The sequence below is a fragment of the Gossypium arboreum genome, chromosome 6, assembly GCF_025698485.1.
Source record: "Gossypium arboreum isolate Shixiya-1 chromosome 6, ASM2569848v2, whole genome shotgun sequence".
Taxonomy (NCBI): Eukaryota; Viridiplantae; Streptophyta; class Magnoliopsida; order Malvales; family Malvaceae; genus Gossypium; species Gossypium arboreum.
In genome coordinates, this window is record NC_069075.1 from 88,989,966 (window position 1) to 89,062,054 (window position 72,089).

Genomic DNA, 72,089 nt, shown 5'->3' on the forward strand with positions numbered 1-72,089 from the left:
CATAGTGTACAAAGTTTCAAACATGTACATCATGTGGAGAAACGTATTCCCACCGGTCCAAGATAAATTGAACACAACATTCAAGTTGTTACCTAATAGATTAGTACATCGCAAACCAAAAGGTTAACCGACGTCCACTAAGATACGTAACAACATGGATATCTAAGAGAAGTAAAACCAACCAAGGTTATGTGGGTGGTGTAGGAACTCGGGGCATACAATGCTGTCATGTCCACACCAAAAAGATGATATAAGTACAACACCTTATTAGTAGATCTATTAAATTGTTCACTCCGATGAACTTGTCGTACTTTAATGAAAAAGAGATTTTTATTAACTTTTAACAATTTTTCCATATGATACAAATCAATAATTTGTTAACAACCAACTTTAATGAAGAATGAATTTTAGTAACTTTAATAAATAAGGATGTTTGACATCGATGCAATAAACATGTTTGATATTTATTGAAATGTTAACATGATAAGTACAATAATAAATTAAATCAATCCAAACCCATGTCAGAATGTGTGCCATACTGGGGTGGTCAACATTTGCGAGCCGGATTCCTTTTTGGTTAAGACTTTGGCAGAGGTTGTGGTACAAGCCTCTCCTGTTTTTCGCCTTCATCCGTAGTTGATTGTGATTGGGTGCTCCTTAGTTGCCATCGATCATCTTCTACCCTAGGAATAGGTGGTTAGGAAGATAAGCCACATTGATAGAACAAAGACCCAATAGGTGTTTTTTGTCACCATCAGCGTAAGGGTATAACTATATTATGTTCCATAAACCGGTGACCGATCGAATGGACTCTCGGTCAATGGTGGAAACATAGACGACCTAAACTACGGGGTGGTATGTGCATCGATGTTGAATCCTGCGTAAGTACAGACAACGGACCCATCTTGTCACACATCGGATGCATCGGCAGTCGTCATGGCCTCATTGTATACAGTTGCCCCCTCCTATTTTCTTCACTTAGCAAGTATGGCTTGCCAACAAGCCTAAACCAAGACATATACTTCGGATAGCAAGCTTACTCTAGCGTGACAATCACCTTGTGAGGAGGTAAAAACTCGTACCAATTGTTCCATATGTTCATATATTCACCATGGAATCTAATCCAATTCTCATCCGGCCTCCCCGCAAGTTGATTGGATGGAGATCATTGAGATCCTAAGGTGCCAATCGATTGCCTGAACCTTAATTGCCGCATCACCCTATTCGGCTCATGCATCTCTAGGATAACGTACACTACTAATGACACATTCACGTCCCAGATGTTGGATTCACCAGGAATTCTGATGAGATGCATTCCCAATTTTTTAGATCCTTGCATGGCGTCTATACAAACTATATTAAAATAATAAAAAATAGTTATATATATACTATTAAATTTTAAATCAATTATGTTAAATCTTAATCTTAAATCAATTAGTTATATATATACTAACCTTCGTTTCAGGTTGTTAGTCTAACAAAAGCCGTATATCTCGCATCTCCTTTGGTACTCTCGCGTAACTCGGCCTATGATTCCACCTTTTGGAATAATTTATTAACAAAATAATTTAAACTTTAAATTATTTTATCACGGTTAATAGTTCATTTAATGAATTTTTGTAACACCCCTTACCCGTATTCGATGTCAGAACAGGGTTTGAGGCATTACCCAACTTAAACATAAACAAACATACAAAATCGGGTCACAAAATTTTGTTCAAATTAAATTCGTTCCTACATATGCATGTTGTCCCTTATATGGGCCTACGAGGCCCAAAACATACATCAAGAGTGGTTCGGGACTAAATCGAGGACTTTAAAATCTTTAAGAAAACTTAGAAAAAATTTCATGAGTCAAGGTCACACGCCCATGTGGGTAGGCCGTGTGGTTACACATGCCTGTGTGGCTTGGGACACGCCCGTGTCCTCAGCCTGTGTAACTCTCTGTTTATGACGTCATCAATGCAATTAGTGTCACAATTCCAAGTCACACACCCGTGTGCTTAGGTCGTGTGGCGAATTAAATTCCAAAAATTAAGTGCAGACTTCACACGGCCTGGGCACATGCCCATGTCCTACGGCACACGGCTGAGACACAAGGTCGTGTCTCTGCCCGTGTGTTGACTACTGAGCATTCTATTTTGCATTTAATAGGGTGCAGGGGACATACAGCCGGATCACACGCCCATGGGGTAGACCGTGTGTCTCACACGATCTAGACACACACCCGTGTGCCTACTCGTATGGACAACTTTGAGACTATTTTCCAAGCATTTTGTCACCCTTAATAACACATGCACACTTATATATCTCAATGACATTCTACATGGCATAAATGAGAACTTACACGTTCATAAACATGGCTCATGCATGTCAACTTCTTAACACTTTATACTTACTTAACACTTCATATTTTATTTAGACTAAGCTTACCAAGTTCTCATGCATTATAAAACATCAATTTACTTCCATTTTACACATTCATGTCTTAGTTGTTATTATGCCATTTACTCACAACTCCATCACCAAACATCTATGGTCACAATGCTAAATGAATTTAACCATATCAAGAGTGATTACATTCCCATAATTAATAAAAGCCATATCTTATGGCCATGTACAAAGTGAATCATCAAATCATTATAAGCCAACACACTTGGCTAAACCAATATGACATATAAAAAAAGACCAAGTCCCTATACATGCCATACTCAAAATACTTAAATTCACTATATCCAAAAGATTAGTTTGATAGTGTGAATCGAGCTCCAACATCCTTCGATCCCCGAGCTAGCTTGGCGACACTATAAGGAAATGAAAAAGGAAAAGGGAGTAAGCATAAAGCTTAGTAAGTTTGTATGTAAATAAATAACAACATTAACCATGCAACATTATACATATAACACAATAATATTTATCACAATGTCATCAAGTATCATAGGTACATATTAAATCATGCCATTTACATAATGTGCAATAAAACTCATGATCATAGTTCATTCATTCACTTCTTCCGAGGTCTCATTGATTCATAATCTCAATGTTTATAAGCTTTGTGTACGTACCTGTATTCTTCCAACATGATCATACATTGCCATCTCTTTGACATAATCGTTGGATTACCCGTTGAACCACTTGGAATACTAAAGGATACTCGGGAACTCTCATATACATGATAGGATTCCAATGCCATATCTCAGATATGGTCTTATATGGGATCACATATCGATGCTAATGCCATGTCCCAAACATGGTCTTACATGGGAACGCAGGTCGATGCCAATGCCATGTCCCTGACATGGTCTTACATGGGATCACATATCGATGCCGATAGCCCAGCTATGGTCTTACACAAAATTGCATACCGATGCCAAAGCAATGTCCTAGACATGGTCTTACATGGGATCGTACATAACCCTAATGTCATGACATTTGTATCCTAACTATTTCTAAGGTTCAACCAAGATTTTGAGGTGTCAAACTCATCGAATCGTCATCGAGTCATCATTAATTAAATCCATATATACAATTTATGCAACATTAAAGAATTAAATAAATAATAATGTAATGTTGCATTATTTACACACAAACTTACCTCGGTACCCAAAATATGGCTACTATTTGATTTAGTCCACAACTTTGTTCTTTCATCAGTTTAGGTCTAGTCTCCATTTTTCTTGATCTATAATAGAAAATTTGGCTTATTCAATTATCACATTGTTCAAAATAGTCCATAAGTCATACTTTGGAAAAATTATAATTTTGCCCCGAAACTTTTACATAATTACAACTTAGCCCTTAGGCTCGTAAAATGAAATGTGTTCATTTTATTTGATTCCCAAGCCTAGCTAAACTTGTATCATACTCATATCAGCCCACATTTTCTTTCAAATTAGATTTTAACCACCTATTTTACAACTTTTACAAAAGGTCCTTTTTAGGTGTTTTCATGAAAAACTACTTAATAAAATATGTTTATCATGCATCAAACTTTCATATTCCTCCATTAAACACTAAAATACATGCATGTCACACATGGGTAAGTTTTTGAAGATGAACCCTAGCTCAAAATAATGGTAGAAATGGCTAGATCATGCTTCAAAGATCTCAAAAACATAAACAACATTAAAAATGGGGCTAGGATGTACTTACTATTAAGCTTAAAAAGATGAACAAAACCTTAGATATGGCTCCTCGAGAATTTTAGCTAAGGTGGGAGGAATATGGACACAATTTTGACTTATTTTTCCATTTTTATTCTTTTATTAACCAAATGACAAAAATGCCCTTAAGGCCTTTCTTTCAAAATTTTCCTATTCATGCCCATTTTTGTCCATAAAAATAGGAATTGGGAAAATTACTATTTAAGGACATCTAATTAATAATCCATGGTAATTTCATGCCTAAAGCTTCTATAACTCAAATTTTACAACTTTTGCAATTTAGTCCTAAATATCAAATTGAACACTTTATCAATAGAATTTCTTCATGAAACTTTCACACAAGCATGCAATCATATCATAGACCTCATGTGAATCATAAAATAATTATTTATACTTTGGATTTGTGATCTTGAAACCACTGTTTTGACTAGGCCTTAATTCGAGATATTACAATTTTACCTTGTTACGAGTGGGAATGTGTAATGGTAGTTTGCTTCAGGATGTAAAAATGGTAGTCGATACCATACCAATGACCGAAGTAGTAGCATGAAGCCACCAATTTTAATTTTTCGTGGTTGTGTTGCTCGACACATCTCCTAATACAATGTCTGTAACATCTCGAAATAGGGCATAAATGGAATAGTGGTTGCGAAACCATGAATTCGAGGTTAAAAAATTATTTCAATTAAGTTTTAAGGTTTATTCATTGATTGAATAATTCTGTGAAAATTTCATGAAGAAATTTTATGTATAAGTGCCTAATTTGATAATTAGGACTAAATTGTAAAATTAGCAAAATGTGTGCTCTAGATAATAAAGGGGATTTAATTGAAATGGGTTCTTAAAGTGGAGGTCCTTATTTAGTAATTATACCATTATATTTAAGTTTGGAAAAAATGGGCAAGAATAGGACAAATTTGAAAGAAAAGCCTTTAAGAGCATTTTGGTCATTTAGTAATTAAAAGAATTAAAAAGGGAAAATAAAGCCAAAATTGGTTAATCTTCTTCATGGAGGCTGAATATAGCATGGGGGAAGCCATGATTATGGTTTCCAAGCTTTCCAAGCTCAATAGTAAGTCCGTTCTAGCCTCGTTTTTAATGTTCTTTACGTTTTTAGAGTCCCGGTAACTTGATTTAGCTTGTTCTAGCAATAATTCATGCTAGGGTTCATATTTGGAAAAATACCCATAGGTTAAATGTGTTTATTTTGATGTTGTATGGTATAATATGAAGCTTGAAATTATGTTAAACAACTTTTGCTAAGCGATTTTAAGTGAAAACGAGTAAAACGACATAATCGGTAAAAATACCTAATGTTCATAAGTACATGATAGAGAGGGAATTTGATGTTGTCATAGAAGGGAAAAATGTTCAACGTGTCATAAAACATAAGAAAAATGGATAAATTTTAATTTTCAAGCCTAGAGGCAACATCGTAATTCTGCAAAGGTTTGGGGCAAAATTGTAATTTTGCCAAATTTTGAGTTAGGGAATGTTTTGAATAGTAAATTAATTAAATAAGTGAAATATGATGTTTTAGATCCCAAAAAGTGAGATTTGGACCTAGAACGGGAGAAAAATCGAAAGTCGGGAAAGTTGGTAAAATGGTCGTTTTGGTATCGAGGTAAGTTCATATGTTTAATAAGCATTTAGTTATGCATATTTGAATGATAAATTTATATTTTGGCCATAAATGCTTTAGTATTAAGTTTCAAATATAATGCTTAATGTTCGATAATAATTTGATATTCGAAAAAGAACTTGTATAATTTATACGTAAGACCATATTTTGTATTATGGCTTTGTATGATAACAAGAAAGTATTGACTAGCATAGTTTAATGAGAATAAGTTAAGTTGATGATATGATGAGATTGAGAATGTAAGTATATAAGTTGAGTAGCATTTTATTATTATGCAATTATTGTTATTAGTGTTGTTATTATTGAGTTATGCGACTAACCTTGAGAATTTGAGCAAGTATGTTTCATCTATGACTTGACAAGGCATTGATATCTCAAAGTCCATGGTTGTACCATGGCAATTAAGAAAGAATTGATGAAAAATTCCATGTTCATAACATGGCATTTAAGGAGAAATTTTCGATTAAGGATACCATGTAAGACCATGTTAAGACATGGCATTGGTAAGGCAAGGATCCCATGTAAGACCATGTCAAGACATGTCATCAGCATTGATTAAGGACTCCATGTAAGACCACATCAAGATGTGGCATTGGCTCTAAAACAAGGATACCATGTAAGACCATGTTTGGAACATGGAATTTGGTAAGACAAGGATATCATGTAAGACCATGCCAAGGCATGGCATTGATAAGTTCTATAAGGCAAGGAAATCACGTAAGACCATGTCAAGGCATGGCATTGGTGAGTACATAAGGCAAGGATACCACGTAAGACCATGTCAAGGCATGGCATTGGTGAGTACATAAGGCAAGGATACCACGTAAGACCATGTCAAGACATGGTAGTGGTAAGTTCAAAAAGGAAAAGATTCCCAAGTAATCCAAAGAGTAAGTCAAAGAAACGACAAGGTGAGAACATGAAGAAAGAGTACATGTATGCTTTTAAGGCTTATTTAATATTGAGATTGTAAGTAATTGAGATTATCAAGTATTAAGTAAGTGATGAGTTTTCAGTTATGCTTGTGACACTTTATGACATGATTGGCAATATGCCTATATTATGAAAGAGTACTCATGTGTTAAGTGAGATGTTGCAGGTATGTAAGCAAGCTATTAAGTAAGGTGCCTTTTGTATTCTGAGCATTTGGTAAGGTTACCGATGAGTAAGATGGGAAAGAAAGAACTAAACATTATTTAAGCAAATTATGATAGCATAGTAGTAAGCTAAATTGATTGCTAATGCTTATTATTTTACATGTGAACTTACTAAGCTTTATAAGCTTACTTCTTTCACTTTCCCATGTTTCAAAGTACTTAAAAGCAAGCTCGGGTTGGAGGTCATCGGAGATCACTTCACACTATCGACTATCAAGTTACCAAGTGGGTATATTCGTTTACAAACGTTCTAGTTTATGGCATGTATAGGGACTTAGCCATTTTGTGTGTATGTCCTTATGATATGGCTAAAGAATGGTATGTAAATATTTGAAAATGATTAGCTATTGAAATGGCTAATGAAGAACATGTTCCGGTGTTATGTATGCCTAAATGGTAGTTACTACAAAGAAATCATGAAAAAGGGAAATTAGCATTAAAACAGTATTGAACAACAACAGTGATGTGATCTTGAAAAATCACCAAGAATAGTAGAAATGGAATTAGGTGATGAATAAGATATAGAATTAAATTTTATTGAGTCTATTTTCATATTAAAGAAACAGAGTAAGCAAAAGAAGTGTATATTAAGAGATATTTGAATTTTAGTGAGATAAGGTCAGAGTGATTTCTGAATCCCCTATTTTGACTTTATAAATTCACTAAAAATTTTAAAAAATAATTAGGAGTTATATTTTATATTTCTAGATTTCTTAGTGAATCTAATTTCAAGAGAAACAAACGAAATGGTTATTTGAATTCTGTACAGAGAGAAAATTGATTCGAAGTGATGAGAGGTCAAAGTAGTCAAAATGCAACAACTGAAACTTTAACTAATAAACTATACTAATTGGCTAGACCAAAAATTCTGAAAAAAAATTAGTAAGAAGATATATGAGTCTAGTTTCAGGAAAAATTCACAAATTTAAATTTTTAGTTTTGTGACTCGAGTTATGATTTATTTAGTGACTATGACGCAAGTGGGAATTTTTATAAGGAACAATGAAATAAATTGTTTTGATTTGTCTAAGTGTTCGAAATTTTTTTAATGTTACCGATTTGGTCCCGAACCATTTCAATTGCTTATTTTAGGGTCTCGAGGGCCCTTTTTAGGGACATATTGAATGAATGTAAATTAATTAATTTTAAAAGAAAATTTTATGCCCCGAATTAGTAAGTTAAGTCAGGTAACGCCTCGTGCGACTCCGGCAACGGTCTCGAGTAAGGGGTGTTACAATGTCACCAAAACGGTAGACCCCTGATTGAGTTCGTCTTGTAACAACCCAATTTTGGTAAAATCGAAACAGTGCTCTCGGGACCACAAATCCGAGCCGAAAATAAAATTTATTTTTATTTTATTACATGGTCCATAATATGATAGATATGTCGTGTGAAAATTTTGATAAGAAAATTTTACCAATTATGTGCTTAATTACGAGAAGGACTAAATCACATAAAATGCAAAAGTTGAATTCTAGTAGCTATAAGGATTAAATAGCTATGGAATTCAAAACTTAGGGTCCTTATATGATAATTAGACCACTAAAGAAAGTATGTAGATATTTTGGTATGACTCATCCATGTAAAAATAAAAAAAAAAGGCTAAGGACTAAATTGGAAAGATAAAAAGTTATTAAATAAAAAATTAATTAAATGAAAAAGAAAACAATTTCATATCATCTTCCCCAAATATTTCCATGGAAGTCCTAGGAGAGAGGAAGAAGACTTATCAAGCTTATTTGGGTAAGTAATCAAGCCCAGTTTTTAGTAATTTTTATATTTTTGAAACCGGGATAGTCTAATCTATCTATTTGATGGATTAATTTAAAAAGTTATCAAGGTATGAAAAATGGGTCATGGATGTATATGCTGGAAATGAGAAATTTATGGTAGAAAATAAAAGATTATTGATAGATAAACAACTTTTACAAAGTGATTTTTGATGAAAACATGATTTAGAGACTAAAATAAAAAGTTGTAAAAGTTGATGAAAAATTATAAAATTTTATGAATACATGTGCTATAAACTTTGTAAAGAGGCTTTGGTTAGGCTTGGAATAGGGAGTAATTTGCTCAAGTTTCATTGTCCGAGCTTAGGGACAAAATAGGAATTTATGGAAAAGTTAGGGGCAAAATGGTAATTTTTCCTAGGATGAAAATTTAGTCTACTTGAATGCAAAATATGGTAAATTGATGTTAAATTTACTCATACAGATCTGGATAAACCAAATTCAAAGCTAGAATGAGGAAAATGTCGGATTAGTAGATGCTTGTACACGAACCTTTGTCGAGGTAAGTTCGTGTAACTAAATTGTGTTTATTTACATGCTTTCATTGATTGTATTTATGTAAATTGTATAAATATCATAAATATGTGAAATTATTACATATTCAATCAAGCCCGATAAATAAAAATGTTGAAATTAAATGATAATGCCTGATAGATGATAAAGGATAAACGATGAGAATGTTACTTATATGCTTGAAATGAATGTGGAATGTGTTTATTTGAATTATATGAATGTTGTGGATGTATGAAATAATCACATGCCCAATAATGCTTGAGAAAAATGTTTAAATCTCGGTTGAATGAAATGGAAAATTGATGGATATGTGATTTCCCGAAATGAATGAGGTCTTACATTTGTTGCTGACGAGATTTAGCTCGGACGAGTAATCCTATTGACCTCATTTATGAAAGGATTTAGCCCGGACGGGTAATCCTGATATAAAACCTCTCGAGCATATGTTATAAATTGGATTTAGCCCAGATGGGTAATCTAGATCAAGCTCTTTAGAGCATATGTCATAAAAAAAGATTTAGCTTGGACTGGTGATCCTATCGTATACATGTGTGGCTTGAGAGTGTACTCTCTGATATAGTACCCTATAGATACCATTGGACATGAATTGACGGATTTTGATTCGTACACCATGAGTGTACTACCTATGTATTCATTGATATTTCAAATAAATTCAATGGGAAAAAGTTCTTGACATGAGAAGATATGAATAAGAAATGAGTTATTACACGTATTCGGCCAAAATACAAGTAAATGATAATACATGACATATGATATATGAAAACATGAGATGATGATATTTGTACATGGACTTTATTTGATAAATATATATTCATTCTTAATTATAGACTTGTACATCTTGAGTGTACTAATCGTGACCTTCATGTTCTGAGTAATATGAGTAAAGTTCTGATATGAAATGATCTGAACTCGAAATGAACTATTATGAAACTATACTTGAAATAGTGAGATGAATTATGCATGTTGAATGAATACATGTTGTGGAAAGCATATGTGCTTGGAAACTTGATTGTTGTTGAGCCCATATATGTTTTGATGTTAATATGGAATATATGACTAACAAGGGCAATGGCAATGTGTGTAGGGCTTGAGATCAAACTGATTGATTATACCTTACATATTACCTCAAAATAGAACGAATGGTAAGTTAAGTACCATGTTATATGAACTTACTAAGCATTTTATGCTTACTTAGTTTTATTTCCCTGTTTTAGAGTAAATCGGAAGATCTTTGGATTGGAAGCTCATCGAAGATCACTCACACTATCCATCAACCCATGTCGGTATAATATAGTAAATCAATTATGGTTGTAATGGCATGTATAGGATATATTGGCCATATTGGCATGTAAATGTAAATGATGCATGTAATCTAGACATTGGAATGACTAGTAAGGGTTGTTTTGATATACTTGTAATGTCATGTTATGGTAGCTAAATGTATGTGAAGTATTTGATCAAATTATGACTAATATATGGATTGAACCAAGGTAAGATTGTAAGCATGTATGCATGTAATGGAATGCCATGATGAATGATGAAATTTGTTCAATTTGAATGCTTGGAATGATTGGTATTGGTTGAGTGTTTCAAGTGCAGGTCTTGGGTGAAATTTTGGGTGAGAAATGAAGTTAGGAATGACTTCATTTTGTCCACACGAACAGACAAACGGGCGTGTGTCTAGACCGTGTGTGACACACAGATTGGTAACATAGGCATGTGGTTAGGCCATGTGTCCCCTGTACCTTAATTTTGAGAAACAAAATGCTTAGAATTGAGCACACGGGCAGAGACACAGGCGTGTGTCTCAGTCGTGTGTGCCACACAGCCTAGAACACGGGCGTGTGTCTTGACTATGTGAAACCTACACCTAATTTCGAATTGAATTAATTAACCACACAGCCTAGAATATGGGTGTGTGTCTTGGCTGTGTGAAACCTACACTGTAACACCCCACACCCGAGCCCTACGCCGGGATGGGATACGAGGCGTTTTCATACTTAATCACATGCATACAATCATTTTGATGTCATTAAGACTCAGTCAAATTAAAAACAATTTTCTTTTATTTCGAAATTTGTCTAAACTCCTTAATATGGGCCTACGAGGCCCCCAAACATCCATTGGAAACCATTCAGGACCAACCTGGGTTCTTTAACTAACTTTATAAAAATAACCCTTGAAACAGGGCACACGCCCGTATGGAAGGGCAACACGCCCGTGTGGTCATTATAACATGGCCATGTTGATGGATCATGTGACACACACGGCCTAAGCATCTAGGGACACGCCCGTGTCCCATGCCCGTGTGAATTAAATTCTAAATTTGAACCTACAAGGGTTTTCACACGGCCTGACACACGCCCGTGTGTATGGCCTGTGTCCCTCAAATGGCCATGACACGCCTGTGTCCTAGCCCGTGTCTAAAAACCTTGACATTCTGCTTCTCACTTCAGCATCCAATTTAGGGCACACGGCCAAGGCACGCGCTCGTGGCCAGAGGCCGTGTCCTTTACATGGCTGAGACACACGGCCGTGTCCCTGCCTATGTGTTTACTACCGTGCATACTGACTTGCAAATTTTACGTGTAGGGGACACACGGCCAAACAACATGTCCATGGGGCTGACCGTGTGTCACACACGGCCTAGACAAACGTCCGTGTGTCTACCCGTGTGGACAAAATAAGGCTATTTACCAAGCCTTTTTGCCACCCTTACTTGCACTGACCTACATAACATCCAACATGACAAATCCACCCAACAATACAAGGTCTAATCAGCCAAACAAGGCATTATCTCATTCATGCAATTTACTCATCCATGAAAATATGCTCATTTGCATATATCAATAATGAACAATTAACCATTATCCAAGGCTTTATACAAAATGAAAGGATTCATCTCAAGCCAACACATTTGGCCAAATTAACGTTGACACAAAACTCAAAAGTCTAGGCCTTATAAATGCCATATTCAAAATAATAAAACCAACTATACCAAGTGCTTTGGTTGATAGTGTGACCAATGCCTCCGATGTCTGATGATCCTTGAGCTAATTAGGCGGTACTATAAGAAAATGGAAAGGAGAGGGAGTAAGCATAAAGCTTAGTAAGTTGCATGCAAATAAATATAACAACAACTTTACCATTCATCATCATGCTCATAGTACAAAAGTAGGGATAAGCACAACTTACTCATCACTATCCAATACAATTCACATAGCATATATTGAGCTCACATCTCATACATTTCAAATAGGTACCTGCACCACTCACAACATGTTTATACTTTTCTTGTTTAACTTAAACTGTAACTCTCACTGTTGAACCATTTGGAATGCTATCGGATATTCATTAAGCCTCAAACATAGGGTATGATGTCGATGCCATGTCCCAGACATGGTCTTACACTAGCACACAAATTAGCCGAATGTCATGGCATGAATATCCGATTTATTTCCTAAGGTTTAAACGAGAGTTCTACTATCTCAATATTCATCATACATAATCATTTCCACAATCAATAAATTTATGCTATATCAATTCAAACACATATAATAACTACGTAGTTGTATTATCTACATACAACTTACATCGGATTACAAAATGTAGACGACTAGTTCGGCTTAGTCCCCTTGTTTTGCTTTTCCCCTGTCTAGGTCTGGATTTTGTAATTCTTGATCTATAATGATAAAAATTCACAAATTTAATCATTTTATTGATCTAGGTACTCAAAAATTCATAATTGGGAAAAATAACCATTTTGCCCTTAGACTTTCACAAAATGACCATTTTACCCCTAGACCCAAAAATCAATTTTTATCATATTTTCTCGTTAATCAAGCCTAACCAACCATTTATTACTCTTATGGCAACCCCAAATTTCTAATATTTTACAACATTATTATCTATTTTACAAATTTTACAAAATGGTCCTATTAGGGCTTTCATGAGAAGTCCCTTCACAAAAGTTGTTAATTTCACAACCATGATTCATTTTCTTCCATAAAATTTCAGAAAAAAACATGAAAACACTCATGATAAAACCCTAGACTTTCAACCATTTTGCAAAATAGTCCCCTCATTTGAAAGCTCATGCAACAAGGGTTCCAAAAAATAAAAAAATTATCAAGAAAAGTCATCAAAACCACTTACTTGTAGGGAGATTAAGTGGCTGAAATTTTTCAAGCTTCCAAAACCCTCCTATGGCAGATATTTTCGGTCAAGAAGAAAGGATGAATGAAAAAGATGAAGGCTAGGCTTTGGGGTATTATTTTATCACACATTAGGTCATCAAATACCTAACACTTTGACTATTTTAATTTCTTTGTCTTATGGCCAGCCAAGCTTGTCTTTTAAAGGTCTAATTTCCCTTAAAAGACCCTCAATTTAGGTTCTCTAGCTATTTGACACCCTTAGCTATCAAATCAAGACTTTTGCACTAAATGCAATTTAGTCCTTTTTTCGTAATTAAGCATGAAATCGTTAAAATTACTTCACCAAATTTTTCATGCACTAATATAAACATGCTATAACTCTAAAATAATAATAAAATATTTTCTTTGACTTTGGATTGGTGGTCTCGAAACCACCTTTCAACTGAGCCCCAAAATCGAGCTGTTACATAATTTAATTTCGAATTATATTAATTAACCACACGGTCTAGCACACGGGCATGTGGCATGGTGTGCACAAGTCAGAGAGTTACACGGGGTCAAACACAGCTTCTAGCACGAGCGTGTCCTGTGGACCATACGAGCATGTAAGCCCTGCACCTTGGAAAAATTTTGAAATGTCGCGAAAAATTCTTAGAGGTTTCGATTAAGTCCTGACTCAATTCTAATGCTCGTATTGGACCTCGAGGGTCCATTTAAGGGATGTTATGAATGATTTCAAAATTTGAATAGTAACTTGCAACATTTATCCGTAAATGTTTCTGACAGTTTCAGTAATACTTTGAAACCCTGTTTCGACGACGAACACGGGTTAGGGGTGTTACATACCCGCTTCTTTAGAGTTGACAAGTTTCAATAGCCACCTTAAATGGACAAGATTTTGTGACTTATCTAGCATTAGGATACCCCCGATTACCATAAGGATGTAAGCATGAACATGTTGTTCTCTTTCGACTTTCGTCGAATCTTTATCGAGCTCACCAAAATTTCTTTATAACCAAGCCTTTTCTACCCAGCCTCCAAAAATTGTCTCCAAAACCAGCCCCAAAATTTCCTTGTATATAGCTTTCCAATCAGCGTGAACAATCCCAATCACTATGGACCCATTCATTTGTAACCTAAGCTGTAATTGCACGTCCTCTAGAGTGATAGTATACTCGCTGCATGGAATATGAAAAGTGTGAGTCTCGGGTCTCCACCTTTCCACCGATGAACTTAGAAGTGTTGGGTCCAACTTACACCCCTACCTATAAGGGCCACGTGCGGAAAATCAACTTCTCTCAAGTAGGGATAGATCAAGGGTGATGGAAGAGCGGGTAGCTTATGAATGTTGGTTTGCAAAATTCGATCTTCTGCCTAATGAAGGAAAGAAATTTACAAAATATTAAATTTAAATATAAAAAAATATATAAAAATTAGACATCATTAAAATATAATAAGAAATATTTTTACCATTTGCAATTGATTGATGGAAATGTGGTTCTTATCATGATGGATTACAGAACTTGCCATTGATAATTTCAAAAAAAATGAATACTTTGTATTAGAAAAAAATATTTTAGGGAAATGTTAAGATAATTTAAATAAATATAATTGAGAGAGGAAAAAAATTTAGAGAATTTGAGTGGGTTTTGAAAGGAATTTGAGAGAGAATTGATAATATGAGAAAGAGTTGAGATTGAATTGGAAAAAAATGAAATGGGGGGGTTATAAGATAATTTTTTTACCGTTGGGGCAGCAACGACTAATTAAATAATTGTTGAAAGCAAGTGATAGTTGGGGGAATACTGACTTGGCGGATAGTGCTTCCTACTGGAACCTTTTTGTTGAAAAAAGGCAAAAAGAGCTTCTAGTTGAAAGCACTTTTCTGCGTATCACCTAAAAAAGTTTCTAGCTAGAAGCGTTTTTCAAAAATTGGTTCATTCCCGTCATTTTTCTTTCAATCAACATAGTCCCCTTAATATTTTACTTTTTTGGTATTTAATGTAAAATTGGTTTGTAAAATTATTATTAACTGAGAATTGTCGCTATTTATAGTAATGAATTATATCTTTTGTTACTAAAATTTATGTTATTTGATTATTAACAAAAAAAATTATGTTTATTAAAGTAATATTGTAATGAATAATCGTGTTTATTTTTAATAGACTTGACTATATATATAAGGGGTGAGCAAAACTCGATTCAAAAAATTGAAAATAATTTTAAATTTTGAGTTAATCGAATCAAATAATTCAATTATTTGAGACAATTCAAATAACTCAATTCGAGTTTCGAGTTTGAGTCGAGTTGAATTTCATAGTTTGAATAACTCGAATAATTCGAATAACAAATTGGTATAAATACTCTTTTGGTCCTATCAACTTTGAAAATAAACAAATTGGTCTCTTTCAACCAATATTACAAAATAATTCAAAATAATTTTAAAATTCAAAATATTTATAAAAAATCAAAATTTAAAATTTAAAAAAATTAAAAATATATAAAAAGGTTAAAATTTTAAAATTTTCTAAAATAATAATTTTGAACACCTAATTAATGATTCAAATTTATCATACTCAAGTTTTATTTTTATTTTTGCTTTGAATAATTTTTAAAAATATATGATTTCAAATTTATGTGCTCTAACATGGAATTAGTTATACTATAACAATATTTTAATTTGAAATGTTCAATATTTTAATTTGAAATGTTCAATTTTTTAATTTAACTCAAACAATTTCACTCGATTCGATTCGATACGACTTGAATTTCATTTCACTCGACTCGATTCGAAAAAATTTCAAATTGAGTTAGAATGAGAAAATAGGACTCATGAACTCAATTACCTCAAAATTTTTCACTCGATTCGATCGAAAGCTCACCCTTATCTATATAGGTATCTATTGGATGGTTATGTCTCTACGAAAAAAATATGAAAACTACTATAAGAGAGGTATTTATTTGCATGGATACTATGAAATACCATGACACTAAAATATTAAGAAACAAAACATTCTTTATTCTCCTCCATCTTCTAATATTCAAACATTGATTTATAAGGAATTATTATATAAATTTTTTATAGAATTTGATATTTTTGCTATGCAATGCTCTGCTTTAATGGATTGTTTCCGTTAGTACAAAACATAGACAGTCATTTTTATTGTATCCTTGAGGTTCATTTGTCATTAACTCTTTTACATATTAAAATATAGGTGTGAGCGAATATGTAACAGCCCGATTCCTAATCAGAACGGTGGTTTCAATACCACGAATCCGACTTAGAAAAATATTTTAAAATTATTTTTTGTATTTATTTTGTGTGAAATTATATTTGCAAAATTTTCGTGATTTAATTTTGTCGTTTAGGTATCCGATTAAATAAAAGGACTTAATTGCATAAAAGGGAAATTTGGTGGTCATTTCTAAAAGGAACCTAATTGTTAATGGCTTTATAAATTGGAGTGTTTATGTTGTAAATATTTCATTAGTATATTGTTTGGACGGTAATAGACATATGTTATAATGGTTTTGTATTAATTTTAAAAGGTTAAATTTGTAAAATAGCTAATAACTTATATATGTTATAATAAAACTTATAATTAAATATTATTTTTCATATTCTTGTTTCATCCACCGAAATAACAAATAAAGAAAGAAAAGAAACAAAAGCTAAGGTATTTGACACTTTGAAAGCTCAATCAAGGTTCGTTTTTGCTCGGTTTTTGATAATTTTTATGTTTTTGAGATTGTTGCTTCGAGTACTACAAAACTCATGCTTGAATTTTTTATTTTGATGAATATTTTGAGTTATGCCATTTTTCAGAGCTTGTGATTTTTTTTGTTTGATGATGAAATATGAAAGATAAGTTTTAGATTAACATATTTTGTATTGGAGTTTTTTATGATTTTGAGTAATTAGGACTAAATTGAAAAAATAATAATTTGAGGGACTAAAATGTGAAATAAATGAATTATATGGGCTTGTATAGACATGGGTAATATTCGGCCTAGCTTGGGTATGGAGAAATTTGGTGTATTTTGTGTTTTGTGCAATAGGGACTAAATTGTAAAAAATTGTAAATTTAGGGGTAAAATAGTAATTTGTCCATATATGTGTTTTTGGACTAAATTAAATGAAAATATGTTTGAATGAACTTAATCTAAATATGTTTAGATCAAGAACCAAAGAAATTAGATTTGGATCGGGGGAAAACGAAAGTCGTGGACTAGCTACCCTGTCTTGTTTTATAACTTCTGAGGTAAGTTTATGAATAAATAGACGTGTTTAATTGTAGTTAAATGCTATATATATATGCTGTTATGAAAGGTATGAATTTATATTTATTATGGCCAAATATGAAAAGGCTTGACTATTACATTTTCGAATTCATTTCTAACGAGTTACGACGTCTGAAAGCCCCGTATGAACCTTAGGAATAGTTAGGATACTATGTCATGACATAGGATTCTGATATATGTGTGCGAGTAAGACCATGGCATCGATATGTAATTCCGATATATGTGTACAAGTAAGACCCTATCTGGGACAGTGGCATCGATTTGTGATTACATGTTAGACCACATTTGGGACGTTGGCATTGTATGATATATATGTGATTATCCGAGTGTCCTATCCAATTCTGAGTGGTTCATTGGGCATAGATGAGTTGAGATCGAATGTGCAAAACGAGCTAAATAGCCAGGTATGAATTATCCTATTGTTACCTAAAATGACGTAAGTGTATTCGATCTTGAAACTATTATTGAAATGAGCCTTAAAATTTTTCTTGTGTGATAATGTGTATTCGGTTACATAGTTTATATATGTATATGGAAATATATTGTGACTCATTAGTTTGTGTATTTGTGTGTATGTGAATTAGGTTGATAATAATTTATTTGGCTTTTGAAATTAAATAGTAATATGATAATTTGGTGATATAAGCATTCGGTCAAGGTGACTTTTATGAATGAATATTTATATTGAACTTTATATGTTTGGATTTAAGTGTGTTATAATATTATAAGTTGTCTTGGTTTAATTCGGTTGATAATGTTATAGAGTTGTTTATTTGCCTATGACTTACTAAGCTTTAAAAGCTTACCCTATGTTTTTATGTGTGTTCTCGAGGATCGTCAGCGAAGTCTATCAAACTATCCACAACTTTGGTATTTAAATAGTTGAACTTGAACTATGGCATGTATAGGCTGAAACATAGTTTTGAAATGTGGAATTTGGTTATGTATATAAAGCCATGCGAAAATGGCTTGCTAATTATGCTTAGACTTGGTTTTATGTGTGCTTATTTATAATATTTAGTGAGCTTGGTTTTGATAATTTGATTATGCTTGATTGTGGGTTAAATTTCTTTTAATTAAAGTATTAAGTATTATGAATAGATAATGTTCTTGGTAGGTGTTTTACGTATTGAAATGGCTTAATTATTATGCTTGAGTTTGGTTTTGGTTATGTGTTTTGAGTATTAAAATTGATTAGTGACGTTGGAAGTGGTATGAATGTATTAGCCTTAATAAGTATATATGTATGGAATATTTGGATAATTTGAATGTGGTTCAATCTAAGATTAGATACTTATGTGAAGTTGATTTTTAATAATTAAGTTTAGTTGTTAGATATGTTCGGTTATATGCTGAAATTTAAATAAGGTAGTTACTTGACTGGTAATTTGGTTCTCGATTATATTAGTATGCTTTGGATTGTAATGTGGAAAAGATATATGCAGATTCATAATCTATTGGATATATATATGTTTAATGGTGTTGATCATGTCTTTCGATTTTAAAATAATAATGGATGTGTGTTATGTTTTATTATATAATGCTTTAGCAAATTCAAATATATGTCATTTATATGAGATGTATTTGGTTTATAATTATTGAGTGAAGTAAAAGAATATGTTTGACTATGTGGCTTCTTGGTTAACCGAAATCAATATATATGAATAAGAAAGTTTAGGTTCCTAATAGTACATTATTTGTAAGTTTGAGTTAGTTATTTGAGTAGTATAATTAATTGAGTTGATGATATATATATATATATAATTATTTATTATGGAATGTATCTTTTGTAGGTAAGTAAATGATATGCGGTTGCTTGTATAAGTATGTGCATGATTTGTATAAAATAAATTTAATATTTAGTAATGAAGTTATTAATGTATTATATGTTCGTATATGTATAAATTGTTTTGACACATTTTGGATTATATTTTATTTGAGCTGTGTTGTGAATGACATAATTAATTTAGACTTAATATTTGATTAAATTGTATGCTTTGAGGCGATTAAAGTTTTGATTTGTAATATATATATAGTGCATGTTTATATGAACTGTAAAATGTTCAGTAATGCCTCTTAACCCTAATCTGGCGACGGACACGGGCTAGAGGTGTTACATTTTATTGGTATCAGAGCTACGGTTTAGTCGGTTCTAGGACTAACGTAGTGAGTGTGGGTCTAGCTATACATGCCATAATTATATACTGCGATTGTGTGATGACTTTTGACATTTGAAAATGTGTTTTCATAGAGTAAATGGATCCCGACAGAGCTGTAGCTGATGATGTTGAGAGTGTAGCGCCTGCTCCCGCGCAAGGGACAACATCGGTTGATTCTGGACCAATTTCGAGTAACCAGGAGGGAGAGGCTAGACAAGCCTTTTACCAAGTGATGAATGACTGGTTTACTCAGTATATTCGGACTAACCCGTCTGTACAACAACCTCTACTCCCGACTAATCCATCTTCGATGCCTGCAATACCTCAAGTAAGTGATCCATTGAGATTATATAAGCCACCTGTTGATAAAATCAGAAAACACGGGGCTGAAGAGTTTAAAGCTACTGATGATGATGATGCTGAGCGGGCTAAGTTCTGGCTTGATAATACTATCCGTGTGTTTGATGAGTTGTCCTGTACCCTAGATGAACGTTTGAAGTGTGCCATATCTTTGCTTCGAGACACAGCATATCACTGGTGGAATACCCTATTATCAGTGGTTCCAAGAGATCGGGTGACCTGAGAATTCTTTCAGATTGAGTTCCGTAAGAAATATATCAGCCAGAGATTTGTTGATCAGAAGCGTAAAGAATTCCTGGAGCTGAAATAGGGTCGAATGACTGTGATAGAATATGAGCGAAAATTTGTAAGACTCAGTTGGTATGCCCGAGAGTGTGTTTCTACCGAAGCTATAATGTGTAAAAGATTTGAAGATGGGCTGAACGAAGACATTAAACTGTTAGTTGGCATACTTGAGATAAAAGAGTTTGTGGTACTTGTTGAGCGAGCCTGCAAAGCTGAAGAGCGCGGGAAAGAGAAAAGAAAAGCTGATTTTGAAGCTAGAGAGTCGTGTAAGAGATCATTCAGTAAGTCAGTTCAGTCAACACCAAAGAAGTTCTGAGATGATTTCAGCAGTTCAAAAGCCATTTCGGGCTATTCTCGACGAGAACAGAACAGACCACCAGTGAGCTCGAGTGCTACCTCAGTAGCAGTGTGGGTAATGTCAGATTAAATCAACCCGAGTGTAAACATTATGGTAAACAACATCCTGGTAGTTGCAAATTGCATGATCGGGCCTGTTTTAAATGCGGATCGATAGATCATTATATTCGAGATTGTCCAGGATTAGCTGAAGAGAATCTAGTTCAGAACACGAGATCGGGTAATACGCAGCTCGGGGGAGACCATCTAGAAATGCAGGTAATACGAGTGGCAGTCAGAGAGGAATTAAAGATACAACAGTCAGATTTGAGGCTCGTGCACCTGCCAGAGCCTATGCTATACGCGCACGCAGGGAGGCTTCATCCCCAGATGTCATTACTGGTACATTCTCTCTCTATGATACTAATGTAATTGCATTGATTGATCCTGGTTCGACTTATTCTTATGTCTGTGAGACTTTAGTATTCAGCAAGACTCTACCTGTTGAGTCTACTGAGTTCATGATTAAAGTGTCAAACCCTTTGGACTGATGTGTTACGATTGATAAGGTGTGTAAGAATTGCCCATTGATGATTTGAGATTTGTGCTTTCCCGCTAATTTGATGTTGTGCCATTTGATGAGTTCGACATAATTTTGGGTATGGACTGGTTGACTTTACATTATGCTATTGTGAACTACAAAAGAAAGACCATTAATCTATGGAGCCAGAATAATGAGGTCATTCGAATTGAATCTAGTGATTTGAATGGTTTACCAGTAGTGATTTCTTCGATGCTAGCTCAGAAATATGTGAAAAAAGGTTATGAAGCTTATTTTGCCTATGTGCTTGACAGTAAAGTGGCTGAAAGAAACATTGAATTAGTGCCAGTTGTATGTGAGTATCTAGATGTGTTTCCTGAAGAATTACTAGTTTTGCCACCTATTCATAAGGTAAGGTTCGGTATTGAGTTAATGCCTGAGACAAATCCGATATCTATAGCTCCATACAGAATGGCACCTACAGAATTAAAAGAATTGAAAGCTCGGTTGCAAGAGTTGACAGATAAAGGTTTCGCGCGACTGAGTTTCTCTCTGTGGGGTGCACCTGTGTTGTTTGTGAAAAAGAAAGATAGAACTATGAGAATGGGCATCGACTATAGACAGCTTAATAAGGTGAATATAAAGAGTAAGTATCCGTTGCCACGGATTGATGATCTGTTTGATCAACTGAAAGGGGCTACAATGTTTTCGAAGATAGATTTGAGATTAGGCTACTATCAGTTGCAAGTTAAAGACTCTGATGTGCCAAAGACTGCTTTTCGAACAAGGTACAGACACTATGAGTTTCTGGTTATGCTATTCAGACTTACTAATGTACCTGTTGCTTTCATGGATTTGATGAATCGGATCTTCAGACCGTATCTGGATCGGTTTGTGGTCGTGTTTATAGATGAAATTTTGATCTACTCTCATGATGAAACTGAACATGCTGAACATTTGAGACTTGTATTACAGACTTTGTGAGATAACCATTTGTATCCGAAGTTCAGTAAATGTGAGTTCTAGTTAAGAGAAATCAGTTTTCTGGGTTATGTTATATTAGCATCGGGTATTCGGGTTGATCCGAGAAAAATTTGAGCTATACTTGATTGGAAACTTCCGAGGAATGTTTCTGAAATCTAAAGTTTTCTAGGATCTACTGGTTACTATAGACAGTTTGTAAAAGGTTTCTCTATGATTACAGCTCCGATGACGAAGCTATTACAGAAAGATGCTAAGTTCAAGTTGTCAGAGAAGTGCTAGAAAAGTTTTGATCAGTTGAAAGCCCTTTTGACCGAAGCCCCAGTGCTAGTTCAACTAGAATCGAGTAAAGAATTTGTTATCTATAGTGATGCATCTTTAAATGGTTTGGGCTGTGTTTTGATGTAGAAAGGTAAAGTTATAGCTTATGCCTCAAGACAGTTAAAGCCACATGAAAAGAACTATCCGACGCACAACCTAGAATTGGCAGCTATTGTGTTTACGTTGAAAATTTGGCGTCATTATCTATTCGGTAAGAAATGTCATGTTTATTTTGATCACAAAAGCCTGAAATACTTGATGAATCAAAAAGATCTGAATTTGAGACAACACCGACGGTTAGAATTGTTAAAAGACTACAAGCTTGTGGTTGACTATCACCCGGGAAAGGCTAATGTTGTTGCTGATGCTTTAAGCCAAAAATCATTGTTTGCTTTACGTGCAATGAATGAGCATATGGCCATGTCCGATGATGGTTCGATAGTAGCTAAATTGAAAGCTAGACCGTTATTTGTTCAACAAATATGTAATGCCTAAAAGGTGGATAATGAATTGTTAGCAAAATAAGTCCAATATGAGACAGATGCTGATTCAGAATTCAGAGTTGATGCTGATGACTGTTTGAAATTCAGAAATTGAATATGTGTTCCGAGGAATTCAGAATTGTTTCAAATGATTTTGAATGAAGATCATAGTAATCGGTTGTCTATTCACCCAGGTAGTACAAATATGTATAATGATCTGAAACAACTTTACTAGTGGCATGGTATGAAACGAGACATTTTTGACTTTGTTGCAAGATGTTTAGTAAGTCAACCAGTAAAAGCTGAACATCAGGTACCTTCTGGAATGCTTCAGCCGATCATGATACTTGAGTAGAAGTGGGACAGAGTTACTATGGATTTTGTATCTGGTTTACTGTTGACACCGAGCAAGAAAGATGCAATCTGGGTTGTTGTGGATTGATTGACTAAATCGGCTCACTTTGTTCCGATACATACAGACTACTCGCTTGATAAGCTGGCTGAATTATATGTTTCTCAGATTGTAAGATTGCATGGTGTGCCTATATCTATCGGTTCGGATAGAGATTTGAGATTTACATCGCAGTTTTGGAAGAAGCTGCAAGATACACTAGGTACGAAATTACATTTCAGCACTACTTTCCATCTGCAAATAGATGGTCAGTCTGAGCGAATCATTCAGATACTTGAGGATATATTGAGATGTTGCATTCTTGATTTTGAAGGTACGTGGTAATGATACCTACCTCTGATTGAATTTGCGTATAATAATAGCTTTCAGTCGAGTATCAAAATGGCACCTTATGAGGCTTTATATGGTCGTAAATGTCGTACACCATTGTGTTGGACTGAGCTCAGTGAAAATAAGATACACGGGTTGACCTGATCAGAGAAACTAAACAGAAAGTGAAAGTGATTCGTGAAAATCTAAAAGCAACATCAGACCATCAGAAATTATATGCAGACTTAAACGTAAAGATATAGAGTTTTAGATCGGAGATAAAGTCTTTTTGAAAGTCTTGCCGTGGAAGAAGATACTCAGATTCGGTCGTAAAGGCAAATTGAGTCTGATGTTTATTGGGCCGTATGAGGTTATAAAACGTATCGGGCCGGTTGCTTATAGACTATTGTTGCCATCTGAGCTAGAAAAGATCCACAATGTATTCCATGTTTCAATGCTTTGTAGATATCGATCCGATCCTTCACATGTGATTAGTCCGGCTGAGGTTGAGATTAAGCCCGATATGATGTACAAGGAAAAACCGATTAGTATTTTGGCTCGCGAGATTAAAGAGTTGCGAAATAAGAAAATTTCGTTAGTTAAAGTACTGTGGCATAAACACGAAGTTGAGGAAGCAACGTGGGAGCCAGAGGGTGCAATGAAAGAACATTATCCGAACCTATTCACCGGTAAGATTTTCGGGGACGAAAATCCCTAAGGGGGGAGAGTTGTAACAGCCCGATTCAGACCCTAATCGAAACAATGGTTTTGGGACCACGAGTTCGAGTTAGAAAAATATTTTAAAATTATTTTTTTATGTTTATTTTGTGTGAAATTATATCTGTGAAATTTTCGTGATTTAATTTTGTTGTTTAGGTATCCGATTAAATAAAACGACTTAATCGTGTAAAAGGGAAATTTGGTGGTCATTTCTAAAAGGAACATAATTGTTAATGGCTTTTTAAATTAGAGTGTTTATGTTGTAAATATTCCATTAGTATATTGTTTGGACGATAATAGGCATATGTTATAATGGTTTTATATTAATTTTAAAAGGTTAAATTTGTAAAATACTTAATAACTTATATATATGTTATAAAAAAACCTATAATTAAATATTAATGTTCATATTCTTGTTTCATCCACCGAAATAACAAATAAAAAAAGAAAAGAAAAAGAAGCTAGGTATTCGGCACTTTGGAAGCTCAATCAAGGTTCGTTTTTGCTCAGTTTTTGATAATTTTTACGTTTTTGAGATCGTTGCTTTGAATACTACAAAACCCATGCTTGAATTTTTTCTTTTGGTGAATATTTTGAGTTATGGCATTGTTGAGAGCTTGTGATTATTGTTGTTTGATGATGAAATATGAAAGATAAGTTTTAGATTAACATATTTTGTATTGGAGTTTTTGATGATTTTGAGTAATTTACAAAAAATAATAATTTGAGAGACTAAAATATGAAATAAATGAATTATATGGGCTTGTATAGACATGGGTAATATTTAGCCTAGCTTGGGTATGGAGAAATTTGGTGTATTTTGTGTTTTGTGCAATAGGGACTAAATTGAAAAAATTGTAAATGTCAAGGGTAAAATGGTAATTTGTCCATATATGTGTTTTTTGACTAAATTGAATGATAATATGTTTGAATGAACTTAATTTGAATATGTTTAGATCAAGAACCAAAGAACTCAGATTTGGATCAGGGGAAGACGAAAGTCGTCGACTAGCTGCCCTATTCCTTTTTACAACGTCTGAGGTAAGTTTATGAGTAAGTAGACGTGTTTAATTGTAGTTAAATGCTATATATATATATATATATATATGCTATTATGAAAGGTATGAATTTATATTTATTATGGCCGAATATGAAAAGGCTTGACTACTACATTTTCGAATTTGTTTCGACCGAGTTACAATGTCTGAAAGCCCCGTATGAACCTTAGGAATACTTAGGATACATATGTCATGACATAGGATTCTGATATATGTGTGCGAGTAAGACCATGGTATCGATATGTGATTCTGATATATGTGTACAAGTAAGACCCTGTCTGGGACAATGGCATCGATTTGTGATTACATGTAAGACCACATCTGGGACATTGGCAATGTACGATATACATGTGATTATTCGAGTGTCCTATCCAATTCCGAGTGGTTCATCGGGCATAGATGGCTTGAGATTGAATGTGTAAAATGAGCTAAATAGCCATGTAACACCCAAAATTTGGGCTTAGAAGTTTTGGGCCTTGAGCATGGGAGCGGTTGAAGGCAGGTTATAATATTCTGTTGTGCGTGAAAATTTCGTAGTTGAAGGCTTGCTTTAGTGGTTAATGGCTTTGAGAAGTGTTGGAGAAATCTTGGGTTCAAACTTGGGCTTTAGCAAAAATTTTGGTATTAAGTGAAAAAAACCTGGATGCTTAGATGAGTGCCTTTTAAATTATTGTGGTAAATAAATGACACAAGGAAGGTTGTAGTCTTGTGGTTGTGGCGTCATTAAGGTTGTATGGGAGCCTAGGTTCAAGCCTTGGCTCTTGCAATTTATTTTGGTTTTTTTTTAAGGGAACCTGGACTTTGGCCTTTAGACCTTATAATTAACTGGGGATAAAATATAACACAAAAAGCCTTGTGGCTTAGTGGCAAGTAGCGTGTGGAACATCTGAGGGGACGCATGGGTTTGAATCCCATGGCAAGCAAGGAACATTTATTTTGCTAACAGGGGGGCGGCGAGAGTTGGTGTTGAATTTAAACTCTGATGTTGGAGGGATCCCACATCGGGAAGCTAACATAAGAGTGGTTGCGAAGCTGGCTTTAAATAGAGGGAACCATGATGAGAGTAAAGGTACCTTTCTTGGCTGATCCCTTTCACTTTATGGTGTGCTCGTTTGGGTTGGGCGTCGGCTAAGAATGCTCGGAGCGTGGATTAACTCCAGTCTCCAATCAAGTGTGTATTTCTCACTACTCTAGTTGTAGGATGGCTACTTCGGGCCGCGATGGGCCGAAAGAGGCCATGTGGGTCCAATGGGCCTACAGGCCCAATTGGATAAGTTGTTTGATTGTGTAGTAAATATTGGACTAGGCTAGGTGAATCTCATATCTGTGGCTAGATTTGGGCTAAAAGGGCCACACGAGTGTGTGGGTCCATTTGGGCCGAGAATGGGCTTTAGGTCTATTCGTATTGTTATCCCTGTTTAGAATACTTTAGTTTACCAAATTACTGAAATACCCCCAGTTGTAAAATTACCAAAGTACCCCCGGTTTATAAAATTACCCAAATATCCTCAATTTGTAAAATTACCAAAATACCCTTGGTTTACAAAATTACCAAAATACCCCTAGTTTGTAAAATTACTAGAATACCCTTGGTTTATAAAATCACCAAAATACCCCTGGTTTGTAAAATTACCAAAATACCCTTGGTTTACAAAATTACCAAAATACCCCTGGTTTGTAAAATTATCAAAATACCCCTAGTTTGTAAAATTACCAAAATACCCCTGATTTGTGAAATTACTGAAATACTCTTGACCTATAAAATTATTGAAATACCCTCAACTTGTAAAATTACCAAAGTACCCTTGATTTACAGAATTACTGTTTTACCCTCGATTTACAAAATTACCGAAATACCCTTGTAGGGTAGAAATATCGAAATACCCTTGTAGGGTAGAATTACTGAAATACTCCTGTAAGGTAGAATTACCGAGATACCCTTGTGGGGTAAAATTACCATTTTACCCCTAGGGTGTTAAATGACTGTTTTGCCCTTGTGGGCAAGTGGTGACTTACTTTGACCGTGTGGTTGTGGTTGATTGTGAATATATGTTGGTCATATGAATGACTTGACTGTGATTGGTTGATTCAAATATGGACATGATATTCTGATTCTGTATGTTAGATGCGATGACATGTATATCTGTTGCATAGGATATGGTTATATTGATGGAGGAAGCGTTCTGGCAACCTCGCTGCAATTTGGTGGCCTCGCCACATATATCTGTTCTGGTGACTTCGTCACAATATCCGCACCTCGCCGCAATCTGGTAACTTCGCGACATATATATATCTGCTCGGTGGCCTAGCCACAATATTCAGATCTGGTGACTTCGTCACAATATCCGCGACCTCATTGCAATTTTTATGGTGTGTAGCGGTTGAGTGGGTCGAGTAGTCTCCCACATGGTGTAAGGTTGGTATGGGGTGTATACTGGTGGATTGGGTTGGGATTGTATTCACATTCGATTTTGATTACATTACGATATTGATTCGATTTTGATTACATTACGACATCGATTCGATTTTGATTTTGTCACCGATTCGATTCGATTCGATTACGATTCTAGTTCGATAATGTTTTTATTTTGTAATGGGTTAAAGCCCATCGACATCGTCTGTTATAGTGGGCTAAGGCCCAATTGATCTTGAAACCGTAAGTAAGGTTTGGGCGGACTTTTAATTCTTTTATATGACCGATTGTTCCTTTTATAGTAGGGATTTCACATGAGTTTTCGTAAACTCACCCCGTTTATTAACCTTTCGGTAATTTCTAGCCTTAGACGGATCGGAGTCTGCGAGGGGCTCGGAGGAAGCCACACACACTGTTTATTTTATAGTTTTGATTATTACTTTTAAATGTTTTATGTGGGTTGTAGTAAAGCTGTTGTAATTTTCTGGATTTCAAATTTGAAATTTTACTTATTGTTCTTATAATTGCTAGTATTAGAACACGGTTTTCCAAAACAACTACTGTTTTTCAAAACATCACATATCCGTATTTATTTTTAAATTAAGCTTCTGCAACTGCTAAGATTTTTACAAAGTTGTTAAGAATGTTATTTAGTTGAGATTTTCTAACAAGGTTTAAAAAGGGTATAAGTTTTTAATTATTAAGAAGGGTTTTTAATGGAAACATGGTTTCCGAAAAACACTTCAATGTGACACGCCAGATTCGAGCCAAACTTTCAGGCCGGGTTTGGGGTGTTACAAGCCAGGTATGAATTAGCTTGTTGTTACCTAAAATGAGGTAAGTGTATTTGGTCTTGAAACTATTATTGAAACGAGCCTTAAAATATTGCATGTGTGATTATGTGTATTCGGTTACATAGTTTATATATGTATAAGGAAATATATTATGACTCATGAGTTTGTGTGTTTGTGTGTATGTGAATTAGGTTGATAATAATATATTTGGCTTTGGAAATTAAATAGTAATATGATAATTTGGTGATATGAGCATTCCGTCAAGGTGACTTTTATGAATGAATATTTATATATATTATGAACTTTATATGTTTGGATTTAAATGTGTTATAATATTATAAGTTGTCTTGGTTTAATTCGGTTGATAATGTCATAGAGTTGTTTATTTGCCTATGACTTACTAAGCTTTAAAAGCTTACCCTGTGTTTTTATGTGTGTTCCCATTTTATAGATTTCTTAGATTCAAGTTACAAGCTCGGGGATCGTCAGCAAAGTCTATCACACTATCCACAACTTTGGTATTTAAATAGTTGAACTTGAACTATGGCATGTATAGGCTGGAACATAGTTTTGAAATGTGGAATTTGGTTATGTATATAAAGCCATGTGAAAATGGCTTTCTAATTATGCTTAGACTTGGTTTTATGTGTGCTTAATTATAATGTTTAGTGAGCTTGGTTTTGATAATTCGATTATGCTTGATTGTGGGTTAAATTCGTTTTTGTCAAAGTATTAAGTATTATGAATAGATGATGTTCTTGGTAGGTGTTTTACACATTGAAATGGCTTAATTATTATGCTTGAGTTTGGTTTTGGTTAAATTATGGGTTGAGCTTATTTTGATTATCATGTTATGTGCTATGGATGAGAGGCATTTAAGATATGTGTTTTGAGTATTAAAATTGATTAATGACGTTGGAAGTGATATGAATGTATTGGTCTCGATAAGTATATATCTATATGGAATATTTGGATAATTTGAATGTGGTTCAATCTAAGATTAGATACTTATGTGAAGTTGATTTTTAATAATTAAGTTTAGTTGTTAGATATGTTCGGTTATATGCTGAAATTAAAATAAGGTAGTTACTTGACTGGTAATTTAGTTCTTGATTATATTAGTATGCTTTGATTTATAATGTGGAAAAGATATATGCAGATTCATAATCTATTGGATATATATATGTATATTGGTGTTGATCATGTCTTTCGGTTTTAAAATAATAATGGATGTGTTATGTTTTATTACATAATGCTTTAGCAAATTAAAATATATGTCATTTATATGAGATATATTTGGTTTATGATTATTGAGTGAAGTAAAAGAATATGTTTGACTATGTGGCTTCTTGGTTAACCGAAATCAATAAATATGAATAAGAAAGTTTCAGTTCCTAATGGTACATTATTTGTAAGTTTTAGTTAGTTATTTGAGTAGTATAATTAATTGAGTTGATTATTTATTATAGAATGTATCTTTTGTAGGTAAGTAAATGATATGCGGTTGCTTGTATAAGTATGTGCATGATTTGTATAAAACAAATTTAATATTTAGTAATGAAGTTATTAATGTATTATATGTTCGTATATGTATAAATTGTTTTGATACATTTTGGATTATATTTTATTTGAGCTGTGTTGTGAATGACATAATTAATTTAGACTTAATATTTAATTAAATTGTAAGCTTTGAGGCGATTAAAATTTTGATTTGTAATATATATATAGTGCATATTTATATGAACTGTAAAATGTTCAGTAATGCCTCTTAACCCTAATTCGGCAACGGACACGGGTTAGGGGTGTTACAGAATAGAACCTTGAATGGTTTCCTTTTAATTAATTTCTTATTAATTTATTTTCATCCTGCGACTTAACAGTCGATTTGTGCCTTTCAAATGTTTTTATAACTTTATCATTAGTTGTCAACTACTCAATCATTTGTTTCCTTTGAAATGATTTGTTTTTAGCTGCTCACTCATTTGTGTACTTCAAAGTATTGCATAGGGCCCTTTTTGTAAACGGAGGAATCGTTGCAAATAAATGAACCAAGATATATCAAGAGATTACAGAGAGAGACTGGAATAAATCTTGCAACACTATGCGCAGCTGTAGATATTGATTAGTAAGGTGAAGAGATGGTGAAATAAGCCTAAGTGTAGTTGAGTATAAGGCTTGAGGAGAAAACCAAATTAAGAGACCTCTTGAGAGATTTTGAGAGAATAAGAATTTACCAAAAAAAATGTCAAAAGACTTTTCATAAGCCGTGGACATTCCAATTATAGGAGTAACAAAATTGGACATTGAATAGGAATATTGGAGTGGATTTCCTACTATAAGGTATTAATAAAGAATAGTGGACAAGAGTTTTCTATGTTCTGAAAGAATGCAACAAGCACTCAATACTAATGGGAAAGGTTAGGAGAACCAATAACTACTGAAACATCCATTCGCAAAGTTAAACTCTCCAAAATATTTTAAGAGTGAAGCTAACACAATAACTTTGTTATATTCCGTGTTATTTTCACTTCTTCAATTTTGGTTAAATGAAACAATTTCTATGAAATACTTCTTGGAGAAGAAATTAATTAAAGTAGGCACAAATATTTTATGAATGTAGTTGTTCTTGAACTACAACTATTTTGAATAAGAGTTATTCTTGTAGAAGAATTAAATAGAAGAATTAAATAAAGCAGGGGTAAAATAATTTTGTATATCTTTAAAAGAGAAAATATTAGTAACTAAAATCACATATCTAGAAGTATCAATGTATCTTTTTAAGTAAAATACCAATGATTTGAACGTTATTCTAATACTATACCTATTGTTTTAGCGCTTATCATAACAGATCAAATCAGTGAGAGCTGCATGATGAATCATCTTGGATTTTTGGCTCCTTTATACTTCAGCACATAGATACCTGCATTCATTGATTGTAAACTACTCATGGAAGCATAGCCACATGTAACTGCAACAATGACGCTTGTGGTGGTCAACCTTTGCTAAGAACTTAACACAGCCTTTATCATATTCTCTTGTACAAGATATTGAATCAAATTCAAAATGCCAAAGTATAAGATCCAATAAACAAGGACATGCATTACCTAAAGGTATTTTAGTCCCAAACTGATAACTAGCATACAGTTAGAACTAGTAGTAATATTCTTAACTGTAAATTTGCATCATTAATTTAAGCAGTAAACCTTAGTTAATAACATGTAGCATTTTAATTTTTAAGTTTCGAAGGTATGTACCATTTGAAGTCCTTAACTGTATATATGATTCAACAGATAGCATTGTTATGATGTGTTACTGCAGCATAGTCCAGAGACCATATGAAATATGCCAATATACTGTGATTCAAGAGAAAAGAAACAAAGATTAAGTTCCCAAGTTGTAACTTTCTGTGACACCCCGAATGTGACCCTAGTCGGAGAGTGGTTTCGGGACCACGAAACCGAGTCACAAGAATAATTAAGTGTTATATTCCGTGCTTATTGTATGTGGAATTGGTATGCGTAAATATTTCGTGTCTCGATTTTTATTAATTAGGTGCTAATTTATAAGAAAGGACTTAGTAGTGAACTTTGAAAGTACGATAGGGAAATATGTGATGACTAATTAAAGCATGCATGCAAAATAATGGACTTGCATGTCAAATTTCCCTTTTACAAGTGATGGCGGCCATGACAAAGTGATATGGGCTAAACATGTCATGAAACATGTTTTGTTGGGCATTAGGAGAAATCATAAACAAATAAGCATGGGTAAGAAAAGAATGAAAAAAAATGTGTGTGAGAGAGTAGCATTCCCCCATTGCCGTGCAACCAAGAAGAGAAACAAAAAATTTGTTCATCCTTTCTCATCTTTTGGCGAAAATCATAAGGAGGAAGAAAGGGATTTTTGCTCCATTTTTGGTTTAGAAGAGAACTAGAAGGAGATTTGGCCATACTTGTACCAAGATTAAGGTATGTATGAGGTTGTGTTTGGAGTTTCATGCATGACTTGGTTACTAACTTGATGTGCATGTTAGCCATGGCTCAAATCTTTGTTATGCCATGGAAATGGTATTTGGGCAAAGTTGTTATGGTGATAAAGCCATTGCATGCTAAGTGTGAAGCTTGATGATGATGCATGCAATGATGGATTTTCTATTCATGAGTAAGATTTTGAGTTTTCTCTTTGTTTTATCATGATTAAAGTTGAAAAGGAGCATGATTGTCATATTCGCCATGATGCATTCTTGAGCATGATTCATGCTTCTTGCATGTTAGTTAAAAATTTGTGTTTTGGATGGCTATGGACACCTTGAAAATTGGCCATGCTCATATATGCATATATATGATTGCACATTATGTTTGGTTATGAACTAAGTGATGAATGTATTGATTTAAAGAAGAAAATGTGGAAGAATGCTTGTGAAATTGCAAGCACAATTCGGTCTAGCACACATATAAGTGCTTGATGCTATATTATAAGTTTTGGGCCACAATGTGCAATGCATTAATTAGTAGATTGCATGCTGTTTTTGTGAGGTATTAAGTGCAAAATTGACCTCAACATGTACATGAATATTCGGCCTTGGGTAGCCTATTGAAGGCCTTAGCATTTCCTTGATGCTCAAATAAATTGTATTGAATTGCTTGATGTAGTATAAAATGTGCATGACCATTGTGTATTCAAGCTAAAGAGTGGCCATATGACCATTTAAAATCCTTGTCATATTCGCCATAAGCAAGCACAATGAGGTTTTAATAAATCGAATTTGTTTGAATTAGCTCAAGAGCTAAGAGGGCCACAATTGGACAAGGGAAGGAAAAGGTGATCGAATAGCCGAAAAAGCCGTTCGACAACATCCGAGGTAAGTCCTCAAGAAGTGACCTTACTTGAATTATGTGAGATGAAATATGGATGTGTATGATTATTGATTATGTGTGTATGAGTATTTGAATTCCACCGGGCTAAGTCCCGGGCGAATATGCTAATGATTATAATTGTGTTTGAGCCTTAGTAACGAAAATGAAATATGTATGTCCAATGATTATTGATGTATGTGTGCATGAGAAATTGAATGATATCGGGCTAAGCCGAAGACAACTATGCTGGAAATTATATCCGGGTTAAGACCAAGGCAATTGTGCTAGTGGCTATATCCGGGCTAAGGCCCAAGGCATTCGTATGAGTTATTCTATCCGGCTAAGACCAAGGCATTTGTGCACGTGATTAAATCCGGTTATATTCAAGAATCTTGGACTGGAGGTGAGTGTTGGTTGCGAAATGAATTTAATTAGTACACTCGGAAAGCCCAAAGGATAAGGTACGTTATATGTGCATTGGAAAGTCGACGTGTTTGAGCAACATTCGCTCAATCGACTAATGAATTTCAGTTATTGAATTGATTGATGCTTTGCGAACTTATATAATGATGAAGTATGAAGTAAGAATGTGTATTAATGAAATGATGCATTTGGCTATGTGAATGTATTGCTGTAAATTATAGTTCATTATATTCCTTGAGACTTACTAAGCATAAAAATGCTTACCCGTTGCTTTGGCTCTTAGTTTTCTAGATTTCGCCGAGGCAATCGGATTTGGGATCATTGAAGTCAAGTCATCCACACTATCAAGCCTCCATTTTGGTATAAATTTTGGTTGAACTTGAGATGGCATGTATAGGACTACCCCTTGTTTGTTAAATATGTTGTAATGTAAGTATGTACGGCCGTGCGAAAATGGCTCAAAAAGGGAAGCATGAACTTAGACTAATTGTGGGTTGTATGTATATATTTTGTGTCATGATGTGGCTATGACTTGGAAATGGGAATGTTGGTCATATGATCAGCCATTGGCATGGTTAAAATGATCATATATGAACCTATGTATGGTAAGGCTAGTTGAATCATGGAGACCACCAAATAGGTAAGTCCTATCTTAAAACAGATGCTGCCAGCTGCAGTGGCATGAATGTGAAAAATCACCAAAATTCATAGGAATGGAATTAGATAGTGAATAAGCTATGTAAATGAACCTTTATGAGTCTATTTTCATAAGGAAGAAACGAAACGGTCATAGGAGTTACAGGTTAAGAGATATTAAAGCTATTGTGAGACAGGGCCAGAATGGTTTCTGGGTTCCCTGTCGCAACTTTAAAAATTCACTATAAATTATCCAAAAAGAATTAGGAGATATACCTTATATGTACAGATTCCATTTTGAGTCTAGTTTCATTAGAAACAAACGACACCAGAATTAAAGCCCTGTACAGAGAGATATTCAAGTTATACCGCGCGAAGGTCAGAGCAGTCGATCCCTGTAACAGGGTAACTTTAACTAATAAACTGTACCAATTGGCCCGACCAAAATCCTAGAAATAAATCCATGGATGGATATATGAGTCTAAATTCAGGAAAATTTACGAAACCAGTTTCCGAGTTTTGAAACTCGAGATATGATTTTAAAGGCGACAGTGACGCAGTTTTCCAGCCTGACTGGAAATGTCAAATTGGTGGGCAAAAACATGTGAACTTGGTTTGTTAACCCTCGGGTCCGACACCGCGATGGTCTCGGGTTTGGGGTGTTACAATTTTATTGGTATCGAGCCACGGTTTAGTCGATTCTAGGACTACCGTGATGTGTTTGGGGTCTAGCTATACATGCCATTAAATGATGAATCGATAGTGTGATGAATTCGACAATTTGACTTCATGTTTGTTTATAGCAATGGATCCCGATCCCAACCGAAGCGATAGCTGATGATGTGGAGAGTGTGGCGCTTGCTCCGCGCAAGGGACAGCGCCGCGGACTCTCAACCTATGGCCAGTAATCCTAATGACGAGGCTAGGCAAGCCTTTTATAGTGTGATGAGCGAATGGTTTAATCAATACATTCGAACCAACACGGCTGTTCCACCACCTCCATTCCCGACGAATGCAACCCCGCACCTACAATACCTCCGTGAATCGACCAAATAAGGTCGGTAAGCCCCATTCGATAGGATTCAAAACATGGGGCCACTGAATTTAAGGCTACGGATGATGATGATGCCGAGCGAAATGAATTATGGTTAGATAACACTATCCGGTGCTTGATGAGCTATCCTGTACACCCGATGAGTGCTTAAAGTGTACCATCTCCTTGCTACGCGAGTCCGCCTACTATTGGTGGAGTACTCGACTGTGGTGCCTAGAGAACAAGTGACTTGGGAATTCTTTCTAACCGAGTTCAAAAAAGTATATTAGTCGAGATTCATCGACCAAAAGCGGAGGGAATTCCTTGATCTTAAGCAAGGTTCTATGTCCGCTTACTGACTACGAACGAAAGTTTGTGAGGCTTAGCCAGATGCAGCGAGAATGCATTTCGTCCAAGCTATTATGTGTAAACGCCGAGGATGGGCTGAATGATGATATAAGGATGTTTGTTGGCATTCTCGAGATACGAGAGTTCGTAGTACTTGTTGAGCGAGCTTGTAAAGTCAAGAGCTTAGAAAGGAGAAACAAAAAGCGATGTGGGGATTGGAGAATTCGAAAGAGGTCCTCGGAAAGTCTCTTCAACAAGCATCGAAGAGATTTCGAGATGATGCAAGCCGGTCTAGAGGCGTTTGGGCTTTTCTAGACGAGGACGCGATCGACCCTGTGACCACACGAGTCACCTCGATCGCCGGTGGCGGAAATGATCGCCGAGAGGGGCGGAGTGTCCACATTGTGGCAAATGGCATTCGGGAGCTGTTGGTTTCGTGATCGCTCTCGCTATAAGTGTGGATCGGCCGACCACTTTATGAAGGATTGCCCGAGGATGCATGAATGCAATGCAAGTCGAGTGCAAACCCGGTGCTACCACTGCTCGAGGTAGACCACCTAGAAATATGGGCAATGTCAGTGGCGGTCAGAGAGGATCTAGAGATGCTACCATCAGATCTGAGGCTCGTGCTCCTGCTAGGACTTATGCCATACGCGCACGCGAGGATGCTGCCTCTCCGGATGTTATTACCTAGTACTTTCGCTCTTTTCAATACAAATGTAATTGCTTTGATTGACCTGGTTCTACTCATTCATATATATGTGAAACCTTAGCATCCAGTAAGACTTTGCCCATTGAGTCTACTGAGTTTGTAATTCGGGTGTCAAACCCCTTGGGTCATTACGTGCTTGTTAACAAAGTGTGCAAGAAAAGTCCCCTAGTGTTCCGAGGTTCTTGTTTTCCGTGGACTTAATGCTTTTGCCATTCGATGAGTTCGATGTTATTCTTGGTTTGGATTGGTTGACCATGCGACGATGCGGTTGTAAATTGCAAGAGCAAGACTATCGATTTGAAGTCGCGAATAATGAAATAATTCGGGTTGAGTCCACGGACTTAAAGGGGTTGCCACCGTAATATCGGTGATGTTGGCCCGAAATATGTAAGAAAAGGGTGCGAAGCGTACCTTGCGTCGTACGTCGATGACAAGGAATCGAGAAGAAACCCGAATCTGCCCGTGGTTTGTGAATACCGGATGTTTTCCCGAAGAATTGCGGGTTTACCACTGTTCGGAAATAGAATTTGGCATCGAATTGGTACTGGTACCACTCCAATTTCGATAGCTCCGTGTCGTATGGCACCAACGGAATTAAAGGAGTTGAAAGTTCGATTGCAAGAATTGGTGGATAGAGGTTTTGCTCGCCCGTTTTTCGCCTTGGGGTGCTTGCGGTCTTTGTTCGTGAAGAAGAAGGATGGAACCATGCGATTGTGCATCGACTATCGTCGACAACAAAGCGACGATAAAGAACAAATATCCGTTGCCACGTATTGATGACTTGTTCGATCAATTGAAGGGAGCCTCGATGTTCTCGAAAATAGATTTGAGATCGGGCTACTATCAATTGCGAATCCGAGATTCGAGACGTGCCCAAGACCGCCTTGAGCGAGATATGGTCACTATGAGTTCTGGTGATGCCGTTTGGGCTCACTAATGCCCTGCGGTATTTATGGATTTAATGAATCGAATCTTTAGACCATATTTGGATCGATTCGTAGTCGTGTTCATTGATGACATCTTGGTCTATTCAAGAAATGAGACCGAACATCTTTGAACACTGCGGTTAGTCTTTGCAAATTTTACGGGACAAGCAATTATATGCTAAGTTCAAGAAGTGTGAGTTACGTTTAAGAGGTTAGCTTCTTGGGTCATGTGGTATCTGCATCGGGTATTCGAGTCGACCGAATAAAATTTCAGCCATACTAAATTGGAAGCCTCAGAAATATTCTTGAGGTTCAAAGCTTTTTGGGGCTTGCTTAGGTTATTACCGACGTTTTGTAAAGGGTTCTCAACGATAGCCACGCCGATGACGGCTACTCCAAAAGGATGTTAAGTTCGAATGGACGGAGAAATGCCAAAAAGCTTCGATCAATGAAAACTTATTTGATGAAGCCCCAATTCTAGTGCAACCCGAGTCCCAAGCAAGGAGTTTGTTATCTATAGCGACGCCTCTACTTGGGTTAGGTTGCGTATTAATGCAAGAAGGTCGAGTTGTGGCCTATGCGTCGAGGCAATTAAAGCCACATGAGAAAAATTATCCGACTCATGATCTCGAATTGGCGCCATCGTATTCGCCTTAAAGATTTGGCGACATTACTTATTTGGTGAAAGGTGCCATGTATACTCGGATCACAAAAGTCTCAAATATTTGATGACCCAAAGAGACTTAAATCTGCGACAAAGACGTTGGCTTGAGTTGTTAAAGGATTATGAATCGATCATTGATTATCACCCGAAAGGCGAATGTGGTTGCGGATGCCTTGAGTCGTAATCGTTATTCACTCTACGACGATGAATGTGCACTTGTCCGTCCGATCCGACGGTGTGTTAGTGGTGAATTGAAAGCCAAACCACTATTGACACACCAAATTCGAGAAGCTCGAGAAAGTCGACGACGAGTTGGTTGCAAAGCGGGCTGCGTGTGTTCGAACAAGGACTCGGAGTTTCAAATCGACGATGACGATTGTTTGAGGTTCAAAAGTCGTCAGTGTGTCCCAAGGAATTGAACTCATTTCGATAATTCGAATGAAGCCCATTGTAGCCAAATGACAATCCACCCGGAGTACGAAGATGTACAATGATTTGAAACGTCGATTTTGGTGGTATGGTATGAAGCGAGACATCTCCGACTTTGTTTCAAGATGTTTAATATGTCAACAAGTGAAAGCGGAACATCGGTGCCTTGAGATTACTTCACCAATCACGATACCCGAGTGGAAATGGGATCGAGTCACAATGGACTTTGTATCCGGACCGCCATTGTCGACAAGTAAGAAGGATACGGTTTGGGTCGTGGTAGATCGATTGACTAAGTCGGCCCACTTTGTCCCCGTGACGTCGGATTTTCAATGGACAAATTAGCGGAATTGTACGTTTCTCGATTGTGAAATTACACGGGGTGCCTATTTCTATCGTGTCGGATAGAGATCCGAGATTTACCTCGCGGTTTTGGAAAAAGTTGCAAGAAGCTTTGGGTACCAAGTTGCATTTCAAAGACCGCCTTTCACCCCCAAACCGATGGTCAATCCGAGCGGGTAATTCGAGATACTTGAGGATATGTTAAGATGTTGCGTCCTCGAGTTTAGTGGTTCATGGGAGCGGTATTTGCCGTTGATTGAATTCGCTTACAACAACAACTTTCAATCGAGCATTAAGATGGCACCTTACGAGGCTTTGTACGGCGTAAATGCCGTACACCATTGTTTTGACCGAGCTTGGTGAAAGCAAGATTTTCGGGTGGATTTGATTAGGGATGCTGAATGAAAGTGAAAGTAATCCGTGAAAGTTTGAAGATAGCCTTCGATCGTCAGAAGTCGTACGCGGATATGAAGCGTAAGGATATCGAGTATCAGGTGGGTGATAAAGTGTTTCTCAAGGTATCGCCTTGGAAAAAGATACTCAGGTTCGGCCGTAAGGGCAAGTTGAGCCCGAGGTTCATTGGGCCATATGAGATATCAGAGCGAGTCGGTCCAGTGGCATATCGTTTGATTTTGCCCCCTGAACTCAAAAAGGTTCACGATGTCTTCCACGTGTCGATGCTTCGACGTTATAGATCCGATCCAACGCACGTGATTAGTCCATCAGAAATTGAAATTCAAGCTAATATGAGTTATGAGGAAGAACCAATTCGTATCCTATCACGAGAAGTGAAAGAGTTACGAAACAAGCGGGTTCCGCTAGTGAAAGTGTTATGGCTCAAGCACGGGATAGAAGAAGCTACTTGGGAGACCGAGAACTCTATGAGAGAGCGATATCCGAACCTATTTACCGGTAAGCTTTTGGGACGAAAATCTCTCGAGTGGGGAGAGTTGTGACACCGAATGTGACCCTAGTCGGAGAGTGGTTTGGGACCACGAAACCGAGTCACAAAAATAATTAAGTGTTATATTCCGTGCTTATTGTATGTGGAATTGGTATGCGTAAATATTTCGTGTCTCGATTTTTATTAATTAGGTGCTAATTTATAAGAAAGGACTTAGTAGTGAACTTTGAAAGTACGATAGGAAATATGTGATGACTAATTAAAGCATGCATGCAAAATAATGGACTTGCATGTCAAATTTCCCTTTTTACAAGTGATGGCCGGCCATGACAAAGTGATATGGGCTAAACATGTCATGAAACATGTTTTGTTGGGCATTAGGGAGAAATCATAAACAAATAAGCATGGGTAAGAAAAGAATGAAAAAAAATGTGTGTGAGAGAGTAGCATTCCCCCATTGCCGTGCAACCAAGAAGAGAAAACAAAAAATTTGTTCATCCTTTCTCATCTTTTGGCCGAAAATCATAAGGAGGAAGAAAGGATTTTTGCTCCATTTTTGGTTTAGAAGAGAACTAGAAGGAGATTTGGCCATACTTGTACCAAGATTAAGGTATGTATGAGGTTGTGTTTGGAGTTTCATGCATGACTTGGTTACTAACTTGATGTGCATGTTAGCCATGGCTCAAATCTTTGTTATGCCATGGAAATGGTATTTGGGCAAAGTTGTTATGGTGATAAAGCCATTGCATGCTAAGTGTGAAGCTTGATGATGATGCATGCAATGATGGATTTTCTATTCATGAGTAAGATTTTGAGTTTTCTCTTTGTTTTATCATGATTAAAGTTGAAAAGGAGCATGATTGTCATATTCGCCATGATGCATTCTTGAGCATGATTCATGCTTCTTGCATGTTAGTTAAAAATTTGTGTTTTGGATGGCTATGGACACCTTGAAAATTCGCCATGCTCATATATGCATATATATGATTGCACATTATGTTTGGTTATGAACTAAGTGATGAATGTATTGATTTAAAGAAGAAAATGTGGAAGAATGCTTGTGAAATTGCAAGCACAATTCGCCTAGCACACATATAAGTGCTTGATGCTATATTATAAGTTTTGGGCCACAATGTGCAATGCATTAATTAGTAGATTGCATGCTGTTTTGTGAGGTATTAAGTGCAAAATTGACCTCAACATGTACATGAATATTCGGCCTTGGGTAGCCTATTGAAGGCCTTAGCATTTCGTTGATGCTCAAATAAATTGTATTGAATTGCTTGATGTAGTATAAAATGTGCATGACCATTGTGTATTCAAGCTAAAGAGTGGCCATATGACCATTTAAAATCCTTGTCATATTCGGCCATAAGCAAGCACAATGAGGTTTTAATAAATCGAATTTGTTTGAATTAGCTCAAGAGCTAAGAGGGCCACAATTGGACAAGGGGAAGGAAAAGGTGATCGAATAGCCGAAAAAGCCGTTCGACAACATCCGAGGTAAGTCCTCAAGAAGTGACCTTACTTGAATTATGTGAGATGAAATATGGATGTGTATGATTATTGATTATGTGTGTATGAGTATTTGAATTCCACCCGGCTAAGTCCCGGCGAATATGCTAATGATTATAATTGTGTTTGAGCCTTAGTAACGAAAATGAAATATGTATGTCCAATGATTATTGATGTATGTGTGCATGAGAAATTGAATGATATCGGGCTAAGCCCAAGACAACTATGCTGGAAATTATATCCGGTTAAGACCAAGGCAATTGTGCTAGTGGCTATATCCTGCTAAGGCCAAGGCATTCGTATGAAGTTATTCTATCCGGGCTAAGACCAAGGCATTTGTGCACGTGATTAAATCCGGTTATATTCAAGAATCTTGGGCTGGAGGTGAGTGTTGGTTGCCGAAATGAATTTAATTAGTACACTCGGAAAGCCCAAAGGATAAGGTACGTTATATGTGCATTGGAAAGTCGACGTGTTTGAGCAACATTCGCTCAATCGACTAATGAATTTCAGTTATTGAATTGATTGATGCTTTGCGAACTTATATAATGATGAAGTATGAAGTAAGAATGTGTATTAATGAAATGATGCATTTGGCTATGTGAATGTATTGCTGTAAATTATAGTTCATTATATTCCTTGAGACTTACTAAGCATAAAAATGCTTACCCGTTGCTTTGGCTCTTAGTTTTCTAGATTTCGCTCGAGGCAATCGGATTTGGGATCGTTGAAGTCAAGTCATCCACACTATCAAGCCTCCATTTTGGTATAAATTTTGGTTGAACTTGAGATGGCATGTATAGGACTACCCTTGTTTGTTAAATATGTTGTAATGTAAGTATGTACGGCCGTGCAAAATGGCTCGAAAAGGAAGCATGAACTTAGACTAATTGTGGGTTGTATGTATATATTTTGTGTCATGATGTGGCTATGACTTGGAAATGGGAATGTTGGTCATATGATCAGCCATTGGCATGGTTAAAATGATCATATATGAACCTATGTATGGTAAGGCTAGTTGAATCATGGAGACCACCAAATAGGTAAGTCCTATCTTAAAACAGATGCTGCCAGCTGCAGTGGCATGAATGTGAAAAATCACCAAAATTCATAGGAATGGAATTAGATAGTGAATAAGCTATGTAAATGAACCTTTATGAGTCTATTTTCATAAGGAAGAAACGAAACGGTCATAGGAGTTACAGGTTAAGAGATATTAAAGCTATTGTGAGACAGGGCCAGAATGGTTTCTGGGTTCCCTGTCGCAACTTTAAAATTCACTATAAATTATCCAAAAGAATTAGGAGATATACCTTATATGTACAGATTCCATTTTGAGTCTAGTTTCATTAGAAACAAACGACACCAGCATTAAAGCCCTGTACAGAGAGATATTCAAGTTATACCGCGCGAAGGTCAGAGCAGTCGATCCCTGTAACAGGGTAACTTTAACTAATAAACTGTACCAATTGGCCCGACCAAAAATCCTAGAAATAAATCCATGGATGGATATATGAGTCTAAATTCAGGAAAATTTACGAAACCAGTTTCCGAGTTTTGAAACTCGAGATATGATTTTTAAGGCGACAGTGACGCAGTTTTCCAGCCTGACTGGAAATGTCAAATTGGTGGGCAAAAACATGTGAACTTGGTTTGTTAACCCTCGGGTCCGACACCGGCGATGGTCTCGGGTTTGGGGTGTTACACTTTCTTTAAAATATAGCTATTTGGAACTTGACAGACAATTTGCAGGTTACATAAGGAAAATAACTGGAAAACTGGCCAGTGCACATAAGGTTGCTTGTCTTATCATGGAACTGAATAGCATGTACACGGGTGCAACCGTCTTTGGATTTATTCTGGCTACTGATGTAACTTGTGAATTAGATAAACATTTGCTAACACCTTGAGTACAAAGTGGTCAACATCAGCACCTGCCAATGTCAACACTTTCGGTTCTGAAACACAGACACACACGTACACATAAATATATGAATCATTGTCAATACTCTGGCGTAGTTCCAAGATAAACCTGTACTCTATGGTCTAGGCTATTGACGTTTGACAGCCACCCAACCGAGCAATTCAAAGACAGTCCCTGAAATAACTTATTAAAACCATATTCTGAGAACCTTAAAGGACTTAGCTGATTGCTAGGAAAATCAAATCAACAAGGAAATACTAGTCAACCATCTAAATTTTCCACAGCTCATGGAAATGCAAAATAGTATACTAGATGCCTCACAAAGAATTCCTTCTTGATTGATAATGAAAAATACACAGAAGGACAAGGAGGAAGCTGAAATCATTCTCCTCCAGAACATTGAGAATAACTCCACAAGCACACTAGTCGAAGGGCTTCTCTGCTGTCTTTAATGAATAAGGCAGCAACTTGTTTTGCCCCCAAATAAACCAGCAAGGTGTTCTCAGAACGTCAGCTCTTCACCATCGCTACAATTTGGGAAGGTGACACATTTAAAGACTTTGCATTTGGAACATAACAAATAACCAATCTGCATTTCAATTTTAAATAAAGGGTTTTAGTTTTTGATTCATCATTTGCAGGGGACGAAGCCAGAATAACATGCAATGTGGAAGGCAATACGGGGAACTGTATACTGAATTCTGAACAGAGCAGTCACTTGTTGTGATGTCCTAGTCTTATACCTTATGTGTAAGCCTGCTTGGTATCATTCTCAGCAAGCATATAGTGGTTTTTCTTTCTCCCATGAACATTTAAGCATGATATTTAAACCAAATCTTCATACATACATACATACATACATACCACCGAGCAGTTAAATCAGCTGTGCCTATGCACATCTAGATTGCAGGGTATGTGGTGGAAAATAAAAATTGGCAGAAACCACTGAAAGCATGCATCGTAAACTGGTAGGAAAAGGAATTTAGTGGATTAGAAATTTGGAAATGCAGGAATACGTACAGCTTTACAAGATGGGCACCGGCGGTAGATCCGCTTGTTTTCCGCTGTGACGTTGGTTTTTTGTCCTTTACAAAAATCACAAAGCAACCATCCTTTCCCATTACAAGGTTCACACATGATTCCTCTAGCATCAACCTTGAGTACAATTGGAGTGGGGAAAACAGTGGAAGAAGCCACAAGGTGGAAATTAAATTGAAGAAACAACAAATCATAGGACAGAGGAAAGTATTATGTAACACATGTTTGAGGAAGCAAATGAGAAGTGAAAATTCCAATCAATAAGCAAGTGAAGCTGACCTCTTGCTGTTGCTGGAGTTGGTGGAGAGGTGCACAATGCAGGGGTTTGAAGAAAGGCCTGGTCCAGATGGTCCTTGAAGCCACCGGAGCTGTAGCTGGCGGCGTCACAATCATCCCTGGGAATTTCAGAATGGAGGGCGGTCTCGTCATGCAATTCACCATTATAGATTCAATACACTATACAAGCAGTAGCATACAAGTCTGTTTTATTTATTTCTGCATTTCAAGATTCAATTCAAGCCAAGCCACTACCATCATAACCATTATTGTGTGGATAATAAAATGAGAGACATCGCACCTAGTTTCCACAAAATAACAGATTTGCCATCACTCCCTTTTCTGCTAGTTACTGCCAACCATATATATAATTAGTAATGGCTTATACAAAAAAATAATAATAATAATAAAAAAAATCAAAAAACTAATTTAGTTTTTCTAACTTAAATCCCACCAGAGACCTTGCTGTTAACAAAGAAAAAAAAAAACAATTAAATCCGTTCGTCAATGATTTTCATTTTAACCATGTTCACTGTTGTTAATTTAATTTTTCATTTTTATTAAAATTATAAAAGTCATTAAAAATATAAAATATATATTAAAAATTATAATATTATAATATTTTATATAAACTTCTAAAATTATAAATTATATAAAACTTAAAAATTCCTAAAATTCTCATCATTTATAAAAATTTATAAAAGTTATAAAATTATTTAAAATTATATAAACTTATAAAATATAAAAATTCAAAAAATATAAAATTTATTTTAAAAAGTCATTTGTTGCTTCCTTCTTTTGGAAATTAAACCCTTAAAATAAAAAGGAACAAGTGGCGTCAAACCAATTGATAGATAATAAAAATAATTATTAGATTGTTCGAGTTATTTTCATGTTAAATCAAATGTTTTTGATCTTTCACGAATAAAACAGAATTGTGAGATCTTCTTCTTTTATTGATAATTTATTATTTTATATCTCTAGTGTTTTTTCAAGTATAGTATAGTAGTTTGAATTTTAAAAGCTGAAAATTGTTCCTTAATTATTGTATGTTAAAAATATTTTTGATACAATTAAATACTTTCAAATCAAATTTTATTATTCAATAGTTGCAAACGTTAGCATATGTCAACATGAAATATTCTAATGATTGTTATCATTATCCAAGAATTTGTCTGATGCTATGTATTCATCTTCATTTTAGGAGTTTAATTTTCAAAATGAAGAATCGTTAAATGACTTTTATACTATACATATTATTGGTTTATATTTTTAAAAAATGTTCTTAATTTTTTATAATGTATTAGAATTTATTATAAATTTTATGATTCTTTTATATTTTTATAAGTTTATATTTTTAATATTTTTATAATTTATTATAATTTTATAAATTTTTTATAAATTATATAAGTTTATATAAATATTTAATATTTAATATTTTTAAAATTTTAAAATATTTTTATATTTTTATGATTTTTAAAAAATATTAGTAAAATGAAATATTAATTCATAGGTTGTCATATATCACCATCTGATTTATTTGTCGATTGATTTTAATTATCGATGTGGTCAAAGATAGAAATTGTTAATAGGGTCGCTTAATTAATTTTTTTTTTGTTAATAGCAACGGTTCAATTGGGTGCGAATTAAGTTGAACTAAATTGAATTTTTAAGGTATTTTTATACTTATAACCTATTAATAATTAACCAAAAATCAATTTAAGTTTTGCATACCAATCATAAAATGAAAATTCAATTTATTTAATAATATAAATGAGTTAGTAGTTGTTATATCTTTTGAATAAAGTCAATTAATTACCTTTTAAGTAGGGGCATAAATGAGATCTATGTGCTTGCAAGTTATTTGAGAACAATTTGAAAAAAAAATCAAATTTAATTTGATAATTACCAAACTAAGCTTAACTAACTCGAGCTATTAATTAAGCTAATTTCAAGCACCATAATACTTTATTTGAACAACTTGTGAGTCTAATCGAAATTTTCATTTAATATATTTTTATATTATAAATAACACTTCTACCCTTATTATATAGAAACAAACGAATGAGCTTAAGCTTGAATATAAACTAGTTTAATCAAACTCAAGTACAAAAATTAATAAACAAACTTAATCAAGCTCAAGTGTCACATGGTTAGAAATTTCTTCTTGCAATTCATGCGATCTTAGGCGGTTTTTTCAATTCAAATACGCCTAACTCTCACAAACTGAGAAATCTCACAAAATTTCTCTAAGGCACCGTTTATAAAGCGGTAGCAATTCAAAGACAAAAGAAAGCTCGAAAGAATAGAATAACCACAAAAAAGCAAAACACGCCAAGTGTTTGAGTAAATGCTCTCAATTAGTATTCACTACTAAAGAATGAAATACAATGGATGATTACAAATGAGGGGAGACTCTGATATGTGCTAAAAGTAACATGTTTTAGTCTCATTCTTAATGCATTTTTGGGTGATTATTTGATGTTAACGGTGACTTTTATGCTCCTAATCCTTTAAATTCATGTTTTTATATTTATGAGAGAATTTGAGAGTAAAATGAGCGAAAATAAAAAAATCAGAGCGAGAAACAGGAGCCACATGGGTTGGACCATTCCACATGACCTAGACACTCGGCCATGTGGCAGGCCGTGTTGATTTCGCAAATTGCATTCTGAACAATGGAAAAACACGATTTTTAGGGTTTTTCAGGCATTCTAAGACATTTATATGACAAAATAAGAAGATAAGAGTGAGCCGTCATAGAAGACTCAAGAAAATTATTTGAAAAACACCATTGAAGTCGATTCTAAAGTAGATTTTCGTCAAGATCGAAGACTCTTAGGACATTATCATGAGTCTCTTTATTTCTTTCAGTTATATCATCTATTGGTTGTTTTTATTTTCAAGTATGAGCTAATTTTATAAATACCTAGAGGAGATGAACCCTATGATGAATTCTGTCATTTGATTTTTATTTTACGCAATAAATACTTAGATCTTGTTCTGAATTATGTGTGCTTTATTCTTGGTTTAATATTTCTAGACTATTGATCCATATTTAATGTGCTTAAATCAGAGGAGGAATATACCTGATTTAAGAGTAGATCTAGTGTAATTGAATGGAATTGCATGCAATCCTAAAAATAAGACGACATAAATATACTGGATTAGAGTCAAATCTAGTAGGGAATCCATAGATCGATTTAATGTGATAATAGGAGTTTTAATTAGAAATAAATTTCAATTAATCAACCTAGAGTCAGTTGTTCTTATTCTTGAAGAGAGATATTAGCATAATTTAAGGATTTCTACGGATCAATATATTAAGTGAAGAAATTGCGTAATTTAGATTGATAATGACAGACGAAATCTAGGTGAATTATTTCTGGGTATTGTTTTGCTTCTTGGTTGTTTAATCGATTATTTTCCTGATTTGTACTTTGTCGTGTTTGTAGTTAATTAATTTAGTTAATTTTAGTTTTAATCCATCATTCGATTTTATCAGTTAAATAATAGAAAGAAGGAAATTACTAGTACTTCTATTCTTTGTAGGAACAATATCTTTGCTCACCGTAGCTATATTATTAATTAATAGGTGCACTTGCCTTATCCAGATTTTTAGTTGGTTTCGTGGACATCAAGTTTTTGTCACCGTTTCCAGGGATTAAATATTAGGAAATTTTTATTTCTATTAATTTAGACAATTTTTTTATTTAATATTTTTTGTTTTTAATTTAATTTTTACATTCTAATTTTTTGTTTCTTTGATTCTGATAGGTTCTTTGGATTTATGATTAGAGGAAACTTGTCAGAACCGTTAATTTTTTATAGTGAATTGAAAAAACTGCTTGTAGAAATCGAGGAGAAGTTAGAGAAACAAGGTAAGATCAATAGATTTTAATAGACAGTCAAGAGGGAAAGGATATTACTGTAGAGTTGGATGATAATTAAAACAATTAGCTACCTTTTGCATGTCCTACTCCTCGGACTATGTATGATTAGATTAAGCCTACTCTGACTGGGGCTGAATCGAGTATTGCCAGATCGACTATTAATACAAATAATTTTGAGATCAAGTCGAATATAGTTCAGATAGTGCAACGATATGTTTAGTTTGATGGTGTGCAAAATGAAGATCCGAATGCTCATTTAACTAACTTTCTAGTGATTTGCGACACTTTCAAGATCAATGGTGTTACTGATGATGCCATACGCTTATAGTTGTTCCCATTCTCGTTGAAGAGCAAGACAAAACAGTGGTTAAATTCATTACCATGGGGTTCTATCATGACTTGGGCTCAAATGACTGAGAAGTTTTTGTTAAAATATTTTCCGTTGGTTGAAACAACTAAGTTAAGGAATAACATCTCTTCTTTTGTTTAGTTTGATATTGAGGCACTTTATGATACATGAGAGAGATTTAAGGATTTGTTGAGAAGGTATCCTCATCATGGACTACCTTTGTGGCTCCAAGTTTAAAATTTTTTTAATGGTTTGAATCCCTCAACTAGACAGATGATTGATGCAGCAATTGGCGGAACATTGAATGGTAAAACACCTGAGGCAGCTTAAGAGTTTATTGAGGAGATGGAACACCTCTCACCCGTATTCAATGCCGGAATAGGGTTACGGAGCATTACTAGGCTTACAACACAATTACACAAACTTTTCACATACATTTAATCAGTACATACAATCATTATTCAATCTCAATCAATTTTTCTCTAATACGAGCCTACTAGGCCCTAAACATGATTTGGAAATGGTTCGAGACTAAACTGATAACTTAAGAAACTTTCACTAAACTTTGAAAATTTTACTCAAAACATGGGACACACACCCATGTGGCCAAGCCGTGTGTCTCATACAGCCACTAGACACGCTCGTGTTACAAGCCGTGTAGGCATTCGAAATGGGAGCACATGGTAGTGTCCCAGCCTGTGTCTAACCCCGTGTAACTCTCTGACTTGGGTCACATGGCCAACACACACACCTGTATGGCTAGCCTGTGTGCCCTAAAAATGGCCATACAGGCCTGTGTGCCAGGCTGTGTGCTAGGCCATGCCAAACCTGTAGGGTATACTAGCTTATACCACACGGCCAAGTCATACGCCCGTGTGTGAGGCCATGTGGAGTATACTGACTTGATTTTTAAAACCACACCAGGGGACACACGGCCATGTACTTAATTTTGTGTCACACACAGCTGAGACACACGTCCATGTCTCTGCCCGTGTGGACAAAGATAGGCTATTTACCAAGCCAATTTGCCACCCTATTTGGTACACACCTTCACCTACACATATGGCACCAAAACAAAGCATAATAGGTAACCCAAAACAACCAAATCAAACATAATTCATACCATTTCATCTAAGAATTTCTTAGCCTAAACCACAATCACAAACATCCTCATTTCATCAACCATTTCCAATCAAACATTAAACTCATCACAAAATGACATTAGCATACCTATAAACATACATCACCAATCAAACCAAGTAGGTCAATTTATATAGCCATATACAACATTATAACATAACTTTTATAAGCCAACACAAATGGCCAAATTCACTATCAAGCTATAACCAAAATGGCCAAAGTCCCTATACATGCCATATGACCCAAAACATAGTTTCAAAGGTACCAAAGTGTCAGTAGATAGTGTGATGAAGTCTCTGACGATCCCCGAGTTTGAGCTAGCTTTGAAATCACTATAAAACATGAAAAAATAACAAAGTAAACAATATAGCTTAGTAAGCTCGTATGTTAACAGTAAGCAACTATCATCTTTCATTAATCATTCAAATAGTAGAAAACAATATACAACAATTCTATTAAATCTCAAAGCTATCAAATGATCATTCACATAACTTACCAAAGAACTTATCAATTCCATAGTTTCAATACTTAATTCATTATCGTAAGTACATGTACCATCTCGTACCAATCTCATACTCAACCACATCTTTCATTTGCCCGTTGAACCATTCGAAATAGAAGTCGGATACTCAAGGTCTCATATGATAAGTACCTATATCATGGCCTGAAGCTAAATCAAGGTAACTTATCTGAAAATTTGATATCATGGCCCAAAGCCAAATCAGCCGATATGCATGGCCCAAAGCCAAATCGGTATAACTCGCACCCGAAGTGCAATATCATGGCCCGAAGCCAACTCAATGTACCCCCTAATGACATGTCACTATCATCCTAAACTATTCCTAAGGTTCAACTGGGATTTCGAATGTCGAATCATCGTCGAATCACTATTGTTCATATTCATAGTCTCGTATTTGCAATTTATGCAACATCAAAGCATATGAAATACATTTGTATTGAAATTTATCACATATGAACTTACCATGGGTGTTAAAACGGTGAATGGAGTCGATTAGTCGATAACTTTATCTTTTCCCCAATCCAAATTCGTATTTCTCCTTTCTTGTTCTAAATATAATTAAAATTAACTTATTTAATCATCTATTCATTCAATTTAGTCCAAAACACACTTCAAAACACATTTACACTTTTGCACCACATATTTTACATATTTCACAATAAACCCATGCTAGCCGAATTACCATAATGCCCCTAGCTGTAACTGTAACACCTTTCACCGGTATCCAGCGCCGGGATAGGGTTTGAGACGCTACCAAATTTAAACTCAACCAATCTTAGGAAATCAGGCCATAAAACTTTGATCAATTTAAAACTTTTCGTTTGATAAGTAACTTGTCATTTACTTGGGCTTAAGAGGCCCAAAAATACATCCGAGGTGGTTCGGGGTCAAACTGAGGGCTCAAGAAAAACTTGGAAAATTCATGCTTTAAGGCTCCACACACCCGTGTGGGTATGGACCATGTGGTCACACACGCCTGTGTGGCCTGGGACACGCCCGTGCCCTTATCCCGTGTGTAACACTGACTTTAACGCAGCCATGGCACACACCAGTGTGGCCTGCCCGTGTACAATACTGACTTTAAAACACGGCCATGGCACACACTCGTGTGGCCTGCCCGTGTACAATACTGACTTAAAATTTTAAGTGCAGGGGACGTACGACCATAACACACTGCCATGGGAGTGAGTTGTGTGTCTCACCCGTGTGGACAAAAGGTGGCCATTTCCAAGCCATTTTGTCACCCCTTTTACACAACCTACACAAGACCGTTTCAATAAACTAATTTCACCACAATGGACACCAATTCATTCATAGAAAGAACATTATAAGCATTTACCAAAATGAATAATAGCCATTATTCTAGGCTTGATACAAAATGAAGGGCTTTTGACTTAAGCAAAAATACATAATCAATTTCTCAATAAATCAAACATCCTAGTCTAGCCCTATACATGCCATAGACAAAAGAAGATTTGTACTATACCAAGTGCTTCGATTGATAGTGCGATTGATATCTCCAACTTCAAAGGATCCTTGAGCTAATTAAGCGGCACTGAAAGAAAAGGGAAGGAAAGAAGAGTAAGCATAAAGCTTATTAAGTTGCATATAAATAAATATACAACAACAATTTTACCATTAGTCATCATACTTATAGCTCAAAGGTAAACATAAACTTGACTTACTCATTACCGTCCACTCAAATCACATTTTCTAATTTGAGCTCATTACTTATGCATACCAAATAGGTACCTGTACCACTCACAAAATTATTATACTTTCCTTATTAAATCACTTTCGTAATCTTTAAAGTCGAACCTTTCAGAATACTACCGGATATTCTATAAGCCTCAAACATGGGATAAGTTGCAGATGCCATGTCCCAGATATGGTCTTACACTGGCTATCCTCATCGAGGCTGATGCCATGTCCCAGACATGGTCTTATACTATCTCTCGTATATACGTGCTAATGCATGTCTTGGACATGTCTTACACTAGCACAACTCTTAGCCGATGCATGTCCCAGACACGTCTTACACTAGCACTCATCTCTACGCTGATGCCATGTCCCAGACATGGTCTTACACTGGCACTCATAATGTGGCCGATGCATGTCCCTGACATGTCTTATACTGTCACTCATAATGTGGCCAATGCATGTCTCAGACATGTCTTACACTAGCACACAAGAAATCTGAATGTTATGGCATGAATATCCGATTTGTTTCCTAGGGTCCCAACTAGATCTTTCTACTATCTCAATCATTAATATGCAATCTTAGTTCACAATCTAGCAATTCATACTATATCAATTCAATGACAATTCGAATACATACATTAACATTGTAGTTGTATTATTTATATACAACTTATCTCGATTTACAAAATGTACTTGACTAGTCGGTTTAGTCGGATTGCTTGGCTTTGCCCCGGTCTAGGTTCGATTTTGGAAAATCTTGATCTATAATAACAAAATGCACTCATTTAGTCACTAATTACAATTAGGAAATCATAAATTCACATCTTTGGTAAAATGACCATTTTGCCCCTAGACTTTGGCAAAATAACCATTTTACCCCTATGCTCGAAAATCAATTTTTATAATTTCTTTGTATTTCAAGCCTAGCCAAACTCTTTTTAATCTTATAGAAACCCCAAAATTTCACTATTTCACACACTTATTACTTATTTTGCAACTTATGCAAAATAGTCAATTTAGGTGTTTTCGTGCTAACACCTTTCACAAAAATTATTTATAAGACAACCAACACTCATTTTCTTCCATAAAAACTCAGCAACCCACAAAAATACTTTCATGGAAAAATCCAAAACTCATGATCATTTTGCAAGATATCACCCTAATTTGAAAGCCCATGCTTCAAGGGTCTCAAAAATACAAAAATATTTTAGAAAAGTCATTAGGATCACTTACTTGTGAGTGCTCCAAGTTGCTGAAAATTTTTGAAGCTCAAAACCCCAACAATGGCTGATATTTTTGGCTGGGAAGAAATGGGAAATAAGGTGATATCATCTTCCTTTTTCTATTTTAAATTTTAGTCAAATTTGGTCACCTAATCCCACCAAAAATTAAAATTTTGACCAAACATGACTCCTATGACCGGCCACCCTATTTCTAGGGGTCTAATTTCCATTTAAAGACCCCCAAATCATAATCTCTAGCTATTTAACTCATTTGGGTACTAAAAGACAACTTTTACCTTTTATGCGATTTAGTCCTTTTTCGTAATCGGGCTCACAAACGTTAAAATTGACTCACCAATTTTTTCATGCACTAATATAATCATGTTATAACCTCATAATTATAATAAAATAAATTTTATAACTTCATATTTGTGGTCCCTAGACCACTGTTTCGACTAGGCCCTAAATTGGACTGTTACAGTAACGCCCCAAATTTTTGGCCTAGAAGTATTAGGTTTTGAGTATGAGAGCAGTTTGGAGGTGGCACATAAATAGTTAGTTGTGCAAGAAAGTGACACACAAATGTGTATTTGCTTCAGCGGTTAAGTGTTCTGAGTGTTCTGGGAGTGTTTGAGAAGTCTTGTGTTCAAGCCTTGGCTTATGCAAAAACTTTGCTTTTTAAGGACAAAACCCCTATCTTTGGTCAGTAGGGTTATAAGTAAAAATTGTTAGAACATGAAAAATATGGGCCTACTGGTCTAGTGGATAGTGGCATGTGAAGTGTGCTTGTGGTCTGAGGTTCGAATCCATGCTTGCGCAAATGGAGATTATTTTTACTGATGGCCATCGGAGAAGGTTGTGTTTGACCGAAACACTGCTGAGGGGAGTGGAATTTGAATTGGTCATGGAGGGATTGTAGGAGGTAGTTGAGGAGAGTTATGAGGAGAGATTTTAGGAGGAAATAAAGGGAATTTGAAGAGGATGAGGTGTTGGTGCCGAATTAGGATTGTAGGCACCCAGTGATTTCAGTTTGAGGGAAAATTCGACTTTTGGAAGAGCTTTAGTTTCGGTTGCTATACACTCTAGTTATTTATTTTCTCCTTACTTTTGTTTTGTTTTGACGAGTGCTTTCGGATTCTTCCTACACTTTTTGATAACGGAACACTGCTAGGGGATCATTGGGGTACTTTCATTTTGGACTATTTCGGCTTTGTTCTGCTTCCTTTATACTTTTCTTTCTACCTCTCTAATCCATTCATTTTGTTGACTCATTTTTTTTCTCCTCTTTCCCCTTTCCAATCGGTTTCTCATTGACTGATTGCATCTCTTTCATTACTCTTCTCAGTCTTTCTCTACTCACTCTCAATTCCTTTCCCTCTTCTTTTTGAGGCTTGGCCGAATATTACTACTATTCTTGTCCTCTCTGTGTTGATGTTTCCCTTTATTATTGTCTGTCATTTCTGTAGTTATTGTTATTCTTCGGTCTTGCGTTTTGGTAAGTCTGACTCTCGGTTTGGATGAACGATACTTTTCCTCTTTCTCCTTCTCTCTGTTGTAATTGTACTTCATCTAACAACTTCTTTCTCTACCGATTACTGTTAGGGCTGCGATTGTTTCACTTTGTCACCATCATTATGTGTATTTTCGGCACTAGTGGGGGTGTAGGCCGATTGTTCCTTACTCCTATTTTGGACATTGTGTTTCCGGTAAGTGATTTACATTTGGTTCAAATCATGTGTGCGAGCAATATGATTAAAGTTAATAAGTTTGCTCGGAACACAGGTATTTCTCTAAAGGAGTTCGTAATCAGTTGTGTGTATCGGTTTAAGGGTAGAATCTTCATTAGTGCGACCAGGCTAGTATTAGTGGAAACTTTTACGATAATATATGAAGGAGTTGTTAATCCTATTGTCATTGATTAATGGAGTATTTTGATTGAATGTAGGCTTTTGGCTCGCGGGCTACTCGCGCTTCATAATCACTGTATTAATTGTAAATCGGCAAAAGCTGGAAAATAGGACCGTTGGTGCCACATGGGCATACGATCGCTCATGTGGTAACCCCAATCACATAAGCGTGGGTACTGGATTACGAGAGGCCACCATGGGCGATCTCATGAGCTTAGGCCATTTTGGGCCATGTTGGGTTGAAATGGTGACCGAAATACCTCTATAGGGTAAAATGACTAAAATATCCCCATAGGGTAAAATGACCGAAATACTCCCATAGGGTAAAATGACCTAAATACCCCCATAGTGTAAAATGATAGAAATAGCCCCATAGGGTAAAATCACTGAAATACTCCCATAGGGTAAAATATTCCAAATACCCCTATAAGATAAAATGACTGTAATACCCTTGTAGGGTAAAATGACTGTAATACCCCTGTAGGGTAAAATGACTGTAATACCCCTATAAGGAAAAATGATTGATTTACCTTACGATGTGTATGACTGTATTTGAGCATGCCACATTATATGTATGTTGCATCCATGTAAGATAATATGATACGATACATGACATGTTACATGGGGTTGGGATTGTTATTTTGGAGGAAGTGTACTGCACTGATATGGTCGCACGGGTCACCCATGACGACTGTAGACCTACTGATGGCTCTAAGCCTATTACTAGTAGCTCTACTGCAAATACTATTTAGTGTCGTAACTGGTGCTAATTCTGGAGTGTGGGGATGGGTGGGTTGATTATATCCCCACATGGAGTGTAGGGTTGGACGGAGATGGTGTGTAGAGGCTGGATGGGTAGGACTTGCATGCTGTTACTGTTACTATACTATTTACTGTTACTAAACTGGGCCAAGGCCCGAATATATGACTGCTTTTGTATTGAGATGGGCTAAAGCCCAAACTAATATTGCCACTGTTACTAAAAAGGGCTTAGGCCGAGACTATATTTGCTCACTGTATGTTTGACTATTTGTTTATTAAGGGATTACACACTGAGTTTTCGTAAACTCACCATTCTATTAACTGTGTAGGTAATCCCCAGCCTTGGCAGATCGGTGCTGCGAGGGACTCGAAGGTGGTCACATAACCGCACAAGCCTCTATTTTTGACTTTTAAATTATAAGTGTTTTAATTTGGATATTTTCTGTAATAAGGCCTCTTTAAATTTTTAATGTTTAATTTGGGGTTTTATTTATATTGATTTATATCTGCTAGTAGTAGGACATTTCAAAAGATAAATATTTTTAAAAAATACCATGAATACATAAACGGTTTTAAGAGCTACCGCAAGAAAATAATGTTTTACAAGTAAACGCTAGTACGCAATTGTTTTATAAAGCTTCCACTACAAACGAGATTATGAAATTAAGAACGTTTTAAAGTAAATACTTTTGGTAGCGACGCAAGTTTTGAAATGAGTGACATAACTCAGAAACACACAAAGAGGCTTAATAAAAATTGGACTTTGCAAACGATATCATACTTTACGAAAAACAATTCAATGTGACATCACCAGATTTGACCGTAACATCCAGGCCGGGTTTGGGGTGTTACATTAGCAGCCCATAATTTTAATTTATTTCACATTTTAACCACTAACTTTACATCTTTCTCAATTTAATCCCTATTTTGCATTTTCACTAAAAATCACTTTACAAAACTTGTATATCTATCAATAAGCATTCATAATCTATCAAGAAAATTCAAAATACACATGTATTCAACAATGGAATCGTTCAAAATCTTTAACATTTTTGCAAATTAGTCCCTGGGCTAGCTAGAATAAGCTGCAACAATCACAAAAACATAGAAATCATTAAAAACTGAGTCAAAATGACTTACCAATTTAGCTTTCAAATGACCGAACCCTAGATGAAATAATATGGCTTCTTTTATTTTGATAATCAGTTGAATATGAAAGATGGACACATTTTATGATTTTGTTTTTATTTATTTTAACTTATTTCATAATTTACTAAATTAACCTTGGTTTTTAACATTAAAATTCACTTGTTTTATGTCCATAAATGTCCACTACCTATAATAATGGTTTAATTAAAACATAAGGACCACTAAATTAAGATTCCATAGTTATTGAATACCTTTAGCTAATGGAACTCTACTTTTACACTTTACGCGATTAAGACCCTCTTACCAAATTAAGCGTTAAAACGATAAAATTACTTCACGAAACTTTCACACAATCATCCAATTATGCTGTCAACATTAAAAAAATAATAAAATAAATATTTTGACCTTGAATTTGTGGTCCTAAAACCACTATTCTGATTTGACTAAAAATGGGCTATTACAAGATGTCATTGAATAATTATCAATGAAAAGTTATGAGAATAAAACCTGTCAAAGCAGCCGGAGTTTCTAATATTGATGCAGTCTTTATGTTAGCAAATCAAGTTGAAGCTTTTGGTAAGAAAATTGATGGCTTGAATTTTTCTAAGTAGGTGAATTCGATAGTGCAATGTGATGCGAATGGAGTGAGGATAATTAATTCAGAATGTTTACCATTCGGTTCTAGCATGGAGCACGAGCAAATAAACTTTATGGGTAAGAATTATAGACCTCAAAATAATCTCTATAGCAATAACTATAATTCAAGATGGATGACTCATCCAAATTTTTCTTGGGGTGGTCAAGGGAATCAAAGGTCACAACCCCTCCAGGTTTTTAGAAACTTTATCATCAATAAAAGAAACCGAACCTTAAGGAGATGTTAGATAAATTTATTTTGGTATTCGAAAATCGATTTCCAAACACTAAGACAACTCTAAAAACTCAGCAAGCAATGATTCAATGGCTTGAAAATCAGATTGGACAACTTGCTAAACTAGTTTCAGAGAGACAGTAAGGTAGCTTACCTAGTAACACTGAAACTATACCAAAGGAGCAAGTCCACGCAATCATTGTTCGAAGTATGAAAAGGTTAGTTGAGCCTAAAAAGAAGGAAAATCTAGAAGTTGTTGAGAAAAATGATAGGGTTGAGAAAAGCAAGAAAGAGCATAAGTTGGTGGTTAAAGAATATAAGCCACGAATTCCATATTCGGTAACATTGAGACAAGACTGCATAAAAGAACAATATGATATTTCTTGAGCTTTTAAAAAAATTACATATTAACTTACCTTTTTTTTAAACTCTTATGCAGATGCCCAAATATGCAAAATTTTTAAAAGAGTTTTTAACAAATAAAAGGAAGTTAGATGACTTATCAACTGTGGAGCTCAATGAGGATTGTTTGGTCATTCTCCAAAACAAACTACCCAACAAGCTTAAAAATCTAGGAAATTTTACTATTCATTGTCTTATTGGTAGTTTAAATGTTGAAAATGCTTTGGTTAATTTAGGGGCTAATATAAATGTTATGCCTTATAAAATGTAACACCCCGAACCCGAGACCGTTACCGGTGTCGGACACGAGGGGTTAACAAGCCAAAACCACTTATGGCACCGACCAATATGACATTCCCAGGCAAGCTGGAAAACTGCGTCGCTGTCGCCTTAAAAAGCATATCTCGAGTTTCACAACTCGGAAACTGATTCTGTAAATTTTCCATGAATTTAGACTCATATATCCATCCATGGATTTATTTCTAGAATTTTTGGTCGGCCCAATTGGTACAGTTTATTAGTTAAAGTCGCCCATGTTACAGGGGTCGACTACACTGACCTTCGCACGTTTCAACTTGAATATCTCTCTGTACAGGGTTTCAATACTGATGCCGTTTGTTTCTAATGAAACTAGACTCAAAAAGGAAACTTCACATATAAGGCATGACTTCTAATTAATTCTGGATAATTTATGGTAAATTTTCAAAGTCACGACAGGGGACCCAGAAACCGTTCTGGCCCTGTCTCACGAGAACTTTAATATCTCTCGGTATACCGTTCATATGATCGTTTTGTTACTTTCATATGAAAATAGACTCATCAAGGTTCGATCGCATAATTTATTCACTATTTAACACCATTCCTACAAATTTTGGTGATTTTTCACATCTACGTCACTGCAGCTGGCAGCATCTGTTTTAAGGTAGGCTTTACCTAATTTGTAGTCTCCATGGGCCAACTATAGTCTTGCCATACATGGGTCCACATATGATCATATTTAGCCATTCCAATGGCTGATCATGTGACCAACACTCCCATTCCAATCCATAATCACATCATGAAACCATATATAATTACAAACCACAAATGGTCTAATTCCATACTCCACTATTACGAACCATTTTCGCATGGCCGTACACATATACATCACAAAGAACTTAAAAACAACCGAGGGTGGTCCTATACATGCCATATCCAAAACTCAACTAAAGGAGTACCAAAAAGGGCTTTCATAGTGTGGTTGACTTCAACTTCTATGATCCCGAATCCGATCGCTAACGAGCAAAATCTATAAACAGAGAAACAAAGAAACGGAGTAAGCAATTTATGCTTAGTAAGTTTCGAGCCATAATATACACACAACCAAAGCATAGCATTCAAGTAGCTAAACAATAATTCATATGCACAATTTCTCAAAGACATGCTTACTTCACAATCCCAACTCTTATATTCATACACAAATAACAGCCTAGTTAATGCCGATAGCTCATTTATCATTAGAGCGAATATTCATACGCACTTACTCATAGTGTGCTGCAGCACACAAAACATACTTTGTTGTTGGGAATTTCACAAGTGCATTAACTGAAAATTTTCCAGCAAGTTCAAAGTTCTCGAATCACATACCTTCGGAGTTTATCCGGATATAGCTATTCGTTCAAACGCCTTCGGGACATAGCCCGGTTATGGTAACCCGCACAAAGGCCTTCGGGACTTAACCCGGATATCACAATTTGCACAATTGCCTTCGGGCTTAGCCCGGATATCATAACTCGCCCAATTGCCTTCGGGCTTAGCCCGGATATCATAACTCGCACAATTGCCTTCGGGCTTAGCCCGGATATCACAATTTGCACAATTGCCTTCGGGCTTAGCCCGGATATCACTCGAACATTCATACACATCTTTGTTTCAATTTCATAACACAACTTTTATGCACAATTCACTTAGCAAAATATCATTTCGCTCAATGGCCACATACAAAGGCACAAATTGATTGCTTATTACTTCATTCAATCGAATCAAAATCTAAGTTTCGATACTCAAAAACTTACCTCGGACGTGGTCGAACGATTTCGACGGCTATTCGACGACTTTTTCCTTCCCCTTATCGGATTTAGCTCCCCTTTGCTCTTGAGCTTAATTTAACAAATAAATTGGTTTTATCATTTGAGCATCGAAAGAGGAATTCAAGATACCTAGCCAATATATATGCTCATTAGGCATCAAAGTCGCATATGTACGAAATCACGAATCGAACTCAACACATTAGTTAATATTCCTCTTAGCCGAATTTTCTAAGCCAAGAATAGGCATCAATATGCTTGCCTCTAACCGAATGCATGCACACCAATTTCCCCTCATGTGGCGAATATGCATGTCCATGTTGAGGCCAATTATGCACTTAATACCACACAAAACAGCATGCATTTTACTAACTAACGCATTACATATTGTAGCTCAATACACATCTCTCATGTACTTCATAACCAAACATCATCACAAGCAAATATATACCTTGAAATAGTATATATGTCATGCCAATACATCATGTGCAAACATGTATACACATATAGGTGCAAGGTCAATCTCAAGGGTTCATACCCATCCAAACACAAATTTTTACCAATCAAGTAACAAGCATAAATCATGCTCATGAATGCACCATGGCCGAATACATCACAACCATACTCTTTCAACTTCGGTCATGGTTAAACAAAGAATTCAATGTCCTACTCAAGAATACTAAAAGAAATTTCAAGAGTAGTCAATCCATCATTACATGCATCATCAACAAGCTTCACATTTAGCATGCAATGGCTTTAACACAATATCAACCTTGGCCAAATACCATTTTTCATGGCATAGCAAGGATTTGAACCATGGCTAACATGCACATCAAGTTAGCAACCAAAACAAGCATGAATCTCATGACACAACCTCAACATACCTTAATCTTGATGCAAGTATAGCCAAATCTCCTTCTAGTTCTCTTCTAAACCAAGCATGAAGCAAAAATCCTTCCTTTTTCCTTAGTATTTTCGGCCAAAGAAGAGAAAAAATGGATGAACAAAATTTTTTTCCTTTCCTTCTCTACAACTCACGGCAATGGGGAGAAGATACCACACTCACACACATTTTTTTTTTCATTCTTTACTTACCCATACTCTTTATTTTGTCATTTCTCCCTAATGCATCAACAAAACATGTTTCATGACATGTTTAACCCATACACCCTTGTCATGGCCGGCCACTACATGTTGGGGGAAATTTGACATGCAAATCCCTTATTTTTGCATGCATCATCTACTAGTCATCACACATTTCCCCATCACACTTTCAAAGTTTACTACTAGGTCCTTTCTAGTGAAATTCACCTTTATAACACTAAATCAAATCATCAAAATGTCACACACAATTAACACATATCATAGGCATCAAAATAAATTTTAAATTATTTTTATGCCTCGGTTTTGTGGTCCCAAAACCACATCCCGACTAGGGTCAATTTTGGGTGTCACAACTCTCCCCACTTAAGAAATTTTGTCCCCGAAAATCTTACCAAGAAATAGAGTTGGGTATCGCTCTTTCATAGAGTTCTCGGTTTCCCAAGTTGCTTCTTCTATCCCGTGTTTCAGCCATAACACTTTCACTAGCGGAACCCGCTTATTTCGCAACTCTTTCACTTCACGTGCTAGGATACGAATCGGTTCTTCCTCATAACTCATATTGGCTTGAATTTCAACCTCGATGGACTAATCACGTGCGATGGATCGATCTATAGCGTCAAGCATCGAAACATGAAAGACATCGTGAATCTTTTCGAGTTCGGGGGTAAAATCAAACGATATGCAATCGGACCGACTCGCCGGATATCTCATATGGCCCAATGAACCTCGGACTCAATTTGCCTTTACGGCCAAATCTGAGTATCTTTTTCCAAGGCGAAACTTTAAGAAACACTTTATCTCCCACCTGATACTCGATGTCTTTTCGTTTCAGATCCGCGTACGACTTCTGACGATCGGAGGCTATCTTGATTTTCACGGATCACTTTCACTTTCTGCTCAAAGATCTTTAATCAAGTCCACCCCGAAAATTTTGCTTTCACCGAGCTCCGTCCAACACAATGGTGTACGGCATTTACGCCCGTACAAGGCCTCGTAAGGTACCATCTTAATACTTGATTGAAAACTATTGTTGTAAGCGAATTCAATCAAAGGCAAATACCGTCCCATGAACCACTGAACTCGAGGATGCAACATCTTAACATATCCTCAAGTATCTGAATCATCCGCTCGGATTGACCATCGGTTTGGGGGTGAAAGGCGGTGCTGAAATGCAACTTGGTACCCAGAGCCTCTCGCAACTTCTTCCAAAATCGCGAGGTAAATCTCGGATCTTTATCCGACACGATGGAAATAGGCACCCCGTGTAATCTCACAATCCGAGAAACGTACAATTCGGCTAGTTTGTCCATCGAAAAATCCGTACGTAAGGGGACAAAGTGAGCCGACTTAGTCAATCTATCAACAACGACCCAAATCGCATCTTTCTTACTCGCTGACAATGGCAGTTCGGATACAAAGTCCATTGTGACTCGATCCCATTTCCACTCGGGTATCGTGATCGGCTGAAGTAATCCTGAAGGCACTTGATGTTCCGCTTTCACTTGTTGACATATTAAACACCTCGAAACGACGTCGGAGATGTCTCGTTTCATACCATGCCACCAAAACCGACGTTTCAAATCATTGTACATTTTTGTACTCCCCGGGTGGATTGCCATTCGGCTACAATGGGCTTCTTTCAGAATTATCGAAATATGTTCTGAATTTTTTGGAACACACAGACGATTTCTCAACCTCAAACAATCGTCATCATCGATTTGAAACTTTGATTCATTGTTCGGAACACACTCAGCCCGTTTTGCAACCAACTCATCGTCGACTTTCTGAGCTTCACGAATTTGACGTATCAATAATGGTTTGGCTTTCAATTCAGCTACTAACACAATGTCGGATCGAACGGACAAGTGTACATTCATCGTCAGAAGAGAATAATGATTTACAACTTAAGGCATTCGCAACCACATTCGCCTTTCCCGGTGATAGTTAAAGACCAGCTCATAATCCTTTAGCAATCGAGCCAACGTCTTTGACTCATCAAATATTGGAGACTTTTGTGATCCAAATACACATGGCACTTCTCACCGAATAAGTAATGTCGCCATATCTTTAAGGCGAATCGATGGCCGCCAATTCGAGATCATGGGTCGGATAATTTTTCTCATGTGGCTTTAATTGTCTCGACGCATAAGCCACAACTCGACCTTCTTGTATCAATACGCAACCTAACCCAAGTAGGGAGGCGTCACTATAGATGACAAACTCTTTGCCCGATTCGGGTTGCACTAGAATTGGGGCTTCACCAAATAAGTTTTCAGTTGATCGAAACTTTTCGACATTTCTCCGTCCATTCGAACTTAACATCCTTTCGAGTAGCCGTCATTGGCGTGGCTATCGTCGAGAAACCTTTACAAATCGTCGGTAATAACCGGCATGCCCCAAAAGCTCCGAACCTCAAGAATATTTCTGAGGCTTCCAAATAAGTATGGCTGAAATTTTGTTCGGTCGACTCGAATACCGTCTGCAGATACCACATGCCCCAAGAAGCTAACCTCTCTTTACCGTAACTCACACTTGTTGAACTTAGCATATAATTGCTTATCTCGTAAAATTTGCAAAGACTAACCTCGGTGTTCAAGATGTTCGGTCTCATTTCTTGAATAGACCAAGATGTCATCAATGAACACGACTACGAACCGATCCAAATATGGTCGAAGATCTGATTCATTAAATCCATAAATACCGCAGGGCATTAGTAAGCCCAAACGGCATCACTAAGAACTCGTAGTGACCATATCTCGCTCAAGGCAATCTTGGGTACGTCTCAATCTCGAATTCATGAATCGATAATAGCCCGATCTCAAATCTATTTTCGAGAACACCGAAGCTCCTTCGCTTGATCGAACAAATCGTCGATCTGTGATAACGGATATTTGTTCTTTATCGTCGCTTTATTAAGTCGACGATAGTCGATGCACGACCTCATGGTTCCATCCTTCTTTTCACAAACAACACTAGTGCACCCCAAGGTGAAAAATTCGGGTGAGCAAAACCTTTATCCACCAATTCTTGCAACTGAGCTTTCAACTCCTTTAATTCCATTGGTGCCATACGATACGGAGCTATCAAAATTGGGGTGGTACCAGGTACCAATTCGATGCCAAACTCTATTTCCTGAACAGGTGGTAATCCCGGCAATTCTTCAAGGAAAACATCCGGGTATTCACAAACCACTAGCACAAATTCGGGTTTCTTTTCTAACTCCTTGTCATCTAGAACATACGCAAGGTATACTTCGCACCCCTTTCTTACGTATTTCTGGGCCAACATTGCTGATATTACAGCTGGCAACCCCTTTAAGTCCGTAGACTCATCCCGAATTATCTCGTTATTTGCGCACCTCAGATCAATAGTCTTGCTTTTGCAATTTACAACCGCATCGTGCATGGTCAACCAATCCAAACCAAGAATATCGTCGAATTTGTCGAACGGCAAAAGCATCAAGTCCGCCGGAAAACAAGAACATCGGAATACTAGGGGACTTTTCTTACACACTTTGTTGACAAGCACGTAATGACCCAAGGGGTTTGACACCGGTAATAACATCTGACGAGGAAGCATCCTCACGTGCGCGTATGGCATAAGTCCTAGCAGGAGCACGAGCCTCGGATCTGATGGTAGCATCTCTAGATCCTCTCTGACCGCCACTAGCATTGCCCATATTTCTAGGTGGCCTACCTCGAGTTGTGGTAGCACCCGGGTTCCCACTTTGATTTACGTTTTGTTCAGATAAACTCGGGCAATCCTTAATGAAATGATCGACTGATCCGCACTTGTAACAGGAGTAGTCACGGAGTCTACAACTCCCAGAATGCCATTTGCCACAATATTGGCACTCCGTTATGTCTCGACGATCATTGCCAACACTGGCGATCGAAGTGACTTGCGTGCCCATAGGGGTCGATCGCGGTCTCGTCTAGAAAAGCCCGAAGTGTCTCTAGACCGCCTAAGCCATCTCTAAATTTCTTTGATGATGTGGGAAGGGCTTCCCAAAGACCTCTTCTGAAACTCCCTTGCTCCCACTTCACTTTTCTTTTCTCCATATCGAGCTCCTCGGCTTTGCACGCCACTCGACAAGAGCCACAAACTCTCGGATTTCCAAAATGCCAACATACAACTTTATATCATCATTCATCCATCTTGAGCGTTTACATCACAGCTTTTGAAGAAATGCATTCATGCATCTGCTAAGCCTCACAAATTTTCGTTCGTAGTCGATGAACCGACATGGAACCTTGTTTAAGTTCAAGAAATTCCTTCCGTTTTGATCCATAAATCTCGATGATATACTTCTTTGAACTCGGTTAGAAAGAACTCCCAAGTTACGTGCTCCCTAGGCACAACAGAAGTCGAGTACTCCACCAATAGTAGGCGGAATCGCGTAGCAAGGAGATAGTACACTTTAAGCATTCATCGGTGTACATGATAGCTCATCGAGCACCGGATAGTGTTGTCCAACCAAAATTCAGCTTGCTCAAGATCGTTGCTATCCGTAGCTTTAAATTCAAGAGCCCCATGTTTTCAATTCGTCGATTGGGGCTTACTTGACCTTATTTGGTCGATTCGGAGGTATTGTAGGTGCGGGGTTGCATTAGTTGGGAATGGAGGTTGTGGAACAGTAGTGTTAGTTCGAATGTATTGGTTGAACCAATCATTCATCACGCTATAGAAGGCTTGCTTAGCCTCATCATTCGGATTGCTAGCAATAGGTTGAGAGTCCGCGGCGCTGTCCCTTGTCGGGAGCAGCGCCACACTCTCCACATCATCACTATTGCTCGGTTGGGATCGGGATCCATGGCTATAAACAAACACAAATTTCAAAATGTCGAAATCACCACACTATCAATTATCACTTAATGGCATGTATAGCTAGACCCCAAACATATCACGGTAGTCCTAGGATCGACTAAACCGTGGCTCGATACCAATAAAATTGTAACACCCAAACCCGAGACCGTTACTGTTTTCGGGACACGAGGTTAACAAGCCAAAACCACTTATGGCACCGAATTAATATGACATTCCTGTGCAAGCTGGAAAAGCTGCGTCATTGTAGCCTTAAAAGCATATCTCGAGTTTCACAACTCGGAAACTGATTCCGTAAATTTTCCATGAATTTAGACTCATATATCCATCCATGGATTTATTTCTAGAATTTTGGTCGGCCCAATTGGTACAGTTTATTAGTTAAAGTCGCCCATGTTACAGGGTCGACTACACTGACCTTCGCACGTTTCAACTTGAATATCTATCTGTACAGGGTTTCAATACTGATGCCGTTTGTTTCTAATGAAACTAGACTCAAAAGGAATCTGAAAATATAAGGCATGACCTCTAATTCATTCTGGATAATTTATGGTAAATTTTCAAAGTCGCGACAGGGGACCCGAAACCGTTCGCCCTGTCTCACGAGAACTTTAATATCTCTCGATATCTTGTTCATATGATCGTTTTGTTACTTATGAAAATAGACTCATCAAGGTTCGATTGCATAATTTATTCACTATTTAACACCATTCCTAAAATTTTGGTGATTTTTCACATCCACGCCATCGCATTTGGCAAGATCTGCTTTAAGGTAGGCTTTACCTAATTTGTAGTCTCCATGGGCCAACTATAGTCTTGCCATACATGGGTCCACATATGATCATATTTAGCCATTCCAATGGCTGATCATGTGACCAACACTCCCATTCCAATCCATAATCACATCATGAAACCATATATAATTACAAACCACAAATGGTCTAATTCCATACTCCACTATTACGAACCATTTTCGCATGGCCGCATACATATACATCACAAAGAACTTAAAAACAACCGAGGGTGGTCCTATACATGCCATATCCAAAACTCAACTAAAGGAGTACCAAAAGGGCTTTGATAGTGTGGTTGACTTCAACTTCTATGATCCCAAATCCGATCGCTAACGAGCAAAATCTATAAACAGAGAAACAAAGAAACGGAGTAAGCAATTTATGCTTAGTAAGTTTGAGCCATAATATACACACAACCAAAGCATAGCATTCAAGTAGCTAAACAATAATTCATATGCACAATTTCTCAAAGACATGCTTACTTCACAATCCCAACTCTTATATTCATAAACAAATAACGGCCTAGTTAATGCCGATAGCTCATTTATCATTAGAGCGAATATTCATACGCACTTACTCATAGTGTGCGAAGCACACACAAAACATACTTTGTTGTTGGGAATTTCACAAGTGCATTAACTGAAAATTTTCCAGCAAGTTTCAAAGTTCTCGAATCACATACCTTCGGAGTTTATCCGGATATAGCTATTCGTTCAAACGCCGGGACATAGCCCGTTATGGTAACCCGCACAAAGGCCTTCGGGACTTAACCGGATATCACAATTTGCACAATTGCCTTGGCTTAGCCCGGATATCATAACTCGCCTAATTGCCTTCTGGCTTAGCCCGATATCATAACTCGCACAATTGCCTTCGGCTTAGCCCGATATCACAATTTGCACAATTGCCTTCGGCTTAGCCCTGATATCACTCGAACATTCATACACATCTTTGTTTCAATTTCATAACACAACTTTTATGCACAATTCACTTAGCAAAATATCATTTCGCTCAATGGCCACATACAAAGGCACAAATTGATTGCTTATTACTTCATTCAATCGAATCAAAATCTAAGTTTCGATACTCGAAAACTTACCTCGGGCGTGGTCGAACGATTTCGACGGCTATTCGACGACTTTTCCTTCCTCTTATCGGATTTAGCTCCCTTTGCTCTTGAGCTTAATTTAACAAATAAATTGGTTTTATCATTTGAGCATCGAAGAGGAATTCAAAATCCTAGCCAATATATATGCTCATTAGGCATCAAAGTCGCATATGTACGAAATCACGAATCGAACTCAACACATTAGTTAATATTCCTCTTAGCCGAATTTTCTAAGCCAAGAATAGGCATCAATATGCTTGCCTCTAACCGAATGCATGCACACCAATTCCCCTCATGTGGCGAATATGCATGTCCATGTTGAGGCCAATTATGCACTTAATACCACACAAAAACAGCATGCATTTTACTAACTAACGCATTACATATTGTAGCTCAATACACATCTCTCATGTACTTCATAACCAAAACATCATCACAAGCAAATATATACCTTGAAATAGTATATATGTCATGCCAATACATCATGAGCAAACATGTATACACATATAGGTGCAAGGTCAATCTCAAGGGGTTCATACCCATCCAAACACAAATTTTACCAATCAAGTAACAAGCATAAATCATGCTCATGAATGCACCATGGCGAATACATCACAACCATACTCTTTCAACTTCGGTCATGGTTAAACAAAGAATTCAATGTCCTACTCAAGAATACTAAAAAGAAATTTCAAGAGTAGTCAATCCATCATTACATGCATCATCAACAAGCTTCACATTTAGCATGCAATGGCTTTAACACAATATCAACCTTGGCCAAATACCATTTTTCATGGCATAGCAAGGATTTGAACCATGGCTAACATGCACATCAAGTTAGCAACCAAAACAAGCATGAATCTCATGACACAACCTCAACATACCTTAATCTTGATGCAAGTATAGCCAAATCTCCTTCTAGTTCTCTTCTAAACCAAGCATGAAGCAAAAATCCTTCCTTTTTCCTTAGTATTTTCGGCCAAAGAAGAGAAAAAATGGATGAACAAAATTTTTTTCCTTTCCTTCTCTACAACTCACGGCAATGGGGAGAAGATACCACACTCACACACATTTTTTTTTTTCATTCTTTACTTACCCATACTCTTTATTTTATCATTTCTCCCTAATGCATCAACAAAACATGTTTCATGACATGTTTAACCCATACACCCTTGTCATGGCCGGCCACTACATGTTGGGGGGGGGGAAATTTGACATGCAAATCCCTTATTTTTGCATGCATCATCTACTAGTCATCACACATTTCCCCATCACACTTTCAAAGTTTACTACTAGGTCCTTTCTAGTGAAATTCACCTTTATAACACTAAATCAAATCATCAAAAATGTCACACACAAATTAACACATATCATAGGCATCAAAATAAATTTTTAAATTATTTTTATGCCTCGGTTTTGTGGTCCCAAAACCACATCCCGACTAGGGTCAATTTTGGGCTGTCACAACTCTCCCCCACTTAAGAAATTTTTGTCCCCGAAAATCTTACCAGTAAATAGAGTTGGGTATCGCTCTTTCATAGAGTTCTCGGTTTCCCAAGTTGCTTCTTCTATCCCGTGTTTCAGCCATAACACTTTCACTAGCGGAACCCGCTTATTTCGCAACTCTTTCACTTCACGTGCTAGGATACGAATCGGTTCTTCCTCATAACTCATATTGGCTTGAATTTCAACCTCTGATGGACTAATCACGTGCGATGGATCAGATCTATAGCGTCGAAGCATCGAAACATGAAAGACATCGTGAATCTTTTCGAGTTCAGGGGGCAAAATCAAACGATATGCAACTGGACCGACTCGCTCAGATATCTCATATGGCCCAATGAACCTCGGACTCAATTTGCCTTTACGGCCAAATCTGAGTATCTTTTTCCAAGGCGAAACTTTAAGAATCACTTTATCTCCCACCTGATACTCGATGTCTTTTCGTTTCAGATCCGCGTACGACTTCTGACGATCGGAGGCTATCTTCAGATTTTCACGGATCACTTTCACTTTCTGTTCAGCATCTTTAATCAAGTCCACCCCGAAAATTTTGCTTTCACCGAGCTCCGTCCAACACAATGGTGTACGGCATTTACGCCCGTACAAGGCCTCGTAAGGTACCATCTTAATACTTGATTGAAAACTATTATTGTAAGCGAATTCAATCAAAGGCAAATACCGTTCCCATGAACCACTGAACTCGAGGATTCAACATCTTAACATATCCTCAAGTATCTGAATCATCCGCTCGAATTGACCATCGGTTTGGGGGTGAAAGGCGGTGCTGAAATGCAACTTGGTACCCAGAGCCTCTCGCAACTTCTTCCAAAATTACGAGGTAAATCTCGGATCTTTATCCAACACGATGGAAATAGGCACCCCGTGTAATCTCACAATCCGAGAAACGTACAATTCGGCTAGTTTGTCCATCGAAAAATCCGTACGTACGGGGACAAAGTGAGCCGACTTAGTCAATCTATCAACAACGACCCAAATCGCATCTTTCTTACTCGCTGACAATGGCAGTTTGGATACAAAGTCCATTGTGACTCGATCCCATTTCCACTCGGGTATCGTGATCGGCTGAAGTAATCCTAAAGGCACTTGATGTTCCGCTTTCACTTGTTGACATATTAAACACCTCGAAACGACGTCGGAGATGTCTCGTTTCATACCATGCCACCAAAACCGACGTTTCAAATCATTGTACATTTTCGTACTCCCCGGGTGGATTGCCATTCGGCTACAATGGGCTTCTTTCAGAATTATCGAAATATGTTCAATTCTTTGGAACACACGACGATTTCTCAACCTCAACCATCGTCATCATCGATTTGAAACTTCGATTCCTTGTTCGAACACACTCAAATTTCGTTTTGCAACCAACTCATCGTCGACTTTCGAGCTTCACGAATTTGACGTATCAATAATGGTTTGGCTTTCAATTCACTACTAACACAATGTCGGATCGAGCGGACAAGTGCACATTCATCGCTCAGAAAGCGAATAATTATTTACAACTTAAGGCATTTGCAACCACATTCGCCTTTCCCGGGTGATAGTTAAAGACCAGCTCATAATCCTTTAGCAGCTCGAGCCAACGTCTTTGAGTCATCAAATATTGGAGACTTTTGTGATCCAAATACACATGGCACTTCTCACCGAATAAGTAATGTCGCCATATCTTTAAGGCGAATATGATGGCCGCCAATTCGAGATCATGGGTCGGATAATTTTTCTCATGTGGCTTTAATTGTCTCGACGCATAAGCCACAACTCGACCTTCTTGTATCAATACGCAACCTAACCCAAGTAGGGAGGCGTCACTATA

The 72,089-nt window shown here is 36.3% G+C and overlaps 1 protein-coding gene, 1 long non-coding RNA gene and 1 other non-coding gene across 4 annotated transcripts; 1 reads left to right on the plus strand and 2 right to left on the minus strand.

The window, feature by feature from the left end:
* Positions 1-31,586: 31,586 nt before the first annotated feature.
* LOC108485595 (uncharacterized) lies at positions 31,587-45,313 on the minus strand. 2 transcript variants are annotated; one of them, XM_053029481.1, is made up of 3 exons: positions 44,946-45,313; positions 44,649-44,783; positions 31,587-31,836 (listed from the first exon to the last, which is right to left on the minus strand). In XM_053029481.1, exons 1-3 carry the CDS (start codon positions 45,105-45,107, stop codon positions 31,822-31,824), a joined length of 312 nt encoding a protein of 103 aa, XP_052885441.1. In that variant the 5' UTR covers positions 45,108-45,313; the 3' UTR covers positions 31,587-31,821. The 2 variants fall into 2 exon arrangements, with proteins under 2 accessions (XP_052885441.1, XP_017644943.1); XM_017789454.2 differs by lacking the exon at positions 31,587-31,836 and adding an exon at positions 43,558-44,217 and having other exon boundaries at positions 44,946-45,312.
* Positions 44,164-45,261, plus strand: LOC108485597 (uncharacterized). The gene is made up of 2 exons (XR_008284052.1): positions 44,164-44,378; positions 44,639-45,261. It is a non-coding gene; the product is annotated as an uncharacterized LOC108485597 (long non-coding RNA).
* A 3,979-nt stretch (positions 45,314-49,292) lies between the features above and the next one.
* LOC128294395 (small nucleolar RNA R71) lies at positions 49,293-49,399 on the minus strand. Its single transcript, XR_008284707.1, has one exon. It is a non-coding gene; the product is annotated as a small nucleolar RNA R71 (small nucleolar RNA).
* Positions 49,400-72,089: the final 22,690 nt, after the last annotated feature.

What these genes read in the sequence shown, in the direction of transcription:
- LOC108485595 (XM_017789454.2), bottom strand. Translation starts at nt 45,107, where the DNA reads ATGGTGAATTGCATGACGAGACCGCCCTCCATTCTGAAATTCCCAGGG. An exon ending in AACTCCAGCAACAGCAAGAG is followed by an intron (nt 44,784 to 44,945) that starts GTCAGCTTCACT and finishes ATTGTACTCAAG; the next exon opens with GTTGATGCTAGAGGAATCAT. An exon ending in GGTGCCCATCTTGTAAAGCT is followed by an intron (nt 44,218 to 44,648) that starts GTACGTATTCCT and finishes ATTGAAATGCAG; the next exon opens with ATTGGTTATTTGTTATGTTC.